Below are 72089 nucleotides of genomic sequence, written 5' to 3' on the forward strand. Positions count from 1 at the left end.
CTGGACCCTGAAAGGGTTAGAGTTAAAGTGCAGGCATTGTACTGCCCATTTCCAGGACTCAAGTCCAGCTAAATCTATAATAACCAGTTTCCCTGAATCCCTTCACTAAATATTACCCTACTCACACTCCAACAGCTTGTCAAGTCCCATTTATATAATTTTTTTTTTTCAACAAGTCGGTCGTCTCCCACCGAGGCAGGGTGACCCAAAAAAGAAAGAAAATCCCCAAAAACAAAATACTTTCATCATCATTCAACACTTTCACCACACTCACACATTATCACTGCTTTTGCAGAGGTGCTCAGAATACAACAATTTAGAAGCATATACGTATAAAGATACACAACATATCCCTCCAAACTACCAATATCCCAAACCCCTCCTTTAAAGAGGCAGGCATTGTACTTCCCATTTCCAGGACTCAAGTCCGACTATATGAAAATAACCAGTTTCCCTGAATCCCTTCACTAAATATTACCCTGTTCACACTCCAACAGATCGTCAGGTCCCAAGTATCATTCGTCTCCATTCACTCCTATCTAACACGCTCATGCACGCTTGCTGGAAGTCCAAGTCCCTCGCCCACAAAACCTCCTTTACCCCCTCTTTCCAACCCTTTCGAGGACGACCCCTACCCCTCTTTCCTTCCCCTATAGATTTATATGCTTTCCATGTCATTCTACTTTGATCCATTCTCTCTAAATGACCAAACCACCTCAACAACCCCTCTTCTGCCCTCTGACTAATGCTTTTATTAACTCCACACCTTCTCCTAATTTCCACACTCCGAATTTTCTGCATAATATTTACACCACACATTGCGCTTAGACAGGACATCTCCACTTCCTCCAACCGTCTCCTCGCTGCTGCATTTACCACCCAAGCTTCACATCCATATAAGAGTGTTGGTACTACTATACTTTCATACATTCCCTTCTTTGCCTCCATAGATAACGTTTTTTGACTCCACATATACCTCAACGCACCACTCACCTTTTTTCCCTCATCAATTCTATGATTAACCTCATCCTTCATAAATCCATCCGCCGACACGTCAACTCCCAAGTATCTGAAAACATTCACTTCTTCCATACTCCTCCTCCCCAATTTGATATCCAATTTTTCTTTATCTAAATCATTTGATACCCTCATCACCTTACTCTTTTCTATGTTCACTTTCAACTTTCTACCTTTACACACATTCTCAAACTCATCCACTAACCTTTGCAATTTTTCTTTAGAATCTCCCATAAGCACAGTATCATCAGCAAAAAGTAACTGTGTCAATTCCCATTTTGAATTTGATTCCCCATAATTTAATCCCACCCCTCTCCCGAACACCCTAGCATTTACTTCTTTTACAACCCCATCTATAAATATATTAAACAACCATGGTGACATTACACATCCCTGTCTAAGACCTACTTTTACCGGGAAGTATTCTCCCTCTCTTCTACACACCCTAACCTGAGCCTCACTATCCTCATAAAAGCTCTTTACAGCATTTAGTAACTTACCACCTATTCCATATACTTGCAACATCTGCCACATTGCTCCTCTATCCACTCTATCATATGCCTTTTCTAAATCCATAAATGCAATAAAAACTTCCCTACCTTTATCTAAATACTGTTCACATATATGCTTCAATGTAAACACTTCATCTACACATCCCCTACCCACTCTGAAACCTCCTTGCTCATCCGCAGTTCTACATTCTGTCTTACCTCTAATTCTTTCAATTATAACCCTACCGTATACTTTTCCTGGTATACTCAGTAAACTTATTCCTCTATAATTTTTGCAATCTCTTTTGTCCCCTTTCCCTTTATATAAAGGGACTATACATGCTCTCCGCCAATCCCTAGGTACCTTCCCCTCTTTCATACATTTATTAAACGAAAGTACCAACCACTCCAACACTATATCCCCCCCTGCTTTTAACATTTCTGTCATGATCCCATCAGTTCCAGCTGCTTTACCCCTTTCATTCTACGTAATGCCTCACGTACCTCCACCACACTTACATTCTGCTCTTCTTCACTCCTAAAAGATGGTATACCTCCCTGGCCAGTGCATGAAATTACCGCCTCCCTTTCTTCCTCAACATTTAAAAGTTCCTCAAAATATTCTCGCCATCTACCTAATACCTCCCTCTCCCCATCTACTAACTCCCCTACTCTGTTTTTAACTGACAAATCCATACTTTCCCTAGGCTTTCTTAACTTGTTTAATTCACTCCAAAATTTTTTCTTATTTTCATTAAAATTTCTTGACAGTGCCTCTCCCACTCTTTCATCTGCTCTCCTTTTGCACTCTCTCACCACTCTCTTCACCTTTCTTTTACTCTCCATATACTCTGCTCTTCTTATAACACTTCTGCTTTGTAAAAACCTCTCGTAAGCTACTTTTTTCTCTTTTATCACACCCTTTACTTCATCATTCCACCAATCACTCCTCTTTCCTCCTGCCCCCACCCTCCTATAACCACAAACTTCTGCCCCACATTCTAATATTGCATTTTTAAAACTATTCCAACCCTCTTCAACCCCCCCACTACTCATCTTTGCACTAGCCCACCTTTCTGCCAATAGTTGCTTATGTCTCACCCAAACTTCCTCCTCCCTTAGTTTATACACTTTCACCTCCCTCTTACTTGTTGTTGCCACCTTCCTCTTTTCCCATCTACCTCTTACTCTAACTGTAGCTACAACTAAATAATGATCCGATATATCAGTTGCCCCTCTATAAACATGTACATCCTGGAGCCTACCCATCAACCTTTTATCCACCAATACATAATCTAACAAACTACTTTCATTACGTGCTACATCATACCTTGTATATTTATTTATCCTCTTTTTCATAAAATATGTATTACTTATTACCAAATTTCTTTCTACACATAGCTCAATTAAAGGCTCCCCATTTACATTTACCCCTGGCACCCCAAATTTACCTACTACTCCCTCCATAACATTTTTACCCACTTTAGCATTGAAATCCCCAACAACCATTACTCTCACACTTGATTCAAAACTCCCCACGCATTCACTCAACATTTCCCAGAATCTCTCTCTCTCCTCTACACTTCTCTCTTCTCCAGGTGCATACACGCTTACTATAACCCACTTTTCACATCCAATCTTTATTTTACTCCACATAATCCTTGAATTTATACATTTGTAGTCCCTCTTTTCCTGCCATAGCTTATCCTTCAACATTATTGCTACTCCTCTTTAGCTCTAACTCTATTTGAAACCCCTGACCTAATCCCATTTATTCCTCTCCATTAAAACTCTCCCACCTCCTTCAGCTTTGTTTCACTTAAAGCCAGGACATCCAGTTTCTTCTCATTCATAACATCCACAATCATCTCTTTCTTATCATTTGCACAACATCCATGCACATTCAGACTTCCCACTTTGACAATTTTCTTCTTCTTATTCTTTTTAGTAATCTTTACAGGAAAAGGGGTTACTAGCCCATTGTTCCCGGCATTTTAGTTGACTTTTACAACACGCATGGCTTACGGAGGAAAGATTCTTATTCCACTTCCCCATGGATATAAAAGGAAAAGTAATAAGACCAAGAACTATTAAGATAAAATCAAAGAAAACTCAGATGAGTGTGTATAAATAAACATGTACATGTATGTGTAGTGTGACCTAAGTGTAAGTAGAAGTAGCAAGACGTACCTGTAATCTTGCGTATTTATGAGACAGACAAAAGACACCAGCAATCCTACCATCATGTAAAACAATTACAGGCTTTCGTTTTACACTCACTTGGCAGGACGGTAGTACCTCCCTGGGTGGTTGCTGTCTACCAACCTACTACCTATAATTATAATTTATTATACCTAGGTAGTAGGTTGGTAGACAGCAACCGCCCAGGGAGGTACTATCGTCCTGCCAAGTGAGTGTAAAACGGAAGCCTGTAATTGTTTTACATGATGGTAGGATTGCTGGTGTCCTTTTTTCTGTCTCATAAACATGCAAGATTTCAGGTATGTCTTGCTATTTCTACTTACACTTAGGTCACACTACACATACATGTACAAACATATATATACACACCCATCTGGGCTTTCTTCTATTTTCTTTCTAGTTCCTGTTTATTTCCTCTTACCTCCATGGGGAAGTGGAACAGAATTGTTCCTCCGTAAGCCATGCGTGTTGTAAGCGGCGACTAAAATGCCGGGAGCAAGGGGCTAGTAACCTCTTCTGTATATATTACTAAATGTAAAAGGAGAAACTTTCGTTTTTCCTTTTGGGCCACCCCGCCTCGGTGGGATACGGCCGGTTTGTTGAAAGAAGAAGAAAGAATTTATTATAATCATAACTAAGTGCTAAACCCACAAGGGTCCATAGATTAGTAACCCCCTCACAAGTATTCACACTAGAAGCATTTGTAAATATAATGGTCTCTTTCTTAATAGAATGTATCCTTGGTAGTGGTAAAATTTGATTATTCTCAACATTTTCTTGTGAATGTAGTGAAAATCATTTTAGATATGCTCAGGTCTTCCAACTATTTTGTCTGAGATGAGATAATCAGGAATTCAAGTCAAAACATAAACAAATAAACATAAAACAATTTTATTTCATTTAATGTACAAAATTTGTGTAGAATCTGTACAGGTGTGAGAGTTGAGAAGCTTGGTAAAAAAAAAAGGGGATAGCAAGAAAGAAGGTGGATAAAGTAACCAAAATGCAGGAGCTTTAAATTTATTTCTTGTTAATGTAGATGTAGAGGAGGAGGGAGGAGGAGGAGGGAGGAGGAGGAGGGAGGAGGAGGAGGGAGGAGGAGGAGGGAGGAGGAGGGGGAGGGGAGGGGGAGGAGGAGGGAGGAGGAGGGAGGAGGAGGAGGGAGGAGGAGGGAGGAGGAGGGAGGAGGAGGAGGGAGGAGGAGGGAGGAGGAGGGAGGAGGAGGGAGGAAGGGAGGGAGGGAGGGAGGAGGAGGGAGGAAGGGAGGGAGGGAGGGAGGGAGGGAGAGAGGGAGGGAGGGAGGGAGATGATGATCATGATGATGATCATGATGATGATGATCATGATGATGATGATAATGATGATGATGATGATGATGATGATGATGATGATGATCATGATGATGATGATGATGATGATGATGATGATGATGATGATGATGATGATGATGATGATGATCATGATCATGATGATGATGATGATGATGATGATGATGATGATGATGATGATAATGATGATGATGATGATCATGATGATCATCATCATCATGATGATGATGATCATGATGATGATGATCATGATGATCATGATGATGATCATGATGATGATGATCATGATGATGATCATCATGATGATCATGATGATGATCATGATGATGATGATCATGATGATGATGATAATCATGATGATGATAATCATGATGATGATCATGATGATGATGATGGATAATGATGGATGATGATGAGGAGGAGGATGATGAGGAAGAGGATGAGGATGATGAGGATTATGAGGATGAGGATAAGAGACAAGAGAGAGAAAGGAGACAGAGGAGGAGAAAGGTGGAAGAATGACTTGTCAATTTATACAGAGAAAGTGAGAAAAAGAAAGAATGAGAGATATTTAGTGAGAAGAAAGAAAATGAGTGATAGTGAATACTTCCTGCTTTGCATCACCTTAACATTGGTGGGAAATGACAAGTGTTAATAAGAAAAAATTTTAATTTTAAAATATGTATATGAAAACATGTGCTAAGATGGTCAGGTTATTTCTACAAAACAGCAGATGAATGAGAGGGGGTAGGAAAAAGAAGGAAAAAGACTGACAGTGATAGGGCACATCATATAAAAAAGCAGGTCAAAGTTTTCAAGTCATGAACATAAACAACTAAAGAGATAATTTAAATAATTTTGGAAATATAAAAATATTTAGAAATATCAACCTGTATCTATATTAATGTAATTCAAATCAGGCACTAAATCTTGAGCTTTAAATTTACAACCAAATCAGGGTGAAGTGAACAGACCACCAATAAGGGGTGACATAACTGATGAACCAGCATAACCCATGGAGGTATTGCGAGGAATGCTGGAATTAAGCAAGGAATTATGCGCTACTCGGACAGGGACAGAGGCACTGAAGAGACTGGTATCAAGAGAAGAGTTGAGAGGTTCTCGGGAAGAGTAACGCATGGGAAGATGCTGTACCTGGCCACTGCTCCACACCTGTTCAACAAAATTGAAATACTCTTACAATAAATTTCTTAATTATTTCATACTTTCATTCTTATTCATTATATCAAGAGAAATTTCAGTACGATATTAAAATACAGTATGTATTTAGTTAATATGAAAATGGGACATACCACGGATAGCACAGCGCCACTGCATAAGTTCTCTTGAAAACTCACACTGACAGCAATGTGACCAGCTTCACCTCTTATGAATCCACTGCCAAAAATTTTTTATGATTTATAAATAGGTATAGTACATTTTAAAGAAAATATCCTTGGAACAAACTATTCTACACACCACCATCTACTTAGATATTAAGAGTCAACTCATAGCAAAACTTTGAAATTCCAGTAAGAAATTCTATTCCCATGACAAGAGACAATCCTGCACCAACCGTGCCTTTTTGTAAGGCTGAGTCTAATCTCTAACCATACATCATGATACTGCTAATAAAAAAACAATTAATGCCAATTTCCATAAACTTCCAATACGTGGGTTCCTATATAATACATTAAATAGAGCAGTATAAAAATAATACATTTGTAGTCAAAAGGTATTCAAATTCTGAAAATTAAATCCAGTATGATCAAGACAAAATATGCTAATGCTGGATAATCATTTTCTCTTTTAATGTAGTGAAAATACTTGAGCTACAAGACATACATAAATTAGAGTGTTTATTCACAATTCCACTTGCTATCCTCCTCCTCCTCCTCCTCAATTTCACTTCACCGAATTCATTTTGTTTATCCTCTGTAAGCAGCATAAGGTTATAAGCTACAGTACTTAGAGGCTACTGTGAGCCTCCTCCTAAGAGAATTATCACCTTGTCAAGACAGAAAGCCAACAAACATGTTAACCTTCATATGCAGTTGGCAGTAAACCCAGTTCATGTTAAATCAAATGATTCCTTTCTGAGTTCAACCCAACCTTTACCTTGGGCAGGTTACCAGTCAAAGATTCATAACAAACATAGTCAACTCAACCATCAACACAGTGGTTATTTCTTTAAACTGGATGTGCTTATATTTTTCTTAACTAATAACAAAATGTATAATGTTAAGTAGTAAGATCGCACTCTACATCTGAGTGCTCATAAAATGTGCTGTTAACCTTATCAGTGTCTTGTCCATAGATCTCCATTATTGACACTAGGGTCACTTATGAAGATCTATGTTTTGAACTCAGCTCCCTTAGATATGCTGTCAGCAGTAAATTTTTCGCCTAGACATCAAAGAATAGGCCTGTGCAATGAGTGTGCACTATATAAAAAAATCCTGCTCAACACAGTGCATGAGGGGAAAAACTCTGACCTCGTGTTTGTTTAAAATAGGGACTTTGAGGTGTTTTCTAGGATGGTTTTTATGGCTTTATTGGCTGTTTCTTGGTATCATTTGATAGAATGGAAGATATACTACTGACAAAGAGTTAATCTGGTTGGTTTCAGGACAGGAAATTGGGCCCAAAGTAGTGGAAATACTTGATTATTGATGGATAAGGGATCATGACAGAAATGTTAAAAGCAGGGGGAGGGACATAGTGTTGGTTGGTAGACAGCAACCACCCAGGGAGGTACTACCGTCCTGGCAAGTGAATGTAAAACGAAAGCCTGTAATTGTTTTACATGATGGTAGGATTGCTGGTGTCTTTTGTCTGTCTCATAAATATGCAAGATTACAGGTACGTCTTGCTACTTCTACTTACACTTAGGTCACACTAAACATACATGTACACGTTTATTTATACACACTCAACTGAGTTTTCTTTGATTTTATCTTAGTTCTTGTTCTTATTACTTTTCCTTTTATATCCATGAGAAAGCGGAATTAGAATCTTTCCTCCGTAAGCCATGCTTGTTGTAAAAGTCAACTAAAATGCCAGGAACAATGGGCTAGTAACCCCCTTTCTGTAATAATTACTAAAAAGAACAAGACGAAAATTGTCAAAGTGGGAAGTCTGAATGTGCGTGGATGTTATGTGAATGATAAGAAAGAGATGATTGTGGATGTTATGAATGAGAAGAAGCTGGATGTCCTGGCTTTAAGTGAAACAAAGCTGAAGGGGGTGGGTGAGTTACAGTGGAGAGGAATAAATGGTATTAGGTCAGGGGTTTCAAACAGAGTTAGAGCTAAAGAAGGAGTAGTAATAATGTTGAAGGATAAGCTATGGCAGGAAAAAAGGGACTATAAATGTAATAATTCAAGTATTATGTGGAGTAAAATAAAGGTTGGATGTGAGAAGTGGGTTATAGTAAGTGTATATGCACCTGGGGAAGAAAGAAGTATAGAGTAGAGAGAGAGATTTTGGGAAATGTTGTGTGAATGCATGGGGAGTTTTGAACCAAGTGTGAGAGTACTTGTGGTTGGGGATTTTAATGCTAAAGTGGGTAAAAATGCTGTGGAGGGAGTAGTAGGTAAATTTGGAGTGCCAGGGGTAAATGAAAATGGGGAGTCTTTAACCCTTAACCCGTAAATGGTCCAAACGTATATATACGTTCACTACCGTATTGCCCCAACTTTTTTGAGAAAAAAAAAAATTGTTGTTTTTTAATAGGAAAAAAGAGCATATGGTACCCAGGCATCCCCAATTATTTTAATATGGTGCACAGTGAGTGCTCACACCCATTTTCACATGTCTAGGCGACTCAGGCTTATCGAGGCAATGTTAAATGTAGGACACATAAAACGTATATATACGTTTGGGGCACTAGCGGTAAAAACGTATACGTATATGCGTTTGGACCGTTTACGGGTTAAACTGTAGATCTTCTTTTGTTTTTTACATTGGAAAATGTGTAAAAAAACTATGATCTACATTTTTTTTTTATATTTGAAAATATGTAAAAAAATGAAGATCTACTTTTGGAGCACTACACATGTGAATGTAGATCTGGTTGGACAGTTTAAGGGTTAATTAAGCTATGTATAGACAGAAGTTTGGTAATAAGTAATACTGTACATATTTTATGAAAAAGAGGATAAATATATATACAAGGTATGATATAGCACATAATGAAAGTAGATTGTTAGATTATGTATTGGTGGATAAAAGGTTGATGGGTAGGCTCCAGGATGCACACGTTTATAGAGGGGCAACTGATATATCGGATCATTATATAGTTGTAGCTACAGTTAGAGTAAGAGGTAGATGGGATAAGAGGAAAATGGCAACAACAAGTAAGAGGGAGGTGAAAGTGTATAAACTAAGGGAGGAGGAAGTTCGGGTAAAATATAAGCAACTATTGGCAGAAAGGTAGGCTGGTGCAAGTATTAGTGGGGGGATTGAAGAGGGTTGGAATAGTCTTCAAAATGCAGTATTAGAATGTGGGGCACAAGTTTGTGGTTATAGGAGGGTGGGTGTAGGAGGAAAGAGGAGTGATTGGTGGAATGATGAAGTAAAGGGTGTGATAAAAGAGAAAAAGGTAGCTTATTTGAGATATTTACAAAGCAGAAGTGTTATAAGAAGAGTAGAGTATATGGAGAGTAAACGAAAGGTGAAGAGTGGTGAGAGAGTGCAAAAGGAGAGCGGATCATAGAGTGGGAGAGGCACTGCCAAGAAATTTTAATGAAAATAAGAAAAAAATTGGGAGTGAGTTAAACAAGTTAAGAAAGCCTAGTTAAAAACAGTTAAGTCAGTTAAAAACAGAGTAGGGGAGATGGAGGTATTGGGTAGATGGCAAGAATATTTTGAGGAACTTTTAAATGTCGACGAAGAAAGGGAGGCGGTAATTTCATGCACTGGACAGGGAGGTATACCATCTTTTAGGAGTGAAGAAGAGCAGGATGTGAGTGCGGGGAAGGTGCGTGAGGTATTAAGTAGAATGAAAGGGGGTAAAGCAGCTGGAACTGACGGGATCATGACAGAAATGTTAAAAGCAGGGGGGGACATAGTGTTGGAGTGGTTAGTATTTTTAATAAATGTATGAAAGAGGGGAAGGTACCTAGGGATTGGCAGAGAGTGTGTATAGTCCCTTTATATAAAGGGAAGGGGAAAAAAAGAGATTGTAAAAATTACAGAGGAATAAGTTTACTGAGTATACCTGGAAAAGTGTATGGTAGGGTTATTATTGAAAGAATTAGAGGTAAGACAGAATGTAGAATTACGGATGAGAAAGGAGGTTTTAGAGTTGGTAGGGGATGTGTAGATCAAGTGTTTACATTGAAGCATATATGTGAACAGCATTTAGATAAAGGTAGAGAAGTTTTTTCTAGGTAGTAGGTTGGCAGACAGCAACCACCCAGGGAGGTACTACCATCTTGCCAAGTGAGTGTAAAATGTAAACCTATAATTGTTTTACATGATGGTAGGATTGCTGGTGTCCATTTTTCTGTCTCATAAACATGCAAGGTTTCAGTTATGTGTTGCTACATCTACTCACACTTAGGTCACACTACACATACATGTACAAGCATATATATAAACACCCCTCTGGGTTTTCTCCTATTTTCTTTCTAGTTCTTGTTCTTGTTTATTTCCTCTTATCTCCATGGGGAAGTGAAACAGAATTCTTCCTCCGTAAGCCATGCGTCTTGTAAGAGGCAACTAAAATGCCAGGAGCAAGGAGCTAGTAACCCCTTCTCCTGTATATATTACTAAATGTAAAAGGAGAAACTTTTGTTTTTCCTATTGGGCCACCCCGCCTCGGTGGGATACGGCCGGTGTGTTGAAAGAAAGAAAGAGAAGTTTTTATTGCATTTATGGATTTAGAAAAGGCATATGATAGAATGGATAGGGAAGCAATGTGGTAGAAATTACAAGTATATGGAATAGATGGTAAGTTACTAAATGCTGTAAAGTTTTTATGAGGATAGTAAGGCTCAGGTTAGGGTGTGTAGAAGAGAGGGAGACTACTTCCCGGTAAAAGTAGGTCTTAGACAGGGATGTGTAATGTCACTATGGTTGTTCAATATATTTATAGATGGGGTTGTAAAAGAAGTAAATGCTAGGGTGTTCGGGAGAGGGGTGGGATTAAATTATGGGGAATTAAATACAAAATGGGAAGTGACAGAGTAACTTTTTGCTGATGATACTGTGCTTATGGGAGATTCTAAAGAAAAATTGCAAAGGTTAGTGGATGAATTTGGGAGTGTGTGTAAAGGTAGAAAGTTGAAAGTGAACTTAGAAAAGAGTAAGGTGACGAGGGTGTCAAATGATTTAGATAAAGAAAAATTGGATATCAAACTGGGGAGGAGTAGTATGGAAGAAGTGAATGTTTTCAGATATTTGGGAGTTGACATGTCAGTGGATGGATTTATGAAGGATGAGGTTAATCATAGAATTGATGAAGGAAAAAAGGTGAGTGGTGCATTGAGGTATATGTGGAGGCAAAAAATGTTATCTATGGAGGCAAAGAAGGGAATGTATGAAAGCATAGTAGTACCAACACTCTTATATGGGTGTGAAGCTTGGGTTGTAAATGCTGCAGCGAGGAGGTGGTTGGAGGTAGTGGAGATGTCCTGTCTAAGGGCAATGTGTGGTGTAAATATTATGCAGAAAATTCGGAGTGTGGAACTTAGGAGAAGGTGTGGAGTTAATAAAAGTATTAGTCAGAGGGCTGAAGGGGGTTTGAGGTGGTTTGGTCATTTAGAGAGAATGGATCAAAGTAGAATGACATGGAGAGTGTATAAATCTGTAGGGGAAGGAAGGCGGGGTAGGGGTCGTCCTCGAAAAGGTTGGAGGGAGGGGGTAAAGGAGGTTTTGTGGGCTAGGGGCTTGGACTTCCAGCAAGCATGCGTGAGCATGTTAGATAGGAGTGAATGGAGACGAATGGTATTTGGGACCTTATGAGCTGTTGGAGTGTGAGCAGGGTAATATTTATTGAACGGATTCAGGGAAACCGGTTATTTTTATATAGCCAGACTTGAGTCCTGGAAATGGAAAGTACAATGCCTGAACTCTAAAGGAGGGGTTTAGGATATTGGCAGTTTGGAGGGATATGTTGTGTATCTTTATACGTACATATATACTTCTAAACTGTTGTATTCTGAGCACCTCTGCAAAAACAGTGATTATGTGTGAGTAAGGTGAAAGTGTTGAATGATGATGAAAGTATTTTCTTTTTGGGGATTTTCTTTTTTTTTTGGGGTCGCCCTACCTTGGTGGGAGACGGCAGACTTGTTTAAAAAAAAAAAAAAGAAAAAAAAAAAAGGCCTACACCCCCCCAATCTGTTTTATGGGTTTTTACTACGTCTGATTCAATTATTGGGACACCCTAAATCATGACCAATCATTCCTGGTTATATTTTATCTGAGAAATAGGGCAAATCTTTTATTTATGTGATGATGAATTTAAAATGGTGGGCAAGTGTAATATAGGAGAAGCCTTAGTACATGATTAATGAGCAGAGGAAATGTTGCTTTAGTTCCTAGAATGTCTGCAGCATTTATTTTAGATGATGTTTTTAAATTGAATTTTTTTTTAATTCCGTGTATGTGATGTATATGTATGTATGCACACTCAGACTTTCACTCACTCACACTCACTCTCACTCCCTACCAGCCATTTTGAACCAATTTTGTCAATTTGCATGTTAAATTTAAGAGTAATACCATATTTTCTATGGAGGCTAATACCTTACTGTAAGACTGACTTACCCTGGAGAAAGATGCAGTGTAGGATGAGTGTGTGTGTGGAAGAGCACCACACACTCTGTATCACGGAACACAATGGCCAACCGTTCACTGCGTGGGTCCCATGCTAGCTGCCTCACTGCTCCACCCACACTGAAGAAAGTCAAAATACACTATGCTTGAGAGAAAAGGCTTGCTGATAAGTATGATAGAATGACTTTATCTGTACAGTAAATCTTTGTTTATAGATTAAATTTAACTTCAAAAAGAGGTTTATCATGATTAAGTTCTGTTATAAATCTTGGCAACAGATACAGACAAGTGGTTTAACCCTTAAACTGTCCATATGTAGATCTATGTGCACGTGCGCAGCTCCAAACGTAGATCAACGTTTTATTTTCCATTCCTTCAAATTTGGTGCGATAGGCCTGAGTTGCCTAGACATGAAAGAATGGGTCTGTGTACTCAGTGTGCACAGTATGAAAAAAAATCGGGGACCACTTAGTACCTTGTGGGAGCACCAGTTCAATTGAGCGCCAGCTAGAGCAAATAGCACGGCAAACACCAGGGATTCACTGATGTTATGTCGTATTAACACTCCCATTTTAAGAGGAATGTAAAAATAGGTTAAATAAATACATGAGTGGGTGTGAGTTGGACCTGACTAGCCTATGCTACTAGGTCAGATGCCGTGCTTTCTTCAGTGGATGTGACCTGACTAGGTGGGTCAATTGGTCTAAGCTGGGGGGTGACATGGACCTGCCTTGCATGGGCCAGTAGGCCTGCTGCAGTGTTCCTTCTTTCTTATGTTCTTATGTATTCAGCAGACTGGCTAGCTGGTCGGCTGGATGGGTTTGGCTGTCTGTCTGTATCTGTCTGTATATCTGTCTGTCTATATCTCTGCCTATTTTTTATTTATTTATTTATTATAAATTTGTGCACACATACAGAGGTACAAAAAAATACAGATAAGAGCAGTATGCCAAAGCCACTTATACTATGCATAGCATTACGGGCTGGCTTAAAATTAACTTAAGATTAACTAAGCAATGATGAAGTCAGTGATAAAACATTAATGTAAACAGATTACTATAAAGCACAAGTGAGTATTACAAAGACAGGTCATATGAAGGATTCTGTTAGGTAGTGTATTTAAAAAATAATAAAGTTAGATTGGGTTTTAGGTTTAACATTTATGTGATATAATTGTGAGAAACATTTAAGATATACAATTTATAAGGTTCAGTTATTCAGTATTTATTTGGTTTTGGGTGAGTAAGTGATCTTTGAGTAGAGACTTGAATTTATAAACAGGTAGTGTTTCTTTTATATTTACAGGTAATGAATTCCAGATTTTAGGGCCTTTTATGTGCATTGAGTTTTTGCATAGTGTGAGATGAACACGAGGAACATCAAAGAGTGATCTGTGCCTTGTGTTATGGTCATGTGTTCTGTTGAGGTTGGCAAGGAGATGTTTGAGGGGAGGGTTAATATCAGAGTTAAGTGTTCTATGTATGTAATAGGTGCAGTAATAAGTATGGATGTTTTGTATGGTGAGTAGGTTTAGTGTATTGAATATTGGTGGAGTGTGCTGCCTGTAGTGAGAATTTGTTATCATTCTAACTGCAGCCTTTTGTTGGGTAATTAGTGGTCTGAGATGGTTAACTGTTGTTGAGCCCCATGCACAAATTCCATAGGTGAGATAGGGGTAAATAAGAGAGTGATATAGGGCCAGGAGGGCTGACTGTGGAACATAGTACCGTATCTTCGATAGTATGCCTACAGTCTTGGAAATTTTCTTAGAAATTTGTTGTATATGTGTATGAAATTTGAGTCTATTATCAAGGTGGATTCCTAAGAATTTTCCCTCTGTTAGCTTTGTGATAGGTGATCCGTTTATCATTATGTTAAGAGGGACATCTGTAGCTCTGTTACCAAACTGAATGAAGTAGGTTTTGTCAATGTTTAGTGTAAGTTTGTTAGTCCTCATCCAGGTAGATATTTTCTGTAATTCGGTATTTACAGTATTGGCTAGTGTGACTGGGCTCGGGTGAGAGAAGACGTATGTAGTGTCATCTGCAAATAGTGTGGGTTTGAGTAATTGCGAAGCATTTGGAAGGTCATTTATGTATAGGAGAAAGAGAAGAGGGCCAAGGACACTTCCCTGTGGGACACCAACTGTAATTGGTTGCGCAGAAGAGTTTGCCCCATTTGCGTACACATATTGGCTTCTGTTGCTGAGGTATGACTTGAGGTAATTGAGGGAGTGCCCTCTTATACCATAGTGTGACAATTTTACGTGGAGCAAGTCATGGTCAACTGTATCAAAAACTTTACGTAAGTCAATGAAGATCCCCAGTGGGACTTCTTTTTTCTCTATTGCAGTGTATATATGTTCTAGCATGTGTATAATAGCATCATTAGTATTTTTATTAGGCCTGAATCCAAATTGGCAGGGGTTGAGTATGTTTTGGGAGATAAGGTAGGAGTAGATTCGTTTATGAATTAGTTTTTCAAAGATTTTTGAGAGAGGGTGTAAGTTGGATATTGGCCTATAGTTATTCAACTCTGTTTGGTCTCCTCCTTTGTGGATCGGGGTGACCCTTGCTATTTTGAGTACTGTAGGGAATGTGGAGGATTCAATGGATTTGTTAAAGAGTGTTGTAATGATTGGAGATAGCACTTGTGACACTTTTTTATATATAAAGGGTGGTAAGGTACTTAAATCTCCTGCCTTGTTTTTTAGTGCATTGATAATAAGGGAGACTTCGTATGGGTTAGTCGGAGCTAGGAACAGTGTGTTCGGGTAGTTGCCGGTGAGGTAGTTATTTGGTGGGGTATCTGAGCTTGGGATTTTATGGGCAAGGTTTTGTCCTATAGTGGAGAAGAAATCATTGAGTCTGTTTGCTGTTTCTGTTGGTGGGAGTTGGGGTTCATCTGATTTTGCTAATTTTATTTCGCTATTTCGTGATATCTTTTTTGTTCCCAGAATTTCAGATAGTGTTTTCCAGGTCTTTTTTATATCACCTCGTAAGTTGGATAATCTGTTCTCATAATACAATTTTTTTGCCCTTCTTATCAGGCTGGTTAGGATTGACGAGTAACGTTTTGTTTGGTCTCTGGTTATGTGACCCATTCTGTACTGTTTTTCATATTGGTGTTTTGTATTTATGGATTTGAGAATGCTGGGTGTTAGCCAGGGACTGTTCAGTCTCTTTGCTGTCATCTGTTTAGTTTTTTTAGGGCAGTGCTTGTTATAGAGGTATTGGGTCTTTTTTAGAAAATTATTAATACATTCGTTAATATCTGTATAGATTTCTAGCTCAGTGTGCCAATCAATGTTTGCTAATGCTGTTGCGAAGTTATTAATGGCTGCCTCATTGTGAAGTCTGAAGGTGACTTTAGTAGTGTCTTGGGGTAGTTTACCAAGAGTTGTTATGAGGAAAGTAGGGTAGTGGTCTGTGGTATTATCTGTAATTATGCCTGATTTTAAAGGGGATATGGTGTTGGTCCAGATGTGGTCAAGTAGGGAAACACTAGTCTCTGTAACTCTTGTAGGTTTTGTTACTGTTGGTAGTAACATACAGTTACTCATTGTGTTTGTGAATTCAGTAACGTGTGGGTCCTGGTCTTGCAGGAGATTTATATTGAAGTCACCTGAGAGTAGTAAGTGATCTTTGTTCATGCGTGCATCAGTTATCATACTTCCTAGATTTTGACTAAATTGGCTAATGTTTGACTGTGGAACTCTGTAGATGTTTATCAATGTGAGAGGTTTTTGTAGGTATTTGGATTTGAATTTAGCTATTATATATTCCCCATGTTCATCCCTTGTGCAAGTATTAGTGATACATTCTAGTTGGTCTGAGTAGTATATGGCTGTGCCACCCCCTTGTTGGTCTGGCCTACAGTTGTGTATGGCTGTGTAACCAGGAATGGCATAGACATCTGTACTATCAGGCTTTAGCCAGGTTTCAGTTAGTGTAATGATGGACATATTGGCATGTAAGGAATTTAGTAATGCTATGAGGTCATCGTAATGCTTGCTTAAAGATCTGATATTGTAGTTAAAGATAGTTATGTTGTTGTTGGCACTGAGAAGTGCCTTTGATTGTTCTGCAGTGTAGTAATTACAGTAACTGTTTGATTCATTTAAGTCATTAAATAAGAGGTTGGTATCAGGATCAATGCTTGTAATCATAAGATTTGTAGTGAATCTATAGTTAGAATTAAGTATAAAACAAAGTAAATAGTCTTAAGCTAAAAAAATATCTCTGTCTATTTTTCTATATCTCTGTCTCTCACATGTACACATAAGTACAGTTATTATACATAGTGTAAATTACTTAGGATAACCTAAAAATTCCAGGCAAAGTGCTATACAGTGTTTGTAAATATAAGACATAAATAAACATGATACAAGTAATAGCAGTGTTACGTGCTCAGCAATCAAGGAGCAGCTCATAAACCACAAACCAACAGGTTTACTAGCTCCCTGAGACAGAGACAAACAGATGGAAAGACAGACACACACAGGTAGACAGATAAAAACACACAGACAGATAGACAGACACAGACAGACAGACATACAGATAGACATATTTGTGTGCAACAGCAAAAACAAATAGAGCAAGGGTTCCCTGCAGCAACTCACATTCATCAAATGTCACTGGCTGTCACCAGTTATCTCATGCTTGTCATAACACCATTCATTCCCTGCAGCAGTGCACATTCATCAAATGTCACTGGCTGTCACCGGTTATCTGATGCTTGTCATAACACCATTCTTCAAGGAGTTTCATATATATACTCCAGGCACACACAGGCAGACAGAAAGACATATAAACAGAACCAGATAAATAAGCAGAGCTAGACAGATAGATAAACAGATAGATACAGATAGGCAGACATACATAAAAATTATCAGAACATAAAAATTATATAAATTAAAACAAAAACGAGAAAAAAAGGTAAATCAGCAACACTTCTACAAGCAGCAAGACTGGATGTTGCCGTCAGGTGAGCATCCAGAGCAAACTTCCCGGTCTTATATCTCGGTAAGTACTGGTCCTAAAATTTTTTTTTTGGTCTTATAGCACACTGAAAATTGTCCTCTTTAACCCTTTGACTGTCGCAACCCCCAATCCTGAGGTGTCTCCTGGTGTCGCAAAATTTAAAAAAAAAAAAATTTATTTTTTCTTATGAAATGATAGAGAATCTTTTCCCGATTGTAATGACACCAAAAAAACGAAATTTGATGGAAAACTGATGGAATTATGCTCTCGCAAAGTTAGCGACCTCGGCGCTGTTTACAAATCGGCGATTTCGCCCACTTTGAGCCCTATTTTCGGCTAATTCCATTGTTCCAGTCGCCCAAACTCATAGCTATTTCTTTAGAACTCCATTTTTTCTATCGATTGAGTACAAGAAACTGCCCATTTACCGATTTCAACTACCTAATAATGTGGTCATAAATTTGCAATTTGGCCAATTTCACGAAAACTAAAAAATATGACAATTTCAAAATAAGGTCCAGAATGAACAATGCAGACATTCCTGGCTCTAAAATAACATTTTCTTTGCTCATCAGTCATGTCTCCAGGCCCCTCTGATATTACTCTTGCTTTCTATTTTGAATTTTTATTCAAACAAAAAATAGAAGACTTACTATTATGCAGACTACTGCAATACTGTAATAATTGTATAAATAACATCAACCCATTCATGACTGCATATCAGAATGGCTAGTTGGACATTTATTGGACAATGGCATCATTTGTTTACTTTTGAACATTGGCAAAAATCAAACATTTCCCCTACTTTGAGCTCCATTTCTAGGTTCTTTTTATAGTAAAATCAATCAAAATCACCTCTATTTTTATAATATGTTTTCCATTCTATCAAATGAGACCAAGAAAATGAGAATACAACCATAAATACTATACGAAAATAGACCACTAAGTCGGCATTTTAATTAAAAAAATGGTCGGAGTTTTTGTTTTCTCATTATGCACTGCGTGCTCCAGGATTTTTTTATATGGTGCACACTGACCACACAGACCCATTCTCTCACATGTGGGCCTACCAGCTTTCTCCTGCTTGATTTGAAGCCGCTAAAATTTATGAGTATATATACGTCAAACACGGTACCTCGTAAGACGTATATATAAGGCCGCGACAGTCAAAGGGTTAATTTAAAAAAAAAAAAATTATTTTTCAGAATATTCGGAGTGCCACGCAGGTGAACGTTTGGACAGTTTAAGGGTTAGAAGGACATGTGAGAAAATGATAGGATATATCACCAACCACTCAATACTATATCCCCACCTGCTTTTAACATTTTTATCATTATCCCATCAATCTACCTACTGCCTCACAAAGAAAATGTTCCGATCCTGTGTTTTATTTAGATCAAAACATAGTCTATAAAGGGTGGTCTGCACATACTGTCTTTCTACCATATCTTGATATAATGCAAATTGATCTAAGATGATATGAAATAAACAACTCCCAGGAAACTCCTTTCAAAATCCTTCACAGAAAAAAAAAACAGTCAAAGCTACAAAGTAAATGAAATTAGATATTAGCTAATTACAGCACCTGCTAATAGATTACCAAGTGAAAATACAACCAAAGGCAAGAAGGAAGTGACTGTCATTAGTACAGGAAGGCCCTGCTTATACAGCAGGTTAGGTTCTATGATACTGCTGTAAAGCAAAAATTGCTGTAAAGTGAAACACAGCCTTTTTCCACTTTCAAATGCATATAAAAGCTTGATAACATGTTTACACAATCAAATATTAAGTGAACAATAGAGCTAGGCCTAAATAATGCATATACAGCACACACATTACTTCTTTCTTTCAACAAACCGGCCGTATCCCACCGACGCTGGGTGGCCCAAAAGGTAAAAGAAAAGTTTCTCCTTTTAAATTTAGTAATATATACAGGAGAAGGGGTTACTAGCCCCTTGCTCCCGGCATTTTAGCCGCCTCTTACGACGCGCATGGCTTACGGAGGAAGAATTCTGTTTCACTTCCCCATGGAGGTAAGAGGAAATAAACAAGAACAAGAACTAGTAAGAAAAATAGAAGAAAACCCAGAGGGGCGTGTATGCATATGCTTGTACATGTATGTGTAGTGTGACCTAAGTGTAAGCAGAAGTAGCAAGACGTACCTGAAACCTTGCATGTTTATGAGACAGAAAAAACACCAGCAATCCTACCATTACCTGGAGGTTACCTGGAGGTTATTCCGGGGATCAACGCCCCCGCGGCCCGGTCCATGACCAGGCCTCCCGATGGATCAGGGCCTGATCAACTAGGCTGTTACTGCTGGCCGCACGCAGTCCAACGTACGAGCCACAGCCCGGCTGATCCGGCACTGACTATGTAAAACAATTACAGGTTTTCATTTTATATTCACTTGGCAGGATGGTAGTACCTCCCTGGGCTGCTGTCTACCAACCTACTACCTAGGACACATTACTTACCTTAAAATATTTTTGTACTTAACTTACAGTCAGTGATGAATATATTTATTGTAGGAAGCCTGAATAAATGAAGAATGGGTATACAGTGGACCCTCGACATTTGATACTAATCCGTTCCTGAGAGCTATTGAATGTCAAAAATATCGAAAGTCGAATTAATTTTCCCCATAAGAAATAATGGAAATCAAATTAATCCGTGCAAGTCACCCAAAAGTATGAAAAAAAAAATATTACCACATGAAATATTAAGTTTAATGCAATAGAATAATTACAATAACAACAATAACAATAGAATAATAACAATAGAATAATTGACACTTACCTTTAACCCTTTGAGGGTCGACAGGCCCTCTCCGAAACTCGTTCTCAGGGTCGGCCAAATTTAAAAAAAAAAAAATTATTTTCTCTTATGAAAAGATAGAGAATCTTTTCCCGATCATAAAGACACCAAAAGTTTGAAATTTGATAGAAAACTTACGGAATTATGCTCTCGCAAAGTTAGCGGTCTCGGCGATGTTTACGCATCGGCGATTTTGCCCACTTTGAGCCCCATTTTCGGCCAATTTCACTGTACTAGTCGACAAAAAACATGAATATTTCGCTAGAACTCCATTTTTTCTATCGAATGGGTGCAAGAAACCACCCATTTATGAAATTCAACTATCCAGTACAGTGGTCAGAATTTAGCAATTTTGCCAATTTCACACAAATTTCAAAAGATGCCAATTTCCGAATAGAGTCCAGAATAAACAAGAAAGACATTCCTGGCACTAAAATGACATTTCCTCTAGTCATTAGTCACGTCTCAAGGCCCCTCTTATATTCTTTTGCTTTCCACTTTGAATTTTTATTCTCACAAAAAATATAAGATTTACTGTTATGCAGACTACTGCATTAGTGTAAAAAATGGTACAAATATTATTGGTGCACGTGTGAAAGAATATTAGACTCACCAGTTGACGTGTATTGCACGCTTGGCACGATTTGTTTACTTTTGAAGTTTGGTAAAAATCGAACATTTCTGCTACTTTGAGCTCAATTTCAAGGCACCTTTCATTGTAAAACCAGTCAAAATCATCTCAATTTCTGTAATGTCTTCCATTCTATAAAATGAGACCAAGAAAACTAGAATACAACAATAAATACCATACGAAAATACACTGCAAAGTCGCTGATTTATTCCAAAAAAATGGTCAAAGTTTTTTTTTTTCTCATTATGCACTGTGTGCTGCAGGATTTTTTTTAGACTGTGCACACTGACCACATAGACCCATTCTTTCATATGAAGGCCTACCAGCTTTCTCCCACTAGATTTGAGGCCGCTAGAATTTATGGGTACTAGTACGTCAAAAACCCCTACGCGTAAGATGTACTAGTACGACCAAAACCCTCAAAGGGTTAATGAAGATCTGGTGATGATTGATGGGACAGGAGGAGGGGAGAGTGTCGAAGTTGTTACTGTTTAGAAGGGGAATCCCCTTCTAAAGTCCTTTTCCGGGGTTATTTCCCTTCTTTTAATGCCACTAGGACCAGCTTGAGAGTCACTGGACCTTTGTTGCCGTTCCTTTAAGATTTGTCTAAAATGGGCCATAACATTGTCATTGTAATAGTCACCAGCACGGCTTGCAATAGCTGTGTTAGGGTGATTTTCATCCACTTTGCACACATTTCCTTAATTTTTGAAGTAGGCACAATGGAGTCCACAACTGGCATAGGCTTCTCAGGGCTAGCCCCAAACCCTTCAAAATCTTTCTTAATTTCCATACTAATTCTCACCCTTTTTACCACAGGGTTGGCACTAGAAGCTTTCTTGGGGCCCATGGTGACTTATTTTGCAGATACAAGCACCAAAAACAGTGATAATATGGATAATATTGAATGTACCGAATGTATCCTTAGATGCGCGCACACTGGCTGGCTTGTAAACACTGGCACACACGGGGCAGTTCAGGCCACACGTGGACACGTCTCGTAAGAATCGTATCGAATGTCAGGTTTTCCATCGAATGTCCAGGCGAAATTTTTGCGTTAAAATGCATCGAATGTCAGATTTATCGAATGTCAATGCCATCGAATGTCGGGGATCCACTGTAAATGAAAACTGCTGTAAAGCAAAGCACTGTAAAGGGCCCATCTATATTTACTCATTACACTGCATTATAGCATTCATCTTTTGTTGTCAACAAATTCTTAAACCATCCCTCACTGTTTTCTTTATAATAGGTATTACAATCTGAGTTTTCTTTGATTTTATCTTAATAGTTCTTGGTCTTATTACTTTTCCTTTTATATCCATGGGGAAGTGGAATAAGAATCTTTCCTCCGTAAGCCATGCGTGTTGTAAAAGTCAACTAAAATGCCGGGAACAATGGGCTAGTAACCCCTTTTCCTGTAAAGATTACTAAAAAGAATAAGAAGAAGCAAATTGTCAAAGTGGGAAGTCTGAATGTGCGTGGATGTTGTGCAGATGATAAGAAAGAGATGATTGTGGATGTTATGAATGAGAAGAAGCTGGATGTCCTGGCTTTAAGTGAAACAAAGCTGAAGAGGGTGGGAGAGTTTCAGTGGAGAGGAATAAATGGGATTAGGTCAGGGGTTTCAAATAGAGTTAGAGCTAAAGAAGGAGTAGCAATAATGTTGAAGGATAAGCTATGGCAGGAAAAGAGGGTCTATAAATGTATTAATTCAAGGATTATGTGGAGTAAAATAAAGATTGGATGTGAAAAGTGGGTTATAATAAGCGTGTATGCACCTGGAGAAGAGAGAAGTGTAGAGGAGAGAGAGAGATTTTGGGAAATGTTGAGTGAATGCGTGGGGAGTTTTGAATCAAGTGTGAGAGTAATGGTGGTTGGGGATTTCAATACTAAAGTGGGTAAAAATGTTATGGAGGGAGTAGTAGGTAAATTTGGGGTGCCAGGGGTAAATGTAAATGGGGAGCCTTTAATTGAGCTATGTGTAGAAAGAGATTTGGTAATAAGTAATACATATTTTATGAAAAAGAGGATAAATAAATATACAAGGTATGATGTAGCACGTAATGAAAGTAGTTTATTAGATTATGTATTGGTGGATAAAAGGTTGATGGGTAGGCTCCAGGATGTACATGTTTATAGAGGGGCAACTGATATATCAGATCATTATTTAGTTGTAGCTACAGTTAGAGTAAGAGGTAGATGGGAAAAGAGGAAGGTGGCAACAACAAGTAAGAGGGAGGTGAAAGTGTATAAACTAAGGGAGGAGGAAGTTCGGGTGAGATATAAGCGCCTATTGGCAGAAAGGTGGGCTAGTGCAAAGATGAGTAGTGGGGGGTTGAAGAGGGTTGGAATAGTTTTAAAAATGCAGTATTAGAATGTGGGGCAGATGTTTGTGGTTATAGGAGGGTGGGGGCAGGAGGAAAGAGGAGTGATTGGTGGAATGATGAAGTAAAGGGTGTGATAAAAGAAAAAAAGGTAGCTTATGAGAGGTTTTTACAAAGCAGAAGTGTTATAAGAAGAGCAGAGTATATGGAGAGTAAAAGAAAGGTAAAGAGAGTGGTGAGAGAGTGCAAAAGGAGAGCAGATGATAGAGTGGGAGAGGCACTGTCAAGAAATTTTAATGAAAATAAGAAAAAATTTTGGAGTGAGTTAAACAAGTTAAGAAAGCCTAGGGAAAGTATGGATTTGTCAGTTAAAAACAGAGTAGGGGAGTTAGTAGATGGGGAGATGGAGGTATTAGGTAAATAGCGAGAATATTTTGAGGAACTTTTAAATGTTAAGGAAGAAACAGGCAGAAATTTCATGCACTGGTCAGGGAGGTATACCATCTTTTAGGAGTGAAGAAGAGCAGAATGTAAGTGTGGGGGTGGTACGTGAGGCATTACGTAAAATGAAAGGGGGTAAAGCAGCTGGAACTGATGGGATCATGACAGAAATGTTAAAAGCAGGGGGGGATATAGTGTTGGAGTGGTTGGTAATTTTCTTTAATAAATGTATGAAAGAGGGGAAGGTACCTAGGGATTGGCGGAGAGCATGTATAGTCCCTTTATATAAAGGGAAAGGGGACAAAAGAGACTGTAAAAATTATAGAGGAATAAGCTTACTGAGTATACCAGGAAAAGTGTACGGTAGGGTTATAATTAAAAAAATTAGAGGCAAGACAGAATGTAGGATTGCGGATGAGCAAGGAGGTTTCAGAGTGGGTAGGGGATGTGTAGATCAAGTGTTTACATTGAAGCATATATGTGAACATTTAGATAAAGGTAGGGAAGTTTTTATTGCATTTATGGATTTAGAAAAGGCATATGATAGAGTGGATAGAGGAGCAATGTGGCAGATGTTGCAAGTATATGGAATAGGTAGTAAGTTATTAAATGCTGTAAAGAGTTTTTATGAGGATAGTGAGGCTCAGGTTAGGGTGTGTAGAAGAGAGGGAGAATACTTCCCGGTAAAAGTAGGTCTTAGACAGGGATGTGTAATGTCACCATGGTTGTTTAATATATTTATAGATGGGGTTGTAAAGGAAGTAAATGCTAGGGTGTTCGGGAGAGGGGTGGGATTAAATTTTGGGGAATCAAATTCAAAATGGGAATTGACACAGTTACTTTTTGCTGATGATACTGTGCTTATGGGAGATTCTAAAGAAAAATTGCAAAGGTTAGTGGATGAGTTTGGGAATGTGTGTAAAGGTAAAAAGTTGAAAGTGAACATAGAAAAGAGTAAGGTGATGAGGGTGTCAAATGATTTAGATAAAGAAAAATTGGATATCAAATTGGGGAGGAGGAGTATGGAAGAAGTGAATGTTTTCAGATACTTGGGAGTTGACGTGTCGGCGGATGGATTTATGAAGGATGAGGTTAATCATAGAATTGATGAGGGAAAAAAAGTGAGTGGTGCGTTGAGGTATATGTGGAGTCAAAAAACGTTATCTATGGAGGCAAAGAAGGGAATGTATGAAAGTATAGTAGTACCAACACTCTTATATGGGTGTGAAGCTTGGATGGTAAATGCAGCAGCGAGGAGACGGTTGGAGGCAGTGGAGATGTCCTGTTTAAGGGCAATGTGTGGTGTAAATATTATGCAGAAAATTCGGAGTGTGGAAATTAGGAAAAGGTGTGGAGTTAATAAAAGTATTAGTCAGAGGGCAGAAGAGGGGTTGTTGAGGTGGTTTGGTCATTTAGAGAGAATGGATCAAAGTAGAATGACATGGAAAGCATATAAATCTATAGGGGAAGGAAGGTGGGGTAGGGGTCGTCCTCGAAAGGGTTGGAGAGAGGGGGTAAAGGAGATTTTGTGGGCAAGGGGCTTGGACTTCCAGCAAGTGTGCGTGAGCGTGTTAGATAGGAGTGAATGGAGACGAATGGTACTTGGGACCTGACGATCTGTTGGAGTGTGAGCAGGGTAATATTTAGTGAAGGGATTCAGGGAAACCAGTTATTTTCATATAGTCGGACTTGAGTCCTGGAAATGGGAAGTACAATGCCTGCACTTTAAAGGAGGGGTTTGGGATATTGGCAGTTTGGAGGGATATGCTGTGTATCTTTATATGTGTATGCTTCTAGACTGTTGTATTCTGAGCACCTCTGCAAAAACAGTGATAATGTGCGAGTGTGGTGAAAGTGTTGAATGATGATGAAAGTATTTTCTTTTTTGGGGATTTTCTTTCTTTTTTGGGTCACCCTGCCTCGGTGGGAGACGGCCGACTTGTTTAAAAAAAAAAAAAAAAAAAAAAAATTACAATCTTACAACATTCTTAGACCTTTTCATTTTCTTGTATATGATTTCAATATCTATGGTAGTGACTTCTCTTCACAACTGAAGAACCCAGGTTCCTTCCTTGGGTGTGTGATGCATGGGCAACTCTCTTTACAATGGCTGCCCCTGTTCAGCCAGCAGTACCTGGGTGTTAGCTGACTGTTGTGGTCATATCATGAGGGCTGTGGTAGTATACCTTAGATAGGACTGGACTTTAAAAAATGAGCTGTGGTAAGATAACAGTTTAGAACCTGTACATTCCTTGGTGTAAAAAATGTCATTAGATGTTATATTTCATGGAACTAGTCCTTAACAATTTTGGATAAATAACCTATAATACACAACTAGGAATGTCTCACCTAATTTCCTCACCATCCTCATCAGTGACCAGAGTTTGAGTGAGGTCAGCAACTTGGGCAGCCACCTGTGTTCCACCAATATCCTCACCAGGAATAAATCCAAGGTAGTACAGGACTGGGTCATCTTGAGTTACAAATAGCAGCAAATGACCTAAACATGACCAAGCTGCAGACTTAACAGGAGATTCCAAACTCCACTGCTCGTATGTCCAATCACGCGTTTCAAATACTCTGTAAAATGAGACAATAGTTTACAAGCTTATACCAATTTTAATAAAGGTAAAATAACCAAGCAAATGGTTAACTTTAAAAGACTTAATGGATGTACAAGGTGATTTAAGAAAAATAAAGTGCTAACTTCAAGAAAGATAATTTTAAAGAGTGGTATAATATGAGCAAGAAAGTGTTTGGTGACCATTATCTTCAGAGATTTGCTGCACTGTACAGCAGGACTATCATTTAATATACATTAAATATACCATGGTTGTTTAATATATTTACAGATGGGGTTGTAAAAGAAGTAAATGCTAGGGTGTTTGGGAGAGGGGTGGGATTAAATTATGGGGAATTAAATACAAAATGGGAAGTGACAAAGTTACTTTTTGCTGATGATACTACTGTGCTTATGGGAGATTCTAAAGAAAAATTGCAAAGGTTAGTGGACGAATGTGGGAATGTGTGTAAAGGTAGAAAGTTGAAAGTGAACATAGAAAAGAGTAAGGTGATGAGAGTATCAAATGATTTAGATAAAGAAAAATTGGAGATCAAATTGGGGAGGAGGAGTATGGAAGAAGTGAATGTTTTCAGATATTTGGGAGTTGACGTGTTAGCAGATGGATTTATGAAGGATGAGGTTAATCATAGAATTGATGAAGGAAAAAAGGCGAGTGGTGCATTGAGGTATATGTGGAGGCAAAAAATGTTATCTATGGAGGCAAAGAAGGGAATGTATGAAAGTATAGTAGTACCAACACTCTTATATGGGTGTGAAGCTTAGGTTGTAAATGGTGCAGCGAGGAGGCGGTTGGAGGCAGTGGAGATGTCCTGTCTAAGGGCAATGTGCAGTGTAAATATTATGCAGAAAATTCGAAGTGTGGAAATTAGGAGAAGGTGTGGAGTTAATAAAAGTATTAGTCAGAGGGCTGAAGAGGGTTTGTTGAGGTGGTTTGGTCATTTAGAGAGAATGGATCAAAGTAGAATGACATGGAGAGCGTATAAATCTGTAGGGGAAGGAAGGCGGGGTACGGGTCATCCTCAAAAAGGTTGGAGGGAAGGGGTAAAGGAGGTGTTGTTGGCGAGGGGTTTGGACTTCCAGCAAGCGTGCGTGAGCGTATTAGATAGGAGTGAATGGAGACAAATGGAATTTGGGACCTGACGATCTGTTGGAGTGTGAGCAGGGTAATATTTAGTGAAGGGATTCGGGAAAACGGTTATTTTATATAACCGGACTTGAGTCCTGGAAATGAGAAGTACAATGCCTGCACTCTAAAGGATGGGTTTGGGATATTGGCAGTTTGGAGAGATATATTGCGTATTTTTATACGTATAAACTGTTGTATCCTGGGCACCTCTGCAAAAACGGTGATTATGTGTGAGTGAGGGGAAAGTGTTGAATGATGATGAAACTATTTTCTTTTTGGGGATTTTCTTTCTCTTTGGGTCACCCTGCCTCGGTGGGAGACGGTTGACTTGTTAAAAAAAAAAAAAAAAAAAAACTTTATATAGATTCCATAAAGACTTTTAATATAAAATACAGAATTCATAATCATGCTTTATGTAACTATTGTACAATCAAAACAAATTTATATCAATTGCTGATATTATGATGTGAAGTATTACTGTTAGATTCTGAAGAGAAAAGCTGGTGGAAGAATCTGGACGGGTGTGTAAAAGAAAATAAAAAGTGAACATAGAAAATAGCAATGTAATGAGAGTAACAAAAAAATCTAGGCAATGAAAGACTGGATATCAGATTTGAGGGAGGGAGTATGTAAGAAGTGAATACATATGTAAATGTATTTAGATATAGATATGTACAGTATTCAGTAATTTGGAAGTGGACATGTCGGGAGTTGTATCTATGAAAGACGTGATGAACCAGAAAACAGATGAGGTGGAAAAGGTAGATGGTGTGTCGAGGCATCTGTGGAAAGAACGAAGTTTATGGAAGCAAAAATGGGGAATGCACCAGAGTAAAGTGGTACTTACATTTTTTATAGGTGAGGCATGGGCTGTAAATGCTGCAGAAGAGAGACTAGAGGCAGTAGAGGTGTCTGAGAGCAATGTGTAGCGTGAATATCACAAAGAAAATTTAGAGCAGGGAGATTAGAGGACGCTGTGGAGTTACCACGAGTATAATTCAGAGGGCTGAGGAGAGGTTGCTGAGGTGGTCTGGAAATTTAGAGAGCATGGAACAGAATGGAATGACTAGGAGGATATATAAATCTGGGGAGGAAGGATGGAGATGAAGGGTCATCCTAGGAGAGATGGAGGGAGACAATATAGGAAGTTTTGAGTAATAGGGGCTGGACACCCAAAAGGCTTGTGGGGCCATAACGTTTTTATGGCTTGATATACTGTTGAAGTGAGAGCAATTTAACATTTGTGAAAGGAATCAGGGAAAGTGGTTAGCTGGTCTCAAGTCTTGGAGGTGGTAAGTACAGTTGCCTTCACTCTAAAGGAGGGGTGAGGATATTGCAGTTAGGAGGGTCATCTAAATTGTGAAGGTTGCACACATCTGGGAAGACAGTGTTTGAGTGAATGATAAATGTGTTTCCTCATTTTTGGGTAACCCTACCCTACAGTCAGTGTGTTAAAAAATCTGATATTTTATGTACATATCACATCAGGGTTTTTCATTCTTTTTGGGTCACTGCCTCAGTAGGAAACGACCGAAGTGTTAAAAAAAAAAATCACATTTTTCTGAACTAAAGTATTACTACACACTGCATTATTTTAAATATATTTATAGGTAAAACTGTACACACTTTTTTTTCAACAAGTCGGCCATCTCTCACCGAGGCACGGTGACCCAAAAAGAAAGAAAATCCCCAAAAAGAAAATACTTTCATCATTCAACATTTTCACCTCACACATAAATAATCACTGTTTTTGCAGAGGCGCTCAGATACAACACTTTAGAAGCATATACATATAAAGACATATAACATATCCCTCAAAACTGCCAATATCCCAAACCCCTCCTTTAAAGTGCAGGCACTGTACTTTCCATTTCTAGTACTCAAGTCCGGCTATATAAAAATAACTGGTTTCCCAGAATCCCTTCACTAAATATTACCCTGCTCACACTCCAACAGCTCGTCAGGTCCCAAAAAACATTCGTCTCCATTCACTCCTATCTAACACACTCATGCACGCTTGTTGCAAGTCCAAACCCCTCGCCCACAAAACCTCCTTTACCCACTCCCTCCAACCATTTCGAGGACAACCCCTACTACGCCTTCCTTCCCCTACAGATTTATACGCTCTCCATGTCATTCTACTTTGATCCATTCTCTCTAAATGACCAAACCACCTCAACAACCCCTCTTCAGACCTCTGACTAATACTTTTATTAACTCCACACCTTCTAATTTCCACACTCCAAATTCTCTGCATAATATTTACACCACATTGCCCTTAGACAGGACATCTCCAATGCATCCAGCCACCTCCTTGCTGCAGCATTTACAACCCAAGCTTCACACCCATACAAGAGTGTTGGTACCACTATACTTTCATACATTCCCTTCTTTGCCTCCATGGATAACGTTTTTTTGTCTCCACAAATACCTCAATGCACCACTCACCTTTTTTTCCTTCATCAATTCTATGATTAACCTCATCCTTCATGAACCCATCCGCTGACATGCCAACGCCCAAATATGTATCTGAAAACATTCACTTCTTCCATACTCCCTCTCTTCAATGTAATATCCAATTTTATCAAAATCGTTTGATACCCTCATCACTTTACTCTTATTTATGTTTACTTTCAACTTTCTACCTTTACACACCCTCCCAAACTCTTCCAATAACCTTTGCAACTTTTCTTCAGAATCTCCCATAAGCACAGTATCATCAGGAAAAAGTAACTGTGTCAACTCCCATTTTGTACTTGATTCCCCATAATTTAATCCTACCCTTCTCCCCAACACCCTAGCATTTACTTCTTTCACAAACCCATCTATAAATATATTAAACAACTATGGTGACATTACACAGTCCTGTCTAAGACCTACTTTTACAGGGAAGTAGTCTCCCTCTCTCCTACACACCCTACCCTGAGCCTATCCTCATAAAATTTCTTTACAGGATTTAGTAACTTACTACCTATTCCATACACTTGCAATATCTGCCACATTGCTCCCCTATCCACTCAATCATATGCCATTTCTAAATCCATAAAGGCAATGAAAACTTCCTATCTTTATCTAATTACTGTTCACATATATGCTTCAATGTAAACACTTGATCTACACATCCCCTTCCCACTCTAAAGCCTCCTTGCTCATCTGCAATCCTACTCTCTGTCTTACCTCTAATTCTCTCAATAATAACCCTACCGTACACTATTCCTGGTATACTCAGTAACCTTTTTTTTTTTTTTTTTTTTAACAAACCGGCCGTATCACACCAAGGCAGGGAGGCCCAAAAAGAAAAACGAAAGTTTCTCTTTTTAAATTTAGTAATTTATACAGGAGAAGGGGTTACTAGCCCCTTGCTTCCGGCATTTTAGTCGCCTCTTACAACACGCATGGCTTACGGAGGAAGAATTCTGTTCCACTTCCCCATGGAGATAAGAGGAAATAAACAGGAACAAGAGCTAGAAAGAAAATAGAAGAAAACCCAGAGGGGTGTACGTGTATGTATATGCTTGTACATGTATGTGTAGTGTGACCTAAGTGTAAGTAGAAGTAGCAAGACGTACCTGAAATCTTGCATGTTTACGAGACAGACAAAAGACACCAGCAATCCTACCATCATGTAAAACAATTATCGTTTTACACTCACTTGGCAGGACGGTAGTACCTCCCTGGGCGGCTGCTGTCTACCAACCTACTACCTAGGTTTCATACATTTATTAAACATATATACCAACCACTCCAACACTATATCCCCCCCCCCCCTTGCTTTTAACATTTCTGTCATGATCTCGTCAGTTCCAGCTGCTTTATCCCCTTTCATTCTACATCATGCCTCACGCACCTCCCCCACACTCACATCCTGCTCTTCTTCACTCCTAAAAGATGTTTTATCTCCCTGGCCAGTGCATGAAATTACCGCCTCGCTTTCTTCATCGATTTAAAAGTTCCTCAAAATATTCCCGGCATCTACTCAATACCTCCAGCTCCCCATCTACTAACTCCCCTACTGTTTTTAACTGACAAATCCATTCGTTCCCTAGATTTTCATTAACTTGTTTATCTCACCCCAAAATTTTTTCTTATTTTCATCAAAATTTCTAGACAGTACTGCACCCACTCTATCATCTGCTCTCCTCTTGCACTTTCTCACCACTCTCTTCACTTTTCTTTTACTATCCATATACTCTGCTCTTCTTATAACACGTCTGCTTTGTAAAAACCTCTCATAAGCTACCTTTTTATCTTTTATCACACCCTTTACTTCGTCATTCTACCACTCCTCTTTCCTCACGCATCCACCCTCCTATAGCCACAGACTTCTGCCCCACATTCTAATACTGCATTTTTAAAACTATTCCAACCCTCTTAACCCCCCCACTACTCATACTTGCACTAGTCCACCTTTCTGCCAATAGCTGCTTATATCTCACACTAACTTCCTCCTCTCTCCATTTATACACTTTCACCTCACTCTTACTTGCTGTTGCCATTTTCCTATTGTCCCATCTACCTCTTACTCTAACCGTAACTACGACTCAATAATGATCCGATATATCAGTTGCCCCTCTATAAACACACACATCCTGAAGCCTACCCATCAACCTTTTACCCACAATACATAATCTAACAAACTACTTTCATTATGTGCTATATCATACGTTGTATACTTATTTATCCTCTTCTTCATAAAATATGTATTACTTATTACCAAACCTCTTTCTACACATAGCTCAATTAAAGGCTCCCCATTTTCATTTACCTCTGGCACCCCAAATTTACCTACTACTCCCTCCACATTTTTGCCCACTTTAGCATTGAAATCCCCAACCACCAATACTCTCATACTTGGTTCAAAACTCCCCACACATTCACTCAGCATTTCCCAAAATCTCTCTCTCTCTCTCTCCTCTACACTTCTCTCTTCTCCAGGTGCATATATGCTTACTATAACCCACTTTTCACATCCAACCTTTATTTTACTCCACTAATTTATCTAATCAAACAGAACTGCATAAACAAACCCTTACATTACATAATGCTCAATAAATTGTAAATAAATCAATGCTGCTGTAACTTGCTTAGTAAAAAAATAGTGGGGTGCAGTTTATAGACCATTATTTGCCTCTGCACATAATGGTCTAAAACTACCTAATTAATATTTGTTAAGTTTACAGACAAGAAAGTGTATTAACCTAAGAAAACTCAATGCAGAAGTAAAGACTAAGTGAGGAAGTGCATAGGTGAGTGAAAGATACAATTGATAAAGCACATAAATAACCTTAACATAGGAGAACGAAAATGATTTAGTATAATATTTTTGTGTTAGAGCCTCTGCAGTGCTGAGAGGACATGATAAATGCAGACAAATTAAACTACAATTCAAATCAAGCAGCACACACAGTAAAATTCCATTACCTCATTATCTTGGAGGAGTAAGCAACAAAAAGTCTTGAACTATTTGGAGACCAAAGTACCAGAGAGATGCTGCCGCCCGTCCCACTGTGGACCACGACTGGTACCTCACGTCCCACATCCCACACAATCAGCTGACTGCTACTGCCTCCAACACATGCTAGCAAATTGCCCTACAATAAGATAAACTTTATACAAATAATTGAAAAAGGTACACCCTAAAATGCAATAGCCATTAAACAAATAAGTGTAAACTGTACATCCAAAGATCTATCAAATTTGCCTAATTATTGCTTTGATTTGATATATGGCATATAATGTACTGTATTACTAAATGTTAAAAGAAAAACTTTTGTTTCTTCTTTTTTCAGGTCACCTTGCCTTGTGCCTGCCTCACTTGAGAGGGTGAGATTATATATGTACTCATGAATGCAAAAGTATTAATTGTGCAACCAATAAACCCGTAACAAAGTAATTAAAGTCAAAAGACAAATTGGAAGAAAAATACTCAGCTCACAATAATGTTTGCAGTGATAGCTAATTAAATATAAGTTGAAACTTAATTACTGACACAGACCTTGGGATGCCAGGTGAGGGAGTTGATTGGAGTTGCACTAGGATAAGCCAGGAGTGAGACACAGGAGCCAGAGGGGCGAGTTACAACATTCACTGGGTCTAGTGTCCACAGCAGTATACCACACTCACAGCCTACAGCCAAAAGTGAGGCTGAATATGGCCTGAGAAATAAAAAGTTACTTACATCAAACACTCACAGACATACAAATTTTAACAATGAGAGTTAGTACTTGTATATTAAATAAAGGGGCTTGGACTTCCAGCAAGCATGCGTGAGTGTGTTAGATAGGAGTGAATGGAGACGAATGGTATTTGGGACATGACGAGCTGTTGGAGTGTGAGCAGGGTAATATTTAGTGAAAGGATTCAGGGAAACTGGTTATTTTTATATAGCTGGACTTGAGTCCTGGAAATGGGAAGTACAATGCCTGCACCTTAAAGGAGGGGTTTGGGATATTGGCAGTTTGGAAGGATATGTTGTGTATCTTTATACGTATATGCTGCTAAACTGTTGTATTCTGATCACCTCTGCAAAAACAGTGATTATGTGTGAGTGAGGTGAAAGTGTTGAATGATGAAAGTATTTTCTTGTTGGGGATTTTCTTTCTTTTTGGGTCACCCTGCCTCGGTGGGAGACGGCCGACTTGTTTAAAAATAAATAAATAAATAAATAAATAAATAAATAATATATATATATATATATATATATATATATATATATATATATATATATATATATATATATATATATATATATATATATATATATATATATTGCTACTTACAATTTATTGTAAAAATTTAATATTCAAACGAGAATTGAAAGTAAATTTCAGTAGGATGGAAAATATAGTGTATGCTAAAACATTCAAATTAAGACAGGAAAATGCTGTAAGTAGTAGGCGCTCTGAAAAGTAAGCATAAATTAAATGATTTTGAAGGATGAAAAATACAGCTTTGAACACAGGTCTAATGACTATCTAGAAACATAGCCATTATGCATCCACCTTTTCAATCATATCTTTAGGCTCCAATAATGACTGGCTCACACATTCTCAGTTTAGTTTCCTTTCTGTAAGAACACACTAGCTGACCTACCAGTTGACAACCAGTGCAGAACAGATTAGGAAAATGGAAGTTTCCATTAGTCATCAGACTTCGACACAAATGCAGCAACCACCCAGGGAAGTACTACCGTCCTGCCAGATGACTGTGAAACAAAAACCTGTAACTGTTTTGCATGATGGTAGGATTGCTGGTTTCTTTTTCTGTCTCATAAACACGCTAAGATAACAGGGATATCTTGCTACTCCTACTTACACTTTGGTCACACTTCACAGACACGCACATGCATATATATATATACATACATCTAGGTTTTTCTCCTTTTTCTAAATAGCTCTTGTTCTTTTTTATTTCTTCTATTGTCCATGGGGAAGTGGAAAAGAATCTTTCCTCCGTAAGCCATGCGTGTCGTATGAGGCGACTAAAATGCCGGGAGCAATGGGCTAGTAACCCCTTCTCCTGTATACAATTACTAAAAAAGAGAAGAAGAAAAACTTTATAAAACTGGGTTGCTTAAATGTGCGTGGATGTAGTGCGGATGACAAGAAACAGATGATTGCTGATGTTATGAATGAAAAGAAGTTGGATGTCCTGGCCCTAAGCGAATAAAGCTGAAGGGGGTAGGAGAGTTTCAGTGGGGGGAAATAAATGGGATTAAATCTGGAGTATCTGAGAGAGTTAGAGCAAAGGAAGGGGTAGCAGTAATGTTAAATGATCAGTTATGGAAGGAGAAAAGAGAATATGAATGTGTAAATTCAAGAATTATGTGGATTAAAGTAAAGGTTGGATGCGAGAAGTGGGTCATAATAAGCGTGTATGCACCTGGAGAAGAGAGGAATGCAGAGGAGAGAGAGAGATTTTGGGAGATGTTAAGTGAATGTATAGGAGCCTTTGAACCAAGTGAGAGAGTAATTGTGGTAGGGGACTTGAATGCTAAAGTAGGAGAAACTTTTAGAGAGGGTGTGGTAGGTAAGTTTGGGGTGCCAGGTGTAAATGATAATGGGAGCCCTTTGATTGAACTTTGTATAGAAAGGGGTTTAGTTATAGGTAATACATATTTTAAGAAAAAGAGGATAAATAAGTATACACGATATGATGTAGGGCGAAATGACAGTAGTTTGTTGGATTATGTATTGGTAGATAAAAGACTGTTGAGTAGACTTCAGGATGTACATGTTTATAGAGGGGCCACAGATATATCAGATCACTTTCTAGTTGTAGCTACACTGAGAGTAAAAGGTAGATGGGATACAAGGAGAATAGAAGCATCAGGGAAGAGAGAGGTGAAGGTTTATAAACTAAAAGAGGAGGCAGTTAGGGTAAGATATAAACAGCTATTGGAGGATAGATGGGCTAATGAGAGCATAGGCAATGGGGTCGAAGAGGTATGGGGTAGGTTTAAAAATGTAGTGTTAGAGTGTTCAGCAGAAGTTTGTGGTTACAGGAAAGTGGGTGCAGGAGGGAAGAGGAGCGATTGGTGGAATGATGATGTAAAGAGAGTAGTAAGGGAGAAAAAGTTAGCATATGAGAAGTTTTTACAAAGTAGAAGTGATGCAAGGAGGGAAGAGTATATGGAGAAAAAGAGAGAAGTTAAGAGAGTGGTGAAGCAATGTAAAAAGAGAGCAAATGAGAGAGTGGGTGAGATGTTATCAACAAATTTTGTTGAAAATAAGAAAAAGTTTTGGAGTGAGATTAACAAGTTAAGAAAGCCTAGAGAACAAATGGATTTGTCAGTTAAAAATAGGAGAGGAGAGTTATTAAATGGAGAGTTAGAGGTATTGGGAAGATGGAAGGAATATTTTGAGGAATTGTTAAATGTTGATGAAGATAGGGAAGCTGTGATTTCGTGTATAGGGCAAGGAGGAATAACATCTTGTAGGAGTGAGGAAGAGCCAGTTGTGAGTGTGGGGGAAGTTCGTGAGGCAGTAGGTAAAATGAAAGGGGGTAAGGCAGCCGGGATTGATGGGATAAAGATAGAAATGTTAAAAGCAGGTGGGGATATAGTTTTGGAGTGGTTGGTGCAATTATTTAATAAATGTATGGAAGAGGGTAAGGTACCTAGGGATTGGCAGAGAGCATGCATAGTTCCTTTGTATAAAGGCAAAGGGGATAAAAGAGAGTGCAAAAATTATAGGGGGATAAGTCTGTTGAGTGTACCTGGTAAAGTGTATGGTAGAGTTATAATTGAAAGAATTAAGAGTAAGACGGAGAATAGGATAGCAGATGAACAAGGAGGCTTTAGGAAAGGTAGGGGGTGTGTGGACCAGGTGTTTACAGTGAAACATATAAGTGAACAGTATTTAGATAAGGCTAAAGAGGTCTTTGTGGCATTTATGGATTTGGAAAAGGCGTATGACAGGGTGGATAGGGGGGCAATGTGGCAGATGTTGCAAGTGTATGGTGTAGGAGGTAGGTTACTGAAAGCAGTGAAGAGTTTTTACGAGGATAGTGAGGCTCAAGTTAGAGTATGTAGGAAAGAGGGAAATTTTTTCCCAGTAAAAGTAGGCCTTAGACAAGGATGTGTGATGTCACCGTGGTTGTTTAATATATTTATAGATGGGGTTGTAAGAGAAGTAAATGCGAGGGTCTTGGCAAGAGGCGTGGAGTTAAAAGATAAAGAATCACACACAAAGTGGGAGTTGTCACAGCTGCTCTTTGCTGATGACACTGTGCTCTTGGGAGATTCTGAAGAGAAGTTGCAGAGATTGGTGGATGAATTTGGTAGGGTGTGCAAAAGAAGAAAATTAAAGGTGAATACAGGAAAGAGTAAGGTTATGAGGATAACAAAATGATTAGGTGATGAAAGATTGAATATCAGATTGGAGGGAGAGAGTATGGAGGAGGTGAACGTATTCAGATATTTGGGAGTGGACGTGTCAGCGGATGGGTCTATGAAAGATGAGGTGAATCATAGAATTGATGAGGGAAAAAGTGAGTGGTGCACTTAGGAATCTGTGGAGACAAAGAACTTTGTCCTTGGAGGCAAAGAGGGGAATGTATGAGAGTATAGTTTTACCAACGCTCTTATATGGGTGTGAAGCGTGGGTGATGAATGTTGCAGCGAGAAGGCTGGAGGCAGTGGAGATGTCATGTCTGAGGGCAATGTGTGGTGTGAATATAATGCAGAGAATTCGTAGTTTGGAAGTTAGGAGGAGGTGCGGGATTACCAAAACTGTTGTCCAGAGGGCTGAGGAAGGGTTGTTGAGGTGGTTCGGACATGTAGAGAGAATGGAGCGAAACAGAATGACTTCAAGAGTGTATCAGTCTGTAGTGGAAGGAAGGCGGGGTAGGGGTCGGCCTAGGAAGGGTTGGAGGGAGGGGGTAAAGGAGGTTTTGTGTGCGAGGGGCTTGGACTTCCAGCAGGCATGCGTGAGCGTGTTTGATAGGAGTGAATGGAGACAAATGGTTTTTAATACTTGACGTGCTGTTGGAGTGTGAGCAAAGTAACATTTATGAAGGGATTCAGGGAAACCGGCAGGCCGGACTTGAGTCCTGGAGATGGGAAGTACAGTGCCTGCACTCTGAAGGAGGGGTGTTAATGTTGCAGTTTAAAAACTGTAGTGTAAAGCACCCTTCTGGCAAGACAGTGATGGAGTGAATGATGGTGAAAGTTTTTCTTTTTCGGGCCACCCTGCCTTGGTGGGAATCGGCCGGTGTGATAATAAAAAAAAAATTTTTTTTCTTTTACAGTGGGGCCCTAGATTCACTAGGAACTATACCAAGAACACCAAACAAGCAAAAACCAGTAGAATGGAGGCATGCATCAGCAACCAGGTCAAAGACCTGATTTCTCCTGGGCTGCTATACAGTTGTTGGCCAGGAAGTGATTGCAGGGGATCTTGTTTTGTGGGGCCTGAGCAAAGCCATGCACCTGGGATGGCAAAGTGCAAGTACCAGGCAAAAGTCTTCTTGATATTCCAGGAAGGAAACCCAGGGGACCACACTAATCAGATGTACGTATGTCATGCAAAAGTTAATTTACTGTATGGTCAGCTGCATTTCCTTAAGAAATAATCCAGTGGAACCAAAGTCACAAAGGTGAATGAGCTAACAATACCCCAGGTATTGTAGGGGCCAACTTTGGAACAATTCCTCCCAGGGCAAAGCTGGTTGAAGAGAAGAAGCAGTGTACTCATTCTGAAGGAAACAGAGACAGGGACAGCAAGGATTGATTCTCAAACTCTCTCCAGGTAAACTCCAGGTAAGGAATGTGCTGGTAGCCTGAACAGAAGAGTCTTCCCAAATAGGGTAAATGAAAGAGAGATGGTTATAATCCCAGTGGACCTTCAGAACCCTACTGCACAAATATAAATCTTTCTTCTTTCAACACACCGGCCGTATCCCACCAAGGCAGGGTGGCCCAAAAGGAAAAACGAAAGTTTCTCCTTTTACATTTAGTAAGATATACAGAAGAGGTTACTAGCCCCTTGCTCCTAGCATTTTAGTCGCCTCTTACAATGTGCATGGCTTGCGGAGGAAGAATTCTGTTCCACTTCCCCATGGAGATAAGAGGAAACAAACAAGAACTAGTAAGAAAATAGAAGAAAACCCAGAGGGGTGTGTATATATATGCTTGTACATGCATGTGTAGTGTGACCTAAGTGTAAGTAGAAGTAGCAAGACGTACCTGAAATCTTGCAGGACAAATATAAATATACAGTATCAGAAACACACCAAGGTAGTAGGTTAGTAGACAGCAGCTGCCCAGGGAGGTACTACAGTCCTGCAAAGTGAGTGTAAAATGGAAGCCTTTAACTGTTTTACATGATGGCAGGATTGCTGGTGTCTTTTTTCTGTCTCATAAACATACAAGCTTTCAGGTATGTCTTGCTACCATTACTTACACTTAGGTCACACTACACATGCATGTAAAAGCATATACGTATATACACACACCCCTCTGGGTTTTCTTCTATTTTTCTTACTAGCTCTTGTCCTTGTTTATTTCCTCTTATCTCCATGGGGAAGTGGAAGAGAATTCTTCCTCTGTAAGCCATGTGTGTCATAAGAGGCGACTAAAATGCCAGGAGCAAGAGGCTAGTAACCCATTCTCCTGTATAGCATATTATTTAAGTTAAAAAGAGAAACTTTTGTTTTTCTTTTTGGGCTACCCTGCTTTGGTGGGATATGGCCAGTTTGTTGAGAGAAGAAGGGATCAGAAACACACCTCCAGAGAGCAAGAAAGTGTATGGCAAAAACTTTTCCAAGTTGCTAAGGACACATTAGTTCCAAATAGGTTAAAATAAGCCTTTGATCAAAATATGCACATTGGATTTTCCCCACATCCAAATCACTTCTCCTTTTGGTCAGATTTTTTTTAATCAATGCCAAAGTTAATTAAGTTAAAGCAAGAGGCCTCTGAAATGCAAAATGAATCCAAATGTGAAAAAGAACTATCATATAGACAGAAATTATTGGTACAGTATTTGCAGACTAAGAATTCACAGTGACCAGTAGCGGCCTAAGGTAACCACCCACAATATGGGAGTGCAACTGTTATCAATAAACATTTGAAATTCTGATGAAATTTTGTTGTTTTAGAGGTGTTTCTGCAATGCACACTACCGGGTAGAAAATTTAGCATCCACAAGTAAATCAACAAAAAAATATGAATAATGTACGAACCTCAGTTTGCAATAACTTCAAATACTAAAGACAATGTGAAAAAATCTTGTTTCATAAATACCCAACAAATATTTTATGTTAATTGATGAGATTTTTAAAAGATTTGTACTTGCATCCAAGCAATGTGCATGATGGATTTCTGGAGGCGATGTTTCAGAAGAGGGCTGATACTTCGACCAGCAGCAAATATTCTTATGGTGTCGTCACAAAAGACAGCAGCTAAGGTGTTGGTGTGGGGATGCCAAGCTACACTCACAACACTACCACCTGATCCACGCACAGCTGTTGTAATTGAGGAAGTAGAAAAAGGCAATTAGTCAGAGTATTATGAGCAAGTTATAATGATGTATCATGGCATACAGTACTTTATTCTTCTCCTTTCAACAAACAGGCTGTATCCCACAGAGGAAGGGTGGCCCAAAAGGAAAAAAAGAAGTTTCTCTTTTTAAATTTAGTAATTTATACAAGAGAAGGGGTTATATACTCTATTATACTTTATAAAAGTATTAACAATTTAATATTGCATAAATAAAGGAGGGGTTTGGGATACTGGCTGTTTGGAGTGACATCTAAACTGTCATATGTGGGCACCTCTGCAAAGGCAGTGATTATGTGTGAATGATGGTGATAGTGTTTCTTTCTTTTTTGGGTCACCTTACCTTGGTGGGAGAAAGCCAGCATGTTGAAAAAAAATAATGTATACCTCCATGGGGAAGTGGAACAGAATTCTTCCTCCAAAAGTCATGCGTGTCAAAAGGGGCAACTAAAATGCCGTAAGCAAGAGGCTAGTAACCCCTTCTCCTGTATACATTACTAAATTTAAAAAGAGAAACTTGCATTTTTCTTTTTAGGTCATCCTGCCTCAGTGGGATATGGCCAGTTTGTTGAAAAAAAAAAAAAAATAATGTGTACATCTACAGGTAAGGTTTTCAACATTTACATGGAATTCAGGTACCTAATTATAATCATGAAGCACTAAACCCACAAGGGTCATATAATACCTGGGGAATTGTTAAAAATTAAGATGACAGCTATAACTCTACAGATCAAGAGACCTTCACCAGCATAAAGCCACCCCCCCCCCTTCCCTGTGGGGCAAGATAAGTAAAAAGTGTTGTCTTACCAAGGGGAGTTATTGGAGAGCTCACAGTATTCTTGGGTGATGGTAGGAGTGCCTGTGCTCTAGCAATGAAGCCACACACTTTAAGTATAAAGGAAGCCACAGTGGATGCCACTTGATAGAGACTACCTTCATCTTTGCCCTTGATCATCTCCTCTAGGGAAGCCTCCCAGCCCTCCTCATAACTGAACATTGAAAGAAAGCTTTGAAATATTGTGAAACCTACCAAACCAGGGTAATGCCTCACAACAACAATGTATCAAGCTACGTTATTTGATACTGGCCAAATATAAAGAATTATAATCTGCTTTATCATGGATCTGTCAACATTCTAAAAATTAATTAATGTAAAGCTAGAAGTATATTTGTGGCAATCTTTATAGAAGAAAAATCTCTTAAAATAAATGAAAGGTACAGTATTCTAATTTTTTTTGTTCATACTATGAAATGTAAATGAAATACAATATAATAAACTATGCAAGCTTCTTCCTAGCCTTAACTGTAGCTAGATTTTATTTGACAAACTTTTAGATACTTTATACCGAATTTTAAGGAGTACAGCACAAATTTCAAAAAGTGACTTAAGGTAACACACTGTATAAAATATTCAATTAAAATACACAGCAAATAGTGAACAATGTTAACTGAGAGTTCCTAGTGGAGATCCAAAGCTGCAAATTATACAATTTTGATAACCAATTATAGCAAATATGGAAACATCTATGGTACTTGTCAGCACTTTGTGCTCTATTAAACCTACCAAGGAAAATTTAATCTGTTTTGTTCATTACTTACTATGCAAACATAACACGTTGCCAAGAAGTCTCTGTGTGAGCTGAAAAGGCTTCCCGGGCCTCTTGTTTACTGTGTGCTGTCCTAACTGGCTCCTGCCCAACCATTACTTCAATAAACTGTCCACCAAGCTTATACACAAAGAATGAGCAACAACATCACAATAAGACTCCTATGTATGTTAATGCTTCATAAGGAAATTAACTAATTTCAACTTAATCAACTAATTTCAACTTAATTATTAATTTCAACTGTAATCTTCCAGTGGATTTTGTGGATGTTGAACTTACATATATGTACATAAGAAGAAGTGGAACTTGAGTTCTAGATGCAAGATATAGCAAATGGCAGTCAAAAATACCAAGAGATTACTGTACATATTTTACTGCAATACAAAACAGCAACATATTAATTTGTTTGTAAAGTATTCATGTGCAAATAAAAGTAGAATACTGACCCAGTTCCTAGTAGTGGCGAGCGCCTCCCTGCTGCCTAGTGCACGAAGACGGCCATCATTTTCATATGCTGTTATAAGTCCACATGCAGGTGGTGGAGGGAGATATTGTAAATTTATCATGATGCTGAAAGTAAAAAATAAAAATGAGCATTATCATTAAAGAATCATGAGCTGCAATACCAGAATTACCAAGTAAAGCCTAAACCTTGGCAGGGCAAAACACACACTCTACTCGAGTCAATGACTCGCATCCTTTTCCCCTTTATCCAGCATTAGCAGAGCTACAGAACAGAAAAAATGAGTTGAATAGCACCCCCCCCAACATGCCTGACCAACAAAGTAAAAACAGAATGGAGAAAAGTTGTTGCCAATGCTCAAAGCAGAGCAAGATATCTGCATGCCCCCAGGGCTATAGCAGAAACCTTAATATACTGTACTATGCTGTATGTCTACTTACATATGAATTATTAAGTTCAAAATCTATTAGTACTGTAATTTATTCAAAGAGCATTCCTTATGCAAGTAATAGGAAAGGCAAATGAAAGACAGTACTGCATATCATAGACAAAAGTTCAGAACATATTTTATGTCATATGTCATAAGTTCACCAATGCAGGTGCCCTCCTGGTAAATATTTTAATACAACCACATATTCAACTATGTATATTATTTTTATTATTGTATTCACGGGAAGCACTAAATTTGTATAGGTCATATATAACACCTGGAAAATGGAAGGTAATCAGGTTTGATCCAAGGAAGGGGAGGACAGGTCTTATTTCCTCGAATTAAGTGCCCTTCACCTGCATCAAGGCACCTTCCTTGAGATGAAATTAAACTACTAGCAAAAAAAGTGTGAGACATAAATTTGTTGTTCTGCAAGTCAATGTATAATCAATGGGGATTTAATGCCCATAAAAAAAACAGTATTTACCTAAACATTATATTTACTTACACTTGTTTAGCTTGACTTACCATGAAGAACTAATTGGATTGAAGATTTTGTTGGGATTATTAACCCTATGGGTTAATTAACCCTATGGGTTAATAATTATTAACCCTGTTTACCTGGAGTTTAACTCTCTCCAGGTAAACAGGGTTAATAATTATTAACCCATAGGGTTAATAATACCCAGGATAATCTAATACAGTCAGTGCATCACTGAGGACTGTCTGTCTTATTTCCACAGGGGCCCTTTAAGCTTGTTCCCCAGGATGATACCCACACCAGGAGACTAACACCCAGGTACCTACTTACTGCTAGATGAACAGGGACAAAAGGCATAAGGAAACATGCATATCATAAGAACATAAGAAGGAGCACTGCAGCAAGTCTACAGGCCCATGCTAGGCAGGTCCAAGTCACCTACTGTTCCCAACCATGCCGGGGCTTGAACCATGAACACTGAGAATGGCAGCTGAGTGTGCTGCCTGAGTGGCTAACCTTCAGGCTAAAAACCCCAATAAAATGACTACACTAGGGTCATTAAGGTTGCACATAACCTTTTCACCACCAGACAAGAATACAGTATACTTTAATCCCTAAATTAAGGAATAAACTCCGAGCATAAAAAGTGTCAAGAGAAATACACCCCTCGGTGTATGCCCTGTGGCCAGAGTCCAGCCAAGATGTCTTCTAGTTATATATCAACATCTTGTTCTTCTCGTCTTCAGGATATTTGCAGTTTACTTAAAGATTCCCTCTCCTCCCAATTACTTGTGTTGCTTCACCGATGCCTGCTATTACTGCAGTTGCTTTCTTCTTCTCTGCCTTTCTTCTTATTCTTCTCCTTTATTGTTGTTGTTCTCCTTTCTTATTCTTCTCCTTTATTGCTGTTCTCCTTTCTTCTTATTCTTCCCCTTTATTGTTGTTCTTCTTTCTTCTTATTCTTCACCTTTATTGCTGTTCTCCTCCTTTCTTATTCTTCTTTATTGTTCTTCCTCTCCTTTCTTCTTATTCTTCTTTATCGTTCTTCTCCTCCTTTCTTCTTATTCTTCTCCTTTTCTCCTCCTTTCTTCTTATTCTTCTCCTTTTCTCCTCCTTTCTTCTTAGCCTTCTCCTTTTTTCTCTCTCTTCCCCTTCTTATTCTTCTCCTCCTTTCTTCTTTTTGTTCTTCTCCACCTCTATTCTTTTTCTCCTACTTTCTTCTCCTCCCTCATGACAGGTGCAGTTAACTTAGTCATTAATGCTGTTGTCTCAAGTGACTGTGTCTACCCAGGATCCTTATAAAAAAAACAGAGAAAAGTCACTTCGCCTGACCTTTCCGGTGGGTTATCCCAGGTAATTTACATATAAATTACCATATAATCTGCTATTACCTTAGTAACCTTAAGTTAATTTTAAGTTTGCACAAAATGCTCTGCATACAAGGGGCTTTTGGCATATACACTCAATTATTATATTCCTTTGTACAACCATGTATCATGTCAAAATAAATTTATTATTATTATGTAAGACGGCTGTAATCACCTAAAATCCTGTGTAATTGTACGTAAATGAACCTATACTTGTATTAAAATGACCCCAATGGAAATAAGTCACTTTGTCTGATTTTTTTCGGTTATCCTAGGTTCTCCACACATATATGCTGCTGTGTATGATAATCTATGTAACTGTAACTGTATTTGTGTATTCCTGGATAAATTTACTTACTTAAGACGTTGTTGTTCAAATCAGCGAGTCAGTGGCTGCTGCTGCTGTATTTACCTCGCTTACTTCACAACTACTCAACTCCTGACAAAGAAAACCCCCTAAAAGACACTTTAATGGCAAACTTATGAAGTAACGACTTAGGACTAAATGAAGATTAGATTGTAAATATTCTTTATTTCAGCACGATACAATGTTTGTACAAAGGTGGGTGACTTTTAGGCGTGCATGCAGGAAGACCCTTAGTTATGTTGAGTATTTCAGGCAAACTTAAGCCTATCTTATCTTAAGACTAATAAAAGAATATCTAATTGATTGTTGATATATACGGTTTCTAAGTTTATTTAAGTACAGATACACATAATTACAATTATCATACGTAGTGTAAATTACCTAGAATAACCTAGAAAAATAGTCACAGTGACTTGTTTCCATTGGGGTTTACCTGGAGAGGATTTCGGGGGTCAACGCCCTCGCGGCCCGGTCTGAGACCAGGCCTCATGGTGCATCAGGGTCTCACCAACCAGGCTGTTACTGCTGACCGCACGCAAGCTGACGTACGAACCACAGCCTGGTTGGTCAGGTAATGACTTTAAGTGCCTGTCCAGTGCCTTCTTGAAGACAGCCAGGGGTCTATTGGTAATCCCCCTTAGGTATGCGGGGAGGCAATTGAACAGTCTTGGGCCCCAGACACTTACTGTGTTGTCTCTCAATGTGCTCGTGGCGCCCCTGCTTTTCATCGGGGAAATGTTACATCTCCTGCCGAGTCTTTTGCTTTCATATTTATTTATTTTATTTATTTAGTAATTTAAGCATACAAACAGAGGTACAAAAAATACAGGTAAGAGCAGCATGCCAAAGCCACTTATATGCATAGCATTACGGGCTGGCTTAAAATTAACTTAAGATTAACTAAGCAATGATGAAATCAGTGATAAAACATTATTGTAAACAGATAACTATAAAGCACAAATGAGTATTACAAAGACAGGTCATATGGTTGCAAGCATTGCTGTACATTCAGTCGAATGGAGTATTCTGTTAGGTAGTGTATTTAAAAAAAATAATAAAGTTAGATTGGGTCCTAGGTTTAACATTTGTGTGATATAATTGTGAGTAACATATAGGATATACAATTTATAAGGTTCAGTTATTCATTATTTATTTGGTTTTGAGTGAGTAAGTGATCTTTGAGAAGAGACTTGAATTTATGAACAGGTAGTGTTTCTTTTATATTTACAGGTAATGAATTCCAGATTTTAGGGCCTTTTATGTGCATTGAGTTTTTGCATAGTGTGAGATGGACACGAGGAACATCAAAGAGTGATCTGTGCCTTGTGTTATGGTCATGTGTTCTGTTGAGGTTGGCAAGGAGATGTTTGAGGGGAGGGTTAATATCAGAGTTAAGTGTTCTATGTATGTAATAGGTGCAATAATAAGTATGGATGTTTTGTATGGTGAGTAGGTTGAGTGTTTTGAATATTGGTGGAGTGTGTTGCCTGTAGTGAGAATTTGTTATCATTCTAACTGCAGCCTTTTGTTGGGTAATTAGTGGTCTGAGATGGTTAATTGTTGTTGAGCCCCATGCACAAATTCCATAGGTGAGATAGGGGTAAATAAGAGAGTGATAAAGGGCCAGGAGGGCTGACTGTGGAACATAGTGGAGTGATTTTCATGTGCAGGTTTGGTACCAATCCCTCCAGGACCTTCCAGGTGTATATTATCATGTATCTCTCTCGCTTGCGTTCGAGGGAATACAGATCAAGGACCTTCAACCGTTCCCAGTAGTTTAGGTGCCTTATCGTACCTATGTGTGCCGTGAAAGTTCTTTGTACACTCTCCAGGTCTGCAATATTGCCAGCCTTGAAGGGGGCCGTTAGTGTACAGCAGTATTCCAGCCTAGAGAGCACATGCAATTAAAGAAAATCATAATGGGCCTGGAATCCCAAGTTTTGAAGGTTTACCTGGAGTTTACCTGGAGAGAGTTCCGGGGGTCAACGCCCCCGCGGTCCGGTCTGTGACCAGGCCTCCTGGTGGATCAGAGCCTGATCAACCAGGCTGTTACTGCTGGCTGCACGCAAACCAACGTACGAGCCACAGCCCGGCTGGTCAGGAACCGACTTTAGGTGCTTGTCCAGTGCCAGATTGAAGACTGCCAGGGGTCTGTTGGTAATCCCCCTTATGTATGCTGGGAGGCAGTTGAACAGTCTCGGGCCCCTGACACTTATTGTATGGTCTCATTATCCATCCTATCATTTTCCTAGCAGATGAGGTAAATATATTGTTGTGGTCTTTGCAGGCGAGATCCCCTGACATTATCACTCCCAGGTCCTTCACATTACTTTTCCGCTCTATTGCCGTATACCCTGTGTGGAAATTATTTAATTTCCGAAGCTATAGTGCCTAATAAGTGTTTAATGTGTTGATTTGGGTCAAAATGTATTTGTATTTTGAATGGAACCAGCTGGGTTCCCGCTGCGCCTGCGCAGATGTGCGGGGGGGGGAGGGGTGAGGGGTCGAGCTGGGGCACGTGGTGGCGGCAGTGTTTTGAATGGGTGAGGAGGCTGTGAAAACCGGGGATGAGGAAACTGGCGTTCACGGCGGCCTAAGGATTAATATAGGCCTCAATTCATAATAGGAAGTGTCGTGACTGTCCCTAGTGAAGAGTGAGGGAACGTGATTTACGGGACCACCGTAAAAAGGAGGTAAAATCAGTGAATAATGGTTCGACCAGGCGTGACTGGTGCGCGGCCATGGTGTGTGTCCAGGGGAAATACCCGTGAGTTAATCTTTACTCATCGGCCTCAGATCTTAATGGAGGGACCTCTAATGTGTATAATGATTATGAGACGTTAAATCGTCTTGTGAATGGTAATGTAATCAGTGATAATAACATTAAGTTAAGAGAATGCGGGATGTGAAATAGATCGCCCTGCTCCGAGGGAACGAGTGATTATCGTATCGAGGATAGTGAAGTTTTATGGTATCACGACTTCTAAACCGGGACAAACCAACGGATACCTCGTCCTGCTGGAATAAGAACCGTGTCGGTGTGGCGGGACGTCGAAATGAGATGGTGAATGGAGGAAATAAGGAGCATCAATCACCCCCAGTTAAGTAACCCTTCTAGTTATAACAGACTGATACTGGCCAGTTAGGTATGTTTTAATTGGATAGGTTAAGGGTGATCCAGCCACATCAAGTGACCACCAGGGAATATCTGGTAAGTGGTGGGATTATGTACAAATGTTTTCTCCTTGATGGATGTATCCATGTGTATCCTATCCCCCCCTTCATTCAGTTAAACTAATATAATCTATACAGTCCACAATTAATTAATAGCGCCGTGCTTGAGGGTGCTACCCAATTTATACTGGTCTCGGATAGATGTGGACAAGATTGTGAGGGTCGAGGGGCCACCTGTAGTGACCAGAGGTGGTTAAGTTTTCTCACATGTCTACACGGGGTGACTACGGTAAACAATATGGTTGTCTCCCAATGAGATTACTTGTATGTATATAATGTTGAGGTACATACAGCACCCTATAAAATTTTCCACATCTGCCCGCTGGTCCTTCCTGAACCGGATGCAATCAGTAAAAAATTAATTGAATTAATTACTTAATAATTAAGTGACTGATTGAAGGAAGTGGGTATAGGGTACACAAATTTAATCGGTCGTGTGGTGGAGGATAATTAGCCCAATTAATTACTAGCACATGGGTGGCTAGGATTTATACAAGAGTAAAGTGCAAGAATTACTCTCACAAGGTGTCTACTTAAGTTGTATAATTGGTGATTATTAATTCCCTAACCATGGCTGGGTCTGAGGAAGTTAGTGCGGCTGGCAAGTCCATGGATGCCAAAGCAAAGAAAGCGTCACTACAAGCTCGGAAGGGTCATGTTACTAAATCATACAACAAGTGTATGGAGTTAATGAGACAAGAAACGGTAAACCCTGATGAATTAAAGCTACACCTAGATGCCTTAGAAAATAGACATGAGTCATATAGATTGTGGTTTAAAGACTGTGAAAGAGATCTGCTAGAGAATTGTGCAGATGATGCTGAAAGGGAGCGGCTGCTGGATCAATATTATGAAGTGGAGGACAACATTGTGTCCTGCAAAACTAAGGCTTTGGAGAAGGTAAAGGGTGTAAACAATGTTGTTGGTCAACCTAGTAAGGAAAGTCAGAGGTGTCTACCAAAACTCCCAGAATTATGCATGCCTGTGTTTAATCCGGGAGAAAACTGGGAGGAGTTTTGGTCTATCTTTAAAGCAGTCGTACATGATAGGAGTGATCTTGCAAGTGTTACCAAATTATGCTATTTAAAGGGACAAGTAAGGGGAGATGCGCATGTTCTCATACAAGCATTCCCAAATGTAGATGACTCCTATAGTGAGGCAGTTGACTTGTTGGAGGTCACTTACGGTAACTTGGAGCAAAGTAGGCTGGATCTAGTAGCTAATTTGGCTAGTTTGAAGACTCCAGATCACAACCTCAACAGCTTACAGCAATTTAGGATCAAACTAGAAAGCACTCTTAAGACCTTGAGTAATAAATATGATCTGGAGTGGTTATCTAACAGATATCACAAGGGTTACTTCGGGTTGGAAGAAATAAGAGTGGGACTGCAGGAGCTAATTGTCCAACTGCAGACCAGCCAACCCATTACCTCTAGGAATACCACGTCTACAGACCCCAGTGCACCTGTCAAGTTCCACAAAGGGAAACTTTATCCTAATATCAATAATCCTAAGTCACCTACTAAACGGGGTTACGTAGGCACGTATCAAGTGACAGGGGCCAGTAATAGTGGTTCTCCACATCAAAGCAAGAGGAGGAAGTACCACAATAAGGGTAGCCCAGTTGATAAAAGGTCAGGCAAAGAAAGGAGAGATTGTATCTTCTGCAACGGTACTCATTTCTCTAAGAACTGTAATGCTTATAATTCATGGGATGTTAAAGTGGAAAGATTGGAAGAGCTTGCTAGATGTATCAGGTGTCTAGGAAATCATAATGTAAGGGATTGCCGTGCTAGCTTGCACTATTGTTATCAGTGTAACAAGGGAAGACACCACATAGCTATGTGTAAGGGCGGATCTAATCGTAATGATGGTAACAATAGTACTGATAGTGATAATAACCCGGACACAACAGTAGCCAACGTAAAGATTGCAGCTAACGTCGGTAATGATGGCCTAGCTGAGGTAGCTTTGCCTGTGTTGGATGTGGTGATTAATGATAAACGGCGTAAATCCAAAACTGTAACAGCATTACTGGATCAGGGATCACAACGTACCTTCATAAAACGTAATTGCCTTAATGGTATGAAGGTACAAATGGGAGATCCTGCTATACTCAAGCTATCTGGCTTTCTCTCGAATAAGAAGGCCCGGTCATACGACACTGTTTATGTAACTGTCAGGCTGGGCAATGAGAGAAAACGTATTAATGCCGTAATTGTGGATAGGCTCCCAGAGAAAATATCTACAATAGGGCTTGGTAACGCTACTGAAAGGCTTTCAAGTAAGGTAAATTTGGCACCTTCTGGTATAAATAATGATTCTGTGGGGCCAATAGATATTTTGATAGGTAGTGACCATTATGCCACCTTTGTAAAGGGTATGACAAAGAAATGCGGAGTCACCCTTCTAAGGACAGCAGGAGGTCACGTGATGTATGGCAGGCTTCCTCGTACTGATAATGAATGACTGGAGGAAGCCATAAATACAGTTACGGTGTGTCTTACTCATGAAGTATCACCCCAGTATAAATATACTTCAATAGAGGATGAAGTTGAACCTGTGTATAAATTATGGGAATTGGACAGCATAGGGATCAATGTAAATGAAGAAAGTCCAGATGATTCCTTTACTCAAGAACAATACCAGAAGGATGTTAAATTTGAATCTGGACAATACTGGGTGAGACTTCCGTGGAAGCTGAACCATCCAGACCTACCAACTAATTACCGGATGGCGTATGGACAATTAAAGGCTCAGCTCCACGAACTGAGCAAGACACCAGAACTGTTGACTGCTTACGATGATATAATTAATGAGCAGTTAAATAATAAATTCATAGAGGAGGTACCTCCCGAGCAAGCCCAGATTTATGGTCACTATTTGCCACACCACGGAGTGAAGAAGGATTCTAAGACCACTCCTCTGAGGATTGTGTTTAATTGTAGTGCCAGGAGTAATAAAAATGTACCTAGTTTGAATGACTGTTTGATGACAGGTCCGTCGTTGACGGAAAAACTGGGAGACATATTATTAAACTTCAGGGTTAAGAATTATGCCTTTACGGCGGACATAAGTAAAGCTTTCCTGAGAGTGGGTCTGCAGGAGGCTGACCGGGATTGCACTAGGTTCTTATGGCCCGAGAATCCTAGTGACCCACTTAGTCCCCTGAAGACTTTTCGCTTCAGGAGTGTATTGTTTGGTGCTACCTCCAGTCCGTTCCTACTCCAGGCAACGATAAATGCACACCTTAAGCGTACGGGTGGTCCACTGAGTGGAGTAATGGGTAAACAATTTTATGTGGACAATTTCCTGGGGGTGACGTCTACTGAAGAGGAACTAATGAGCATATACACAGGGGCTAATGAAATAATGCAAGGTGCAAATATGCCCCTGAGGGAATGGAACAGTAATTCGTCCAGTTTAAGGGTTCAAATAAATAAAGACAACCCTGGAGTTGAAGTGTCCAAATATAGTAATGTGCTGGGACTGACTTGGGACACAGAGGGAGACTTGTTATCGTTAAAGTCTAATAACTACAGCATGCCCAATAAATTAATCAAGAGAGTCTTACTTGCGGAAGTTTCAAAATGCTTCGATCCACTAGGCTTAGTGTCCCCACTTACCATAAGAGGAAAATTGTTGATACAAGAAGCATGGAAGCTTAAGTGTGCTTGGGATGAAACCCTACCTGAGGAATTTGTTGAAAGGTGGGAAGAACTAATAGGTGAATATGTAAAATTACCAATGTTGGAGTTCTCACGTAATGTGGCCGGTCAAGATGGAGAAAATGTACTCCACATTTTTTGCGATGCTTCGAAATTAGCATATGGAGCAGTCGCTTACCTTCAATGTAATAGTGCCATTTCTCTTGTTATGTCTAAGGCTAAGGTGGCTCCAATCAAATCACGTACCTTACCTCAGTTGGAATTAACGGCCATTTATGTAGGTGTCAAATTAGCCAATTATATAAGAAATAAATTGCGAGAGATAAATATCAGCGACACCGTAATTTGGTCTGATAACGAGGTATCCTTACAATGGATTCGTAATGGTAACAGTAAGATTGTGTATGTACAAAACAGAGTCGCTGAAATCAATCAAATGCAGGAGAAATATAACAGTTTGGGTCAGCATATGTTAACCTTTAATCACATTCCTGGTGACGAGAATCCAGCTGACTTCTTGTCTCGAGGCTTGACTTATGAAAAATTTGTGAGTGCTTTATCGTGGTTTAAAGGGCCAAGTTGGCTGGTGGACAAAATTAACTGGCCGGTGCAAAAGGCACATATTGCTCCTGTCGAAATTACGGTGAGCACCGCTCCAGTCAGTAGTCCCTCCTTAGCCATTGATATGAATAGGTATTCTTCCTTACCTAAGCTGATTAGTGTGACAAGGTTAGTGTTTAAATTTATAAGTAAGATGAATATCTCATATAATTTTCCCCATCCCCTGAAATACTGGCTACAGAGGGTACAAGAAGAAACCTACAGGGATGAGATTAAATTAATGATGGACGGAAAAATTGTGAAAGGCTCAATAATAGAAAAGCTGGGGCTGTATTTAGAGGATGATGTAATTAGGTGCAGAGGCAGGTTACAAAATGCTGAATTGGGGGAATATGCTAAGCACCCTATCTTGCTGCCCAAAACTCATCACCTGACAACCTTGATTGTCTTTAATGCCCATAATAACGTGATGCACGGTGGGGTACAGGATACCTTAAACTGTATTCGGGAAACCTTCTGGATTCAGAACAGTTCATACAGCTGTTCCGGAAATTTGCAGCTAGGCGATCCTGTCCAAGATTGATGATCTCAGATAATGCCACCAATTTTGTAGCGGGTGCTCAACACTTGATGGAATTAAATAAGAGTGATGATGTACAGTCTTTATTGACCCAGCAAGGGTGTGTCTGGAAATTTATTACTCCCAGAGCCCCTTGGCAGGGAGGACTGTAGGAAAGAATGATAGGTAGAGTGAAAAGATGTCTTCGTAAGGTGCTACACAGGAAGAGAATTAATTTGGAGGAATTCCGTGCAGTGTTGGTGGAGGCAGAGAATCGGGTAAACAATCGCCCTCTGTCATACATGAGCGACACTCCTGACGCGGAGATACTGACTCCCTCTCACCTAATATGTGGACAAAGGTTAGAAGCTGCACCTATCTATAGAGATAATCCCGAGGGAAGTGATGAGGATTACAATAACGTGACCGTGTTGAGTGATAAGTTCAAGATGTTAAATAAGGTAATTACTCATTGGTCTGATGTGTGGCGTAAAGAATATCTTCTTACACTACGTGAACACTTTTATGGTGCGCCAGAGGCAGTAAACCGACAGAACATTCAACCAGGTGACATTGTGTTAATTGATACTGAACAACATCGAACATTGTGGCCTCTGGGCAAGGTAGTTACATTATACCCAGATGCACAAGGTGTTGTCAGAAACGTCAAAGTGTTGTGTCGTGGTCAGGAAAGTTTGCGTACCATTAATAAATTAATTCCCTTAGAATTAAATGGTGTTCAATCCAGTGCAGATGGAAATCTAAGGGAAAGTGACACGAGTGATATTGAAGACACTGACCGGGTAATGCAAGAAGAAATTGTAGTAAGACCCACTAGGAAAACAGCAGCGCAATCTAGAGAGGGCTGGAATCGTCTCCTGGAGGAAGACGCAATTTAAGTCGTCTAACAACGACTTCCGCCCGGCCGCAGTGTGGAAATTATTTAATTTCCGAAGCTATAGTGCCTAATAAGTGTTTAATGTGTTGATTTGGGTCAAAATGTATTTGTATTTTGAATGGAACCAGCTGGGTTCCCGCTGCGCCTGCGCAGATGTGCGGGGGGGTGAGGGGTCGAGCTGGGGCACGTGGTGGCGGCAGTGTTTTGAATGGGTGAGGAGGCTGTGAAAACCGGGGATGAGGAAACTGGCGTTCACGGCGGCCTAAGGATTAATATAGGCCTCAATTCATAATAGGAAGTGTCGTGACTGTCCCTAGTGAAGAGTGAGGGAACGTGATTTACGGGACCACCGTAAAAAGGAGGTAAAATCAGTGAATAATGGTTCGACCAGGCATGACTGGTGCGCGGCCATGGTGTGTGTCCAGGGGAAATACCCGTGAGTTAATCCTTACTCATCGGCCTCAGATCTTAATGGAGGGACCTCTAATGTGTATAATGATTATGAGACGTTAAATCGTCTTGTGAATGGTAATGTAATCAGTGATAATAACATTAAGTTAAGAGAATGCGGGATGTGAAATAGATCGCCCTGCTCCGAGGGAACGAGTGATTATCGTATCGAGGATAGTGAAGTTTTATGGTATCACGACTTCTAAACCGGGACAAACCAACGGATACCTCGTCCTGCTGGAATAAGAACCGTGTCGGTGTGGCGGGACGTCGAAATGAGATGGTGAATGGAGGAAATAAGGAGCATCAATCACCCCCAGTTAAGTAACCCTTCTAGTTATAACAGACTGATACTGGCCAGTTAGGTATGTTTTAATTGGATAGGTTAAGGGTGATCCAGCCACATCAAGTGACCACCAGGGAATATCTGGTAAGTGGTGGGATTATGTACAAATGTTTTTCCTTGATGGATGTATCCATGTGTATCCTATCCCCCCCCCCCCTTCATTCAGTTAAACTAATATAATCTATACAGTCCACAATTAATTAATAGCGCCGTGCTTGAGGGTGCTACCCAATTTATACTGGTCTCGGATAGATGTGGACAAGATTGTGAGGGTCGAGGGGCCACCTGTAGTGACCAGAGGTGGTTAAGTTTTCTCACATGTCTACACGGGGTGACTACGGTAAACAATATGGTTGTCTCCCAATGAGATTACTTGTATGTATATAATGTTGAGGTACATACAGGTAAGCACCCTATAAAATTTTCCACACCCTGATACATTTTTAATTTCTTCAAGTTTTCCATATCTAAGAAGTTGAAATTTCTCCTCACTGAACTTCATAGTGGCCCATTCCAAGATTTGGTTGATGTTCGCTTGGAGTCTCGCGGTGCCATGGTAATCCGGGTGTCATTTGTCACTCGACCTCTGTAGTGAGCGGACGTGCATTATACTGCCCTCTGCTGGCCATTGAAGCAAGTTGAGATTTTCTCAATATGGCGCAGCAGGGACGGAGGCGGATCAACACTGTCTGTATAGAGCTGGTGCGTGGGGCTGTGACGGCCCAAACAGCTTCTGTTATCCTGCCAGCCATCATCAAGGATACTTATGGAGTGGCTGATGAAGAACTTTATGGAGTGGCGCTTAATGGGGTCTATAGGGTCTTTGTTAAGCTCTGAACAACAAGTGTCTATGAGCGGTTGGTGAACAAATATCAAGTTAGTTGTGTGGTTGTCAACCCGGCAGCCACAGTGAGGCTCACTGACGTGTCACGTTACTTCACGTGAGTTAAGGTGCGAAATGTGCCTTTTGAAGCCGATGAGACTGATTTACGGGACGTTTTCAGCAGGTATGAAACTGCATGTGGCGACTGTTGGGAAGTGGACGGAGGGCGCATATGCTGGCCTCCTTGAAGGTACCTTTTTGCTGAAGATGACTTTGAAACACCCCATACCATTGTATGTAGTGATGACTGATTTTCGTACGTAAGTGATGGTGTCCTATCCTGGGCAACGACGCACTTGTCGTCTTTGTGGAGAATACGACCACTTTGCGGCACAATGTGGTCGCCAACAGTGGAAGGAGGTGGGGCGACAACCCATGGCAGAGCCCGTCCAGCAGGTGACTTTTATGTTTATTAGTGACTATACTCTATATGACTAAAGTGCTTTAGCTATATACTTGTCCAAACTTCCCACTACTACAGATATCAGTACTAGAATTCAACACACAATTCAGGATATAAATAACCACAATTTAAACCTAGAAGATGAATGATCACGTTGACCCTGATCTAAACCTTCATAATCTAACACCCAATCAAAACCTACTGGAAATTAACTGCCTTTATTACACAGCATCACAAGCCAGCACTATCTTAAACAGTGTTAAAAGTTTATCAGTTCTTAATTACAACATCAGGTCCTTAAGCAAACACTATGATGATCTCCTGGCACTCCTTGAGTCGCTAAAGACACCCTTCTCCTGCATTATTCTTACTGAGACCTGGCTTAAGCAGGACACAATAGATTTCTACCCTCTACCAGGATACACAGCAATCCACAACTGCAGACCATACCAAGTTGAAGGTGGTATTGCAATCTATTACTCTAACCAACTATCTTGTATTAGCACCACTTGCTTTAGTGATGAATATGGGGAATACATTTTTGCTAATTTTACTGTAAAAAACCTTAAGACGCCTATAACAATCGGTGCCATTTACCGGATACCCCACACAAACATCCCAAATTTCAGTGAGAAATTAAAGGGACTAATAACAAACAGACAAATGAACAAGCACCACCTTCTCTTAGCTGGAGACTTCAACATAAACCTTGGCCTACTAGATGATCAGCCTGTAACTGATTTCATCTACATGAACAACACACTTCTCATACCAACAATAACTAAACCAACCAGGCTCACTGAGACAAGTTCAACCATAACAGATTACATATGGACCAATATACTAGCCCCCCTTAAATCAGGGATAATCAAAGACAGCACTACAGACCACTACCCTACCTTCCTCGTAACAAACATTAGTAAACCACCACTGGAATACAACAAAGTTTCATTTAGACTCCATGACAAGTCCTCAATAAGGAAGTTCACAGCAGACCTAGAGACTGTTGACTGGCCTACAGAATTCTCCAAGGCCAATGGTATTGACGATTGGACAGACATTTTTCTTAACAAATTACTTAGACTATACAACAAACATTGTCCTATAAAAACGAAACAGATCACGAATAAACGGATCGGTTGCCCATGGCCAACCAGCAGTATTCTGAAATCCATTGATAAGAAACGCCAATATGAAAAGCAATATAGACAGGGCTTAATACACAAAGATATTCTTAGACACTATTCATCAGTTCTCACCAAAGTAATAAAGAAAGCCAAACAACTATACTACTCCAGCAGATTCACTGACACAAGAGGAGATATAAAAATGACCTGGAAAACACTCTCTCAGATTCTGGGGACCCACAAACTGAAAAAAACAAGAACATTGTCCTAACTAAACCTAATGAAACACCACTGCATCCCACTGATGCAGCTAACAAGATAAACGACTTCTTCTGAACCATAGGATCTAATCTTGCCAGTAAAATCCCATGTACCAATGCCCATGCCGGGGACTACCTAGATGGGAATTTCCCAAATTCCTTCTATCTTGTACCAACTGAGCCCACCGAAGCCACCGAGATTATAAAGTCATAGAGGTAGAGAGATGCCCTCTGAATATCACATACAAGGCTATAAATTATTCCACACTGACAGGGTCAACAGGAAGGGTGGTGGAGTAGCGATGTATGTCAGAGACAATTTAAATTGTTGTGTTAGACAAGATATAAAAGTAGAAGCGTCAGCCACTGAATCTGTTTGGTTACAGCTTCTCGAGGGCCGAGAAAAACTAATTTTGGGTGTGATTTACAGGGCCCCAAATCTTGAAAGGGAGTGCAGTAAACTTCTATGGGACGGAATTCGTAAGGCGTCTACATACGAAAATGTTGTGCTAATGGGAGATTTCAACTATAGACAGATTGACTGGAGCAATTTGACAGGAAATTTAGAGTCAGGTGACTTTCTTGATACGATCCAGGATTGTTTTTTAAAACAGTTTGTGACAGAGCCAACTAGAGGAAATAACCTCCTTGACTTGGTTCTTGCCAGTAGGGAAACACTAATTAATAATCTTGAGGTTAATGATGAGCTTGGGGAAAGCGATCACAAATCACTCAGTTTTAATATATCATGGAATTGCCCTAATAATGGCAATCAAGTCTCCGTCCCTGACTTTCGCTTGGCTGATTTCATAGGACTGAAAAATTACTTAGGTGGGCTGAACTGGAATGACCTGACTAAGGGTCAGGTAGGTGGTGATGGTTACCGATATGATGCTTTCCAGGGCATAGTTCTAGCTGCTCAGTCAAATTATGTTCCAAATAGGGAAATCAGATCAAACAAAAATGATCCTAAATGGATGAACAATAGATTAAAATATCTGATTGGTCAAAAGAGAGGCATATATAGGCAAATCAAAAGAGGAGAGGGTCAATTAAGAAATCAATATATTCAGTTAAAGAGAAAAATAAAAAAGGGAATTAGAAAAGCAAAGAGAGATTATGAGGTTAAAGTTGCAAGAGAATCGAAGACTAACCCAAAAGGATTCTTTCAAGTATACAGAAGTAAGATCAGGGACAAGATAGGCCCACTCAAAAGTTCCTCGGGTCAGCTCACTGACAGTGATAAGGAAATGTGTAGAATTTTTAACACATACTTCCTCTCAGTTTTTACACAGGAGGATACCAGCGATATTCTAGTAATGATAAATTATGTAGAACAGGACGATAATAAACTGTGCACGATTAGGGTCACAAGTGACATGGTTCTTAGGCAAATAGATAAATTAAAACCTAACAAATCCCCAGGCCCTGATGAACTGTATGCAAGGGTTCTAAAGGAATGTAAAGAGGAGCTTAGCACACCTTTGGCTAATCTTTTCAACATATCACTACAAACTGGCATGGTGCCAGATAAGTGGAAAATGGCAAATGTGATAACTATTTTCAAAGCAGGTGACGGGTCCTTAGATTCGAACTATAGACCAATAAGCCTAACCTCCATAGTGGGAAAATTTATGGAATCAATAATTGCCGAGGCAGTTCGTAGCCACCTTGAAAAGCATAAATTGATCAACGAATCTCAACATGGTTTTACAAAGGGTGATGAAGTGACGAGGATAGTGGAGTTTGGAAAATACCTGTTCAATTATAGTGCATTCTTCCTCAAGGAACTCGTTGCTGCAGATTCTGAGTGCACGCAGGAAGAAGCCTATAATTACACCACGTTTGGTTTTGGTGTCGTGGTGAGAGTAGAAGTGGAGAAGATCGTTTTGGTTGGTGGGTTTTCGATAGACTTTAAAACGAAGTTCGTGGTCAGCTTTGCAGAGTAGAACATCAAGGAAAGGAAGAGTGTTGTCGACCTCTTCTTCAAGTGTGAACTGGATTGAAGGCTCGACCTGGTTGAGCTTGTCTTGGAGAGCTTGAACGTTGAAGCGTTTAGGAGTTATGAGGAGAATGTCGTCAACATAACGGAGCCAGGTGACAGACGAAGGAATAATGGTGGAGAAACGTTCGGCTTCTAGATGTTCCATGTATAGGTTCGCTAGGACTGCACTGAGTGGCGAACCCATGGGTAGTCCAAAAGTCTGCTGAAAGAGGTGATTTTCAAAAGAGAAACACGTAAAGCCAACACATAGTTCAACCAGGTCGATGAAGTCGCTGGCTGGAATGGGAAGATCAAGTGAATCGTCAATTTTCTTGCGCAAGAGATCGATGGCTTGTTTAGTAGGTACTTTAGTGAATAGGGAAGTCACGTCAAGGCTGGAAAGTTTCTTGTTCCTGATGTTGCGAATGCAACATCAGGGGCGTTCCAGCCTTACGAATTTATTAACTTTTTTCACTAGGGTATTTGAGGAGGTAGATCATGGTAATGAATATGATATTGTGTATATGGACTTCAGTAAGGCTTTTGACAGGGTCCCACATCAGAGACTATTGAGGAAAATTAAGGCACATGGAATAGGAGGAGAATTTTTTTTCCTGGATAGAGGCATGGTTGACAAATAGGCAGCAGAGAGTTTGCATAAATGGGGAGAAATCAGAGTGGGAAAGCGTCACGAGTGGTGTTCCTCAGGGGTCAGTGTTGGGCCCCCTGCTGTTCACAATCTACATAAACGACATAGATGAGGGCATAAAGAGCGACATCGGCAAGTTTGCCGATGACACCAAAATAGGCCGTCGAATTCATTCTGACGAAGACATTCGAGCACTCCAGGAAGAGTTGAATAGACTGATGCAGTGGTCGGAGAAGTGGCAGATGCAGTTTAATATAGACAAATGCAAAGTTCTAAATGTTGGACAGGACAATAACCATGCCACATATAAACTAAATAATGTAAATCTTAATATTACGGATTGCGAAAAAGATTTAGGAGTTCTGGTTAGCAGTAATCTGAAACCAAGACAACAGTGCATAAGTGTTCGCAATAAAGCTAATAGAATCCTTGGCTTCATATCAAGAAGCATAAATAATAGGAGTCCTCAGGTTGATCTTCAACTCTATACATCCTTGGTTAGGCCTCATTTAGATTATGCTGCACAGTTTTGGTCACCGTATTACAGAATGGATATAAATTCTCTGGAAAATGTACAAAGGAGGATGACAAAGTTTATCCCATGTATCAGAAACCTTCCCTATGAGGATAGACTAAGGGCCCTGAATCTGCACTCTCTACAAAGACGTAGAATTAGGGGGGATATGATTGAGGTGTATAAATGGAAGACAGGAATAAATAAAGGGGATGTAAATAGTGTGCTGAAAATATCTAGCCTAGACAGGACTCGCAGCAATGGTTTTAAGTTGGAAAAATTCAGATTCAGGAAGGATATAGGAAAGTACTGGTTTGGTAATAGAGTTGTGGATGAGTGGAACAAGCTCCCAAGTACAGTGATAGAGGCCAGAACGTTGTGTAGCTTTAAAAATAGGTTGGATAAATACATGAGTAGATGTGGGTGGGTGTGAGTTGGACCTGATAGCTTGTGCTACCAGGTCGGTTGCCGTGTTCCTCCCTTAAGTCAATGTGACCTGACCTGACTAGGTTGGGTGCATTGGCTTAAGCCGGTAGGAGACTTGGACCTGCCTCGCATGGGCCAGTAGGCCTTCTGCAGTGTTCCTTCGTTCTTATGTTCTTAAAAATAACTCAGGGAATCTGTCTTATGTCCCACCATTATTGTACAAGCGAGCGGCCCATGTCCTTTCGCATGCTATTTCATTACTTTTCAACAAGTCGCTAGAAACTAGCACCTTCCCGAAACTACTCAAGACAGGAAGGGTTACACCAATACATAAAGGTGGTGACCCTACAGATGTAAACAACTGTAGGCCAATATCAAACTTACCATTGCTATCCAAAATCTTCGAGAAACTCGTGAACAGGAGACTATATTCATTTATAACGGCACAAAACATACTCAACCCCTGCCAGTTTGGATTCAGGAAAAATAAAAGCACTAATGATGCAATTGTAAAAATGCTAGATCTGCTTTACACATCATTGGAAAATAAGGAATATCCACTAGGAATTTTTATTGACCTAAGAAAAGCTTTATACACAGTAGACCACGGCATCCTACTCCACAAACTTGACCATTACGGTATAAGAGGCCACGCGCTTGCTTATTTCAAATCTTACCTTACTAATAGGTATCAGTATGTCACCATTAAAGACACAGCATCATCAACACGGCCGCTTGATACTGGAGTTCCGCAAGGAAGTGTCCTTGGTCCCCTGCTCTTCCTCATTTATATCAATGATCTTCCAAACGTATCCCAATACCTGAAACCCATTCTCTTTGCTGACGACACGACTTACGTCATCTCTCACCCTAATCTTGCCACCCTCAACACCATTGTTAACGAGGAGCTGATAAAAATATCGACTTGGATGACAGCCAATAAACTTACGCTTAACTCTGACAAAACCTACTATATTATGTTTGGTAGCAGAGCAGGAGATGCACAAATTAACATTAAGATCGACAACACTCTAATTACCAGACATAATGAGGGCAAATTCCTAGGCCTATACCTTGACAACAACCTGAATTTCAGCACCCATATCCAACACATAACCAAAAAAGTATCCAAAACGGTTGGGATCCTATCCAAGCTACGATACTACGTGCCGCAAAATGCCCTTCTCACACTATACCACTCACTTATTTATCCGTACCTCACCTATGCTATTTGTGCTTGGGGATCAACTGCAGCAACACACCTAAAGCCAATAATAACCCAACAAAAAGCTGCAGTAAGAATAATCACTAAATCCCATCCCTGGCAACACCCCCCCCACTCTTCATAGATCTAAACTTACTCCCTGTTCAGTACATCCACACTTACTACTGTGCAATCTACATCTACAGGACCTTAAACTCCAATATCAACCTTGACCTAAAATGCTTTCTTGACAGTTGTGACAGAACCCACAGGCATAACACCAGACACAAACATCTCTACGACATTCCCCGTGTTCGACTAAACCTTTACAAAAATTCAATGTATGTCAAAGGCCCTAAAATCTGGAACACCCTACCTGAGAACTCTAGAACTGCAGACACATTCATTGCCTTCAAAACTACCATTAGAAAACATCTTATCTCCCTGATACACCCCATCAACTAACTACACGTATACCACCTGGTGGTTCACACTTACACTCACTCACCCATTTGACCATAAACAGAAATATTAACCTCAATCTTAAAATAATGAATCCTGTGATACTCCAATACTGAAACTATGTACTGTGCCAAAACAAAAACATTCACATTGCTAAACTCACAAACTAGCATTTAGTCACTTAGTCATAATACCAACTTACCTCATAATTTGTAATATTTTAAAATTAAGAATTAAACTAAGTCTGCCCGAAATGCCTAGCCATGCTAGGTGTTCTAGTGGTACACTCTGTAATCATTATTTAACTACATGTAAACCGCACAATAACCAAATTCTGTAAACTCAGCATTGTAATCCTTATAGAGAATAAACTTTGAATTGTTAACGAGGAGCTGCTCAAAATATCAACTTGGATGACAGCCAATAAACTTACACTTAACACTGACAAAACCTACTATATTATGTTTGGCAGCAGAGCAGGTGTTGCACAACATTAAGATCGACGACACTTTAATTGCCAGACATAATGAGGGCAAATTACTAGGCCTATACCTCGACAACAACCTGAATTTCAGTACCCATATCCTGGAGTTTACCTGGAGAGAGTTCCGGGGGTCAACGCCCCCGCGGCCCGGTCTGTGACCAGGCCTCCTGGTGGATCAGAGCCTGATCAACCAGGCTGTTGCTGCTGGCTGCACGCAAACCAACGTACGAGCTACAGCCCGGCTGGTCAGGAACCGACTTTAGGTGCTTGTCCAGTGCCAGCTTGAAGACTGCCAAGGGTCTGTTGATAATCCCCCTTATGTATGCTGGGAGGCAGTTGAACAGTCTCGGGCCCCTGACACTTATTGTATGGTCTCTTAACGTGCTAGTGACACCCCTGCTTTTCATTGGGGGGATGTTGCATCGTCTGCCAAGTCTTTTGCTTTCGTAGTGAGTGATTTTCGTGTGCAAGTTCGGTACTAGTCCCTCTAGGATTTTCCATGTGTATATAATCATGTATCTCTCCCGCCTGCGTTCCAGGGAATACAGGTTTAGGAACCTCAAGCGCTCCCAGTAATTGAGGTGTTTTATCTCCGTTATGCGCGCTGTGAAGGTTCTCTGTACATTTTCTAGGTCAGCAGTTTCACCTGCCTTGAAAGGTGCTGTTAGTGTGCAGCAATATTCCAGCCTAGAACAAGTGACCTGAAGAGTGTCATCATGGGCTTGGCCTCCCTAGTTTTGAAGGTTCTCATTATCCATCCTGTCATTTTTCTAGCAGATGCGATTGATACAATGTTATGGTCCTTGAAGGTGAGATCCTCCGACATGATCACTCCCAGGTCTTTGGCGTTGGTGTTTTGCTCTATTTTGTGGCCAGAATTTGTTTTGTACTCTGATGAAGATTTAATTTCCTCGTGTTTACCATATCTGAGTAATTGAAATTTCTCATCGTTGAACTTCATATTGTTTTCTGCAGCCCACTGAAAGATTTGGTTGATGTCCGCCTGGAGCCTTGCAGTGTCTGCAATGGAAGACACTGTCATGCAGATTCGGGTGTCATCTGCAAAGGAAGACGCGGTGCTGTGGCTGACATCCTTGTCTATGTCGGATATGAGGATGAGAAACAAGATGGGAGCGAGTACTGTGCCTTGTGGAACAGAGCTTTTCACAGTAGCTGCCTCGGACTTTACTCTGTTGGGATCCTCTCCAAGATACGATACTACGTGCCACAAAGTGCCCTTCTCACACTATACCATTCACTCATTTATCCATACATCACCTATGATATTTGTGCTTGGGGATTAACTGCAGCAACACACCTAAAGCCGATAATAACCCAACAAAAAGCCGCAGTAAGAATAATCACTAAATCCCATCCCTGAATTTTATGGACTTAAGGCTCAGGGAGATTGACACCAGTGAGTCCATCTATCATCATTCTATCATGCAGGAGGAGCCACATGTCTATGGTGCATCCAACAAAATAAGCAGACTCTTGGATGTCACTACTGCCCGGCTCCGGCTGGGTTACAAGTATCTTTGGCAGGTTAAATCACCACCACCAGATGTAGACCAAACGAAATGAAAACTTTGCCAGATGGACTATTGTCACACCCTGCTTCATTATGTACTGGAGTGCGATAAAATTAATGAATTTAGAAACAACTCACTCAGAAGTGTTCAAGAAATGGCTAAGTATTTTATCCACAGAGGTATATTACAGACCATTCTGGAGAAATATCCTGACTTTGCTAGCTGTAAATAAAGCATTACCACATATGTGCATGTGTGTGTGTGTGTGTGTGTTTGTGTGTTTGTGTGTGTGTGTGTGTGTGTGTGTGTGTGTGTGTGTGTGTGTGTGTGTGTGTGTGTGTGTGTGTGTGTGTGTGTACTCACCTATTTGTACTCACCTATTTGTGGTTGCAGGGGTCGAGTCACAGTTCCTGGCCCCGCCTCTTCGCTGATTGCTACTAGGTCCTCTCTCTCCCTGCCCCATGAGCTCTATCATACCTCGCCTTAAAACTATGTATGGTTCCTGCCTCCACCACATCACTTTCTAGGCTATTCCATGGCCTGACTACTCTATGACTGAAGAAATACTTCCTAACATCCCTTTGAGTCATCTGAGTCTTCAACTTCCAATTGTGACCTCTTGTGTCTGTGTCCCATCTCTGGAACATCCCGTCTTTGTCCACCTCGTCTATTCCGCGCAGTATTTTATATGTCGTTATCATGTCTCCCCTGACCCTCCTGGCCTCCAGTGTCGTCAGGCCGATTTCCCTCAACCTTTCTTCATAGGACAATCCCCGTAGCTCTGGGACTAGTCTTGTTGCAAACCTTTGCACTTTCTCTAATTTCTTGACGTGCTTGACTAGGTGTGGATTCCAAACTGGTGCTGCATACTCCAGTATGTGCCTGACGTAGATGGTGTACAGAGTCTTAAACGAATCCTTACTGAGGTATCGGAATGCTATCCGTAGGTTTGCCAGGCGCCCGTATGCTGCAGCAGTTATCTGATTGATGTGCGCCTCAGGAGATATGCTCGGTGTTATACTCACCCCCAGATCTTTTTCCTTGAGTGAGGTTTGCAGTCTTTGGCCATCTAAACTATATTGTGTCTGCGGTCTTCTTTGCCCTTCCCCAATCTTCATGACTTTGCATTTGGCAGGGTTAAATTCAAGGAGCCAGTTGCTGGACCAGGCTTGTAGCCTGTCCAGATCTCTTTGTAGTCCTGCCTGATCCTCGTCCGATTCGATTCTTCTCATTAACTTCACATCGTCTGCAAACAAGGACACTTCTGAGTCTATCCCTTCCGTTATGTCGTTCACGTATACCAAGAACAGCACAGGTCCTAGGACTGACCCCTGTGGAACCCCGCTTGTCACAGGCGCCCACTCTGACACCTCATCGCGTACCATGACTCGTTGTTGCCTCCCTGTCAGATATTCTCTGATCCAGTGCAGTGCCTTTCCTGTTATGTGTGCCTGGTCCTCTAGCTTTTGCAGTAACCTCTTGTGAGGAACTGTGTCGAAAGCCTTCTTGCAGTCCAAAAATACGCAGTCGATCCACCCCTCTCTCTCTTGTCTTACTTCTGTCACCTTGTCATAAAACTCTAGTAGGTTTGTGACACAGGATTTTCCTTCCCTGAAACCGTGCTGGTTGTCAATTATACACTTGTTTCTTTCCAGGTGCCCCACCACTCTCCTCCTGATGATCTTCTCCATGACCTTGCATACTATACACGTTAGTGATACAGGTCTGTAGTTTAGTGCCTCATGTCTGTCTCCCTTTTTAAAAATTGGGACTACATTTGCCATTTTCCATACCTCAGGGAGTTGCCCAGTTTCAAATGATGTGTTGAAGATCTTTGTTAATGGCTCACACAATATCTCTGCTCCCTCTTTAAGGACCCATGGAGAGATGTTGTCTGGTCCCACCGCCTTTGAGGTGTCAAGTTCGCATAGCAGCTTCTTCACCTCCTCCTTGGTTATATGTACCTCATCCAGCACTTGCTGGTGTGCCCCCCTGTTCTGATTTCTTGGAGTCCTACTGGTTTCCACTGTAAATACCTCTTTAAATCTTGTGTTGAGCTCCTGACATACCTCTCGGTCGTTTCTTGTGAATTCCCCATCACCCTTCCTCAGTCTGATTACCTGGTCCTTGACTGTTGTTTTCCTCCTGATGTGGCTGTACAACAGCTTCGGGTCAGTCTTTACTTTTGATGCTATGTCATTTTCATATTGTCTCTGAGCCTCCCTTCTTATCTGTGCATATTCGTTTCTGGCTCTTCGGCTGATTTCTTTATTTTCCTGAGTTCTCTGTCTTCTGTACCTTTTCCATTCTCTAGTACACCTAGTTTTTGCCTCCCTACACCTTTGGGTGAACCAAGGACTCGTTCTGTTCTTCCCATTATTTCTGTTTCCCTTGGGAACAAACCTCTCCTCTGCCTCCTTGCATTTTGTTGCTACATAGTCCATCATTTCTTGTACTGGTTTTCCTGTCAGTTCCCTCTCCCACTGAATGTCTTGAAGGAAGTTCCTCATGCCTGAGTAGTTCCCCCTTTTGTAGTTTGGTTTTTCCCAGCCTATTCCTGCTACTCTCTCCACTTGGAGCTCAACTATGTAGTCGAAGCACAGAACCACATGATCACTAGCTCCCAGGGGCCTTTCATACATGATACCCTCGATGTCCGAACTACTCATGGTGAATACAAGGTCCAACCTTGCTGGTTCATCCTCTCCTCTCTCTCTGGTAGTGTCTCTAACATGTTGATGCATGAGGTTCTCCAGTACCACATCCATCATCTTGGCTCTCCATGTTTCGGGACCCCCATGGGGCTCCAGGTTTTCCCAGTCAATCTCCTTGTGATTGAAATCACCCATAACTAGTAACTTTGCTCCCTCCATGTGTGCTCTCCTGGCCACCTCGGCTAGTGTGTTGATCATTGCTCTGTTGCTCTCATCGTATTCTTCTCTTGGCCTCCTGCAGTTCTGTGGTGGGTTGTACATTACTGCAATTATCACCTTATGTCCCTCAGACTGGATTGTTCCTACTAAGTAGTCCCTTTCGCCCATGCCATCCATTCCTTCCATTTTCTCAAAACCCCACTGGTTTTTAATGAGCAGTGCAACTCCTCCTCCCCCTCTCCTCCCTCTGTCTTTCCTGAAGATTTGATATCCGGATGGAAAGATTGAATCTGTTATTATTCTGGTGAGTTTTGTTTCTGTGAGTGCTATTATGTCTGGGGATGTCTCTTTGATTCTTTCGTGCCACTCCTCATACTTATTTGTTATTCCATCTGCATTTGTATACCACACCTTCAACTTCTTTTCTAAGACTGTGGTCTGGGAAGTATATTGGGGTTGGGGAAGTGGGAGACCTGGTAAGGAACTATGGGTTGTTGCTGTGGGGGTGAAGTTTGTAATGTAGTGGGTGGGGGCATTGGATGTGGCATGGGTGTTTTGATTTAGAGTGTTTGGTTGCACTGGGGTTGACCTGGTTGGGAGGCTTCTATAGAAAGTTGTGAGGGAGGCTGTATTAGATCTTCTTCCTGGGTCTGGGATCTCCTGTCTGTCTTCTCCATCCCCTCTCTTTCCTCCTTTCGCCTTTGTACCATCTCTCTCAGTTTCTTCCTTTCTTCTTGTGTTCTGTCGCGGTCGAGATACACCCTCCTGTATGCCGTCATGTCCCTTAATCGTGCTTTCTCCTGCAGTATCCTGGTCCGAGTCGCTTCTGCCTTGAAGATCACTCTCACTGGCCGGGTTCTTTTTTTTACAAACCCCCCTATTCTCCGAAAATTTTCCAGCTGGGTCATATCGTCTTCTCCTATTGCTTTCATGATGCTTTCAATTGCTTTTTTTTCCCCTTGTTTTCTTGCTTCATATGTTTCCCCTTCGACTTCCTGGAGCCCATACGCAAAGACTGACCTCACCCTTTCATTCTCCCACTGCATATCCCTGTGTATCCCCTCATTTAATTTGGTTTCCTCCACTGCAGCTTTCCTTTCATCAGTTTCACTGGCTAATGTACTTGGGCTCAGTGGCCTGTCATTTTCCCTTCTCGGCTTTCCTTGGGCTCTGTTGTTGTCTGTTAGGGCCTCCACATAAAGCTTAGCTCTTTCATTTGCTACAGTCTCCTCTGATAGAGCATCTCCATGCAGTTGTGCCCCTTCTTTCCCTACAGTCCCCTTATTTGTGGCTGAGGTAGCAGTCTCTGTTGTCAATCCCAAAAAGTTCTTTAGTTCTTTAGGCTGTTTCAGATTTTTCAATTCCTCTTCTAAACTCTGTATCCTAGCTTCTGCTGCTTTGACATGCACCTCCCACTTCCTGCTTTCCATATCTATCCTCTCTTCCATTCTCATGCTAAGTTCTTCTAGTTTCTTTTCCCATTCATGATCCCTTTTTATGAGCTCTGCTGCCCAATCTTCCTTTGCATTTTCCTCCTCCTGTCCCTTGGTTTTTCTTGTTGCTCTCTGGCAACCCATTTTTGTTTTATCCTGATTGCCTCAGAGTGGGAAACCTATGTAGTTCTGTATGTTAGGTTAGTAGTGTGTGTGTCAGAGTGTGGGGGGGGGGGGGGAAGTAGTGGAGGAACTGTGGCTATTTGGGAGCTGAGTGGGGAGGGGTGGGGAGGGTTTGGGGTGAACGGGGGAGGGGAGGGTGATCGAGGGAGGGGATGGATCAGGGGAAGTAGTGAGATGTCGGTGGTGAGGGGGGAGTGTATGTGTGTGTGTGTGTGTGTGCACCACTCACCTAGTTGAGATTGCAGGGGTCGAGTCCAAGCTCCGGTGTGTGTGTGTGCGTGTGTGTTTGTGTGTGTGTTTGTGTGCGTGTGTATGTGTATGAGTGTGCGTGTGCGTGTGTGTGTGTGTGTGTGTGTGTGTGTGTGTGTGTGTGTGTGTGTGTGTGTATGAGTTTGTGTATGTGTGTGTGTGTGTGTGTGTGTGTGTTTATGTGTGTGTGTGTGTGTACTCACCTATTTGTACTCACCTATTTGTGGTTGCAGGGGTCGAATCCTAGCTCCTGGCCCCGCCTCTTCACCGGTTGCTACTAGGCCCTCTCTCTCCCCGCTCCATGAGCTTTATCAAACCTCGTCTTAAAACTGTGTATGGTTCCTGCCTCCACTACGTCATTTTCTAGGCTATTCCACTGCCTTACAACTCTATGACTGAAGAAATACTTCCTACTGTCTCTCTGACTCATTTGTGTCTTCAACTTCCAATTGTGGCCTCTTGTTTCTGTGTCCCCTCCCTGGAACATCCTGTCTTTGTCCACCTTGTCTATTCCACGCAGTATTTTATATGTCGTTATCATGTCTCCCCTGACCCTCCTGTCCTCCAGTGTCGTCAGGCCGATTTCCCTTAATCTTTCTTCATAGGACATTCCCCTTAGCTCTGGAACTAACCTTGTCGCAAACCTTTGTACTTTCTCTAGTTTCTTGACGTGCTTTATCAAGTGCGGGTTCCAAACAGGTGCTGCATACTCCAGTATGGGCCTGACATACACGGTGTACAGTGTCTTGAATGATTCCTTACTAAGGTATCGGAATGCTGTTCTCAGGTTTGCCAGGCGCCCATATGCTGCAGCAGTTATCTGATTGATGTGTGCTTCCGGAGACATGCTCGGTGTTATACTCACCCCAAGATCTTTCTCCTTGAGTGAGGTTTGCAGTCTTTGGCCACCTAGCCTATACTCTGTCTGTGGTCTTCTGTGCCCTTCCCCTATCTTCATGACTTTGCATTTGGCAGGATTAAATTCGAGAAGCCATTTGCTGGACCAGGTGTCCAGTCTGTCCAGGTCTCTTTGAAGTCCTGCCTGGTCCTCATCAGATTTAATTCTCCTCATTAACTTCACATCATCTGCAAACAGGGACACTTCTGAGTCTAACCCTTCCGTCATGTCGTTCACATATACCAAAAATAGCACTGGTCCTAGGACCGACCCCTGTGGGTCCCCGCTCGTCACAGGTGCCCACTGTGATACATCATTATGTACCATGACTCGTTGTTGCCTCCCTGTCAGGTATTCTCTGATCCATTGCAGTGCCCTTCCTGTTATATGCCCCTGATGCTCTAGCTTCTGCACTAATCTCTTGTGAGGAACTGTGTCAAAGGCCTTCTTGCAGTCCAAGAAGATGCAATCAACCCACCCCTCTCTCTCTTGTCTTACTTCTGTTATTTTATCATAAAACTCCAGAAGGTTTGTGACACAGGATTTGCCTTCCGTGAATCCATGCTGGTTGGCATTTATACTCCTGTTCCGTTCCAGGTGCTCCACCACTCTCCTCCTGATAATCTTTTCCATAATTTTGCATACTATACACGTCAATGACACAGGTCTATAGTTTAGTGCCTCTTTTCTGTCTCCTTTTTTAGAAATGGGAACTACATTTGCCGTCTTCCATACCTCAGGTAGTTGCCCAGTTTCCAGGGATGTGTTGAAGATTGTGGTAAGTGGCACGCACAACATATCTGCTCCCTCTCTAAGGACCCACGGGGAGATGTTGTCCGGTCCCATTGCCTTTGAGGTATCGATGTCCCTTAGCAGTTTCTTCACCTCCTCCTCATCTGTATGTATGTCGTCCAACACTTGTTGGTGTATTCCTTGCTGGTGTCCCCATCTGGTCTGTTCCCCCAGAGTCCTTCCTGTCTCTACTGTAAATACTTCCTTAAATCTCGTGTTGAGCTCCTCGCATACCTCTTGATCGTTTCTTGTGAGTTCTCCACCTTCTTTCCTCAGCCTTATCACCTGGTCCTTGACTGTTGTCTTCCTCCTAATGTGGCTATACAGCAGTTTCGGGTCAGATTTGACTTTCGATGCTATGTCGTTTTCATACTGTCGCTGGGCCTCCCTCCTTATCTGTGCATACTCGTTTCTGGCTCTTCTACTAATCTCCTTGTTTTCCTGGGTCCTATGCCTCCTGTACCTTTTCCATTCTCTGTTGCACTTAGTTTTTGCCTCCCTACACCTTCGGGTAAACCAAGGACTCGTTTTGGTCTTCCTATTATTTCTGTTTCCCTTGGGAACAAAACTT

At 40.5% G+C, this 72089-nt stretch overlaps 1 protein-coding gene across 2 annotated transcripts; it reads right to left on the reverse strand.

Moving 5' to 3' along the window:
* Positions 1 to 5592: 5592 nt before the first annotated feature.
* On the reverse strand, positions 5593 to 45547 carry LOC128685435 (aladin). Of its 2 annotated transcripts, none has more exons than XM_070082994.1 (11): positions 45438 to 45547; positions 42785 to 42908; positions 42331 to 42458; positions 41539 to 41720; positions 40529 to 40697; positions 33727 to 33886; positions 33153 to 33322; positions 26371 to 26601; positions 12815 to 12943; positions 6352 to 6436; positions 5593 to 6211 (listed from the first exon to the last, which is right to left on the reverse strand). In XM_070082994.1, exons 2-11 carry the CDS (start codon positions 42902 to 42904, stop codon positions 5993 to 5995), a joined length of 1593 nt encoding a protein of 530 aa, XP_069939095.1. In that variant the 5' UTR covers positions 42905 to 42908; positions 45438 to 45547; the 3' UTR covers positions 5593 to 5992. The 2 variants fall into 2 exon arrangements, with proteins under 2 accessions (XP_069939095.1, XP_069939096.1); XM_070082995.1 differs by lacking the exon at positions 45438 to 45547 and adding an exon at positions 43760 to 43863.
* Positions 45548 to 72089: the final 26542 nt, after the last annotated feature.

This window comes from Cherax quadricarinatus, chromosome 8 (genome assembly GCF_038502225.1).
Source record: "Cherax quadricarinatus isolate ZL_2023a chromosome 8, ASM3850222v1, whole genome shotgun sequence".
Taxonomy (NCBI): domain Eukaryota; kingdom Metazoa; phylum Arthropoda; class Malacostraca; order Decapoda; family Parastacidae; genus Cherax; species Cherax quadricarinatus.

Excerpts from the sequence above, each read along its gene's own strand:
- LOC128685435 (XM_070082994.1), bottom strand. The coding sequence starts at position 42,904 with ATGATAAATTTACAATATCTCCCTCCACCACCTGCATGTGGACTTATA. Across the intron at positions 41,721-42,330 it reads CAACGTGTTATGTTTGCATA|TTATGAGGAGGGCTGGGAGG; the intron begins GTAAGTAATGAA and ends TTCAATGTTCAG. Across the intron at positions 26,602-33,152 it reads TACTCCTCCAAGATAATGAG|AGTATTTGAAACGCGTGATT; the intron begins GTAATGGAATTT and ends CTCATTTTACAG.